The sequence below is a fragment of the Lemur catta genome, chromosome 8 (assembly GCF_020740605.2).
Source record: "Lemur catta isolate mLemCat1 chromosome 8, mLemCat1.pri, whole genome shotgun sequence".
Classification (NCBI taxonomy): Eukaryota; Metazoa; Chordata; class Mammalia; order Primates; family Lemuridae; genus Lemur; species Lemur catta.
In genome coordinates, this window is record NC_059135.1 from 85,235,059 (window position 1) to 85,307,147 (window position 72,089).

The 72,089-nt window shown below is 40.8% G+C and overlaps 1 protein-coding gene across 2 annotated transcripts; it reads right to left on the minus strand.

The window, feature by feature from the left end:
* Window positions 1-8,395: 8,395 nt before the first annotated feature.
* On the minus strand, window positions 8,396-57,389 carry ACMSD (aminocarboxymuconate semialdehyde decarboxylase). 2 transcript variants are annotated; one of them, XM_045560120.1, is made up of 10 exons: window positions 57,207-57,389; window positions 50,376-50,420; window positions 42,069-42,165; window positions 39,975-40,024; window positions 38,401-38,637; window positions 34,892-34,985; window positions 32,140-32,235; window positions 30,871-31,043; window positions 12,122-12,220; window positions 8,396-8,630 (listed from the first exon to the last, which is right to left on the minus strand). In XM_045560120.1, exons 1-10 carry the CDS (start codon window positions 57,261-57,263, stop codon window positions 8,568-8,570), a joined length of 1,011 nt encoding a protein of 336 aa, XP_045416076.1. In that variant the 5' UTR covers window positions 57,264-57,389; the 3' UTR covers window positions 8,396-8,567. The 2 variants fall into 2 exon arrangements, with proteins under 2 accessions (XP_045416076.1, XP_045416077.1); XM_045560121.1 differs by lacking the exons at window positions 39,975-40,024; window positions 50,376-50,420; window positions 57,207-57,389 and having other exon boundaries at window positions 42,069-42,143.
* Between the last annotated feature and the right edge of the window lie 14,700 nt (window positions 57,390-72,089).

Consider the following 72,089-nt stretch of genomic DNA (forward strand, 5'->3'; position numbering starts at 1 on the left):
TAATTATGATGTAGACATGTAGAGAGGGAAGACAAAGGGAGAAGATGCCCATCTATGAGCCAAAGAGAGAGGCCTCTGAAGAAACCAACTCTCCTGACACCTTGGTCTCAGACTAATCTCCAGAATTGTGAGAAAATAAATTTCTATTGTTTAAGTCCCTCAGTCTGTGGTACTTTGTTATGGCAGCCCTAGCAAACTAATATAACATTCCTTTGGGGATGCCCAGAAGTAATGGAGTGGAGGGCATTCTGCAGAGGAGTTACCACTAGGATAGTGAAGACACAAGCCATTATAAACAGCCACGAATTTGTGAGGTTTAGCCACGTGGATTACACTTAGAGTTACATGAATTCCCAAGACACCCAGTTAGGATTGATTTCCAACTCCTTTCTTTGCTCCTTTTAGGAATATCTGTTCATTTTTCAAAATTAAGTTTGCTATTTATCTGTTCAACAAATGTTTATGGAGATGTTACTGTGTGCTGGGAAATTCAAATTGTGTCAGTCTTGACTTCCCCTTTTGTATGTCTCGAAAGCATTAAAATTTAGTATGTGCAAAAACTAAACTCACAATCCCACCCTTCAAACCTGGTCTTCTCTCCGTACCTCTTGCAGTAAATGGCACTACCAGTTATGCAAGTCAGAAAACTAGGGGTCATCTTTGGTATTTCTAGTCCTCACCTCCCATTTGTAACCCCATCATCAAGGCCTTTCCATTGACACCCCTTATCATCTCTTGTGTCACTACACATTTCTCCACCAGCAGCATCCCCACCACCTTGGTCCAAACTACCCCACTTACACTCCCCTGCAAGCCTTTGCCATCCTACAGCCTGCCAGAGGGGTCTTTTCAAAATTCAACTTCAGTTAATACCATTCCCTCCTTAAAAACCTTCTCATTGCTTTTTGATAGACAAAACTCCTCAACTGACCTACAGTCTCACATCATCTTGCCACTTTATACCAAGCATATCTTCCTTTCTCATCTCCAGCCCCAGTGGTCTTTTCTCTTGCTGTGTTCTCTCCTGCCTGTTCCATGGTGAGCAGATATATGCACACCTACCCCCAAAGAGTGAGGGAGCTGAGAGGCTAAATAAAGAGGCTGATAAGTCCAGTTTCTCAGAAAGAAATATTTAATAGGGACTTACTAACAGAAGTGATGTCTCAGGTGGCTGCAAGATGGTAGATCACCACACCTGCCCTCCAGAAAGCATCCTTAATACAGCAAGCTTTTAGGGTAAAGACATATGTAGCTGTGATTTTCTTGCCAAAACTTGTGACCACTGGGGAGACTAGATGAGCATCTTTATGGGGGGTTTTCTATGCTGCAGGTATTGTTTAAAGGCCTTGCTACAGAAAACGTTTGTATAGAGGAGTCAAACATCGGGCATCATGGTGGTTTTGCTTTAAGATGGCAACACTCTTGCCATGCAACAGGCTGTTTTCCTATGCTCCACCCCTTGAAATCAGCCCTTACAATCTCACACGCCCACCTCTTCTGCAGTGGTTGCTGGGTTTAGAGAGAGGGTGTTTCATATTATATAGTTTTAGCATCAGGGCATTGGCTCCATTGGAGGCAGATGCCACAGCAACATTAAGGGCAAATATGGGACAATAAGCAGTATATGAGCATAATACCTAAACCAAGAAGCAGCTTCTACCACCAGGGACCCCCAGGACCCAACCAGCTATGAAGCCAATCATTCAAAGTCGGGATTCCATCTGAGAGATTGGTTATTTGGGTTTTCATATCAGTCATTAATTTATTGATATTTATCTGATGCATCAGAAATATAAACACTGTTAGGTTTTTATAATTGCACAAGTCCCTCTTTGTGCAGAGGTATGTCTAAAGCGTGTGATTTTGGAGGATAGCCTTTCTCGTGAGAGTGACTTCCACGTATAAAAGAGAGATTCCCATGCGACTATCATTCAGAGCTTTCTTTCTATAATTTGTTAGAGCTTCCACATCCCAAATAACATCTTTAATGCATAGTTGAGGAAGAAATAGAGACCAAATAATCATACCAGTGGAAAACAGATAGGGACCAGTGGGATTCCAAATGAGGGAGATTCGTGGGCTTTGTAAGGATGTGACCTGCCTGTCTGTCCTTGTGCCCATGTATAACCCAAAGAACATCTTCCTATCTTCCTAACCATTCAAGGGGTAACCAAGGCCATAAATTGGTGCCACATATCCGGAACGCTCCATTTGGAGCCAACCACCCAACTCCTGGATACAGTGCCCATTCTGTAGCATGCCAGTCAGTACTTAGCAACATTATATTGATGGTATATAAACATTGGTTTCTTGGTATCCATCCCGTATCCTATATTTGGCCAGGTAACTTTAGAATGATTTTTGTGTTCTCAACACAGGGGGGCAAGTTGACTAAGCTGGCCAAAAGGTAGGATTAACCAGATAAATCCATCCCATATTTGGGTTATGACATTGCAGTATTGAGTTGTTTTGTTCTTTAATTAGGGTGTTGCTGGTTGGAGAGTGTATAAATTAATTTCACTGACAGAAAAACTCTTCTTCCTATGTCCCTCTTCAGGAAGGGTAATATTAATGGGCCATTGGGTTATTTTATCTCTAATCATACTTGTGTTATACTCTATCATGTAATTTTGAGAAGCAGTAATATAGTCCTGATGGTCTATCCAATCTCATCCTTGGAAGAGAGAGAACCACCATGGTAAGCCAGAAGTACCAGAGAGTGGCATAAGGCCACGTACCCATCAGGTGTTTTTCTGTAAGCCATCAGCATAGTCTTGGGCCCATTGAAGGAAAAGGTTTGCTTCATAAGTGACAGCTCCATCTATTAGAATAATACTAGTTGATTCATTTGGAGCAATTAGTAAAAAGCTCTTGGCTTTTGTAAAGGGGCCATATACCATATATTTTGCCCAGGGAATGAAGTGTCAGCAGCAATTGTCAAAGCAATTTGGTGAGAGTATACCGTATTAGAGAGCCCACCACATGCCCTGGGGTATACATATTTCTTCTGACCATTTATAGTGGGTGATTTTTGGGTCCAGTATTCAATAGGATCAACAGGGACCAGACTGTCTAGGATATTCTCCACTCTATGCAGGAAATAACCTATCCAGCCTGAGCGTATTTGCCATTCTAAGCCCCAGTGGAGTGTCCCCTCCCCTGGCAGTATGTCCATTGGCACCTTCATCCACAAAATATGCAGGTTGTCAACCAGTTCTGGAAGCAAAGCAGTTGTCTCAGTTACCAGTATGCAAACAGTGGTAGCCCTGGGGGACAGTAGGCCAACCAGTCATATGGGACGGGCATCCCCACTTTGGCTGAATTTTAAAAAATAAAGGCTGCAGATAACACATTCATCCACTTGTGCAAGATAGGTCTCCCCTTGTAAAGTTCAAATTTGTGCTTTCAACAGACCATTGTTCCTTTCAATTAACTCTGCTGCTTGGGGGTTATATGGGAGATAAAAGTACCATGCTATATCATGTTCCCTGGCCCTGTCCTACATATCATCTCCAGCAAAATAGGCCTCCCCATTCACCGTCAATGTGCTGGTGATAGCCATACATAGTAATGAGAGTCCCTAAACCTTTAATGGTACTGACCTGTTTAGCTTGCTTACAAGGAAAACCTTGCAGCAGTCCAGTAGCAGTGTCCATGCAGGTTAACACATTTGTTTCCTTGGCTTACAGGGAGAGGTCTATATAATCCACTTGCCAAACTGTTGCAGAGTGAACAGCCCTTTGAATGTATCCTGCTTGATATGGTATACACCATGGAAGATAGTCCACAGTTTGTAACATCTGTAAGGAGACTGTTCTATTTTAAAGCCAATCCTGCCCCCTCGGCCATCTCCCAGACTATCCTCTCACTTCTGTGACCACTTTTGTTATGTATCAAGGTCGGTATTTCAGCAGCATCATTTGGCACAATGCTTCTAATTTTTGTTAGGGTGTCAGTTACTATATTTCCTGGAACTGAGTCTTTTTGTGTGTGGCCACATGAAACACAGTTAAATCAGATTCAGGGTATTGTAACTTCTCCTATATGTCTTGCCTATGTTCGTGCCCCATATGGGTTTGTGCGTATTTGTCCATTTTTCTTGTCCCTCACTGGGCTAGCCACACAGTTAAGCCTTTGAATACAGTCCAGCTATCAGTGCAAAGAACCAAAGGCCAGGGCTTATGTGTGATTACTAACCAACCAGCTTGCAACTCAGCCCACTGACTACTCTGATGCATACCTATATCACACGAGATTGTATCAGTTTGTGGTTGTATAGCAAGAGCAGTCCAAGTACAAGGGATTCCCCTGCTGGAGCCATTGGTATACCAAGCATTGTCCAGGATGGGTAACACTCCTTCTCTTACTGTGTCAGGCACTGGTGTAGGAGGAGATAAAAGGGTGTCCTTTGGTTGCTCGTATGCAGCAGGACCTAATACAGCACATAATTCTGGGCTTAACTGATCTGCTGCCAGAATACCCATTGTTGCAAATAGGCATGCCATTTATTCAAGGTAGAAGTTTGGGCTACAACAGGGATGGGTCATTTAAACAATCCTTCTGTCCATCCCTTGATTGGTAAATCCATTCTCACAATCATAGGAAGAGTCTCTGTTAATGGTTCCACCTGCTATAAAGCATTATATACTGCTAGCATTTGTTGTTCAATAGGAGAGTATCTGGTTTTGGCTCCTTTCCATAATTGTGACAAAAATCCGAAAGGGCCTGGTTTACAATACTGTGGTCACCATAAAACCCAACTGATACCCTCAGGAGCAATAGGAACATCCAAAGTTACAGTGATACCCTCTAAAGGGGTACCTAAGGCTATGTCTGCTGCACTAGCACTTTAGTCTGTTCAGAAGCTTCCTGCTGAGGTTTACTCGGTCCCAATGGACCCCTTTTCTAAGTCTATAGGTGGTCTCGAACACTTGGCTAAGTGTGGGATAAATGCTCTCCAGTAGCCAAAAAGACCCACAAATGTTTGGATTTCTTTTACCTGTTTTGGAGTTAGAAATTGTTGGACTTTGTCAATTACTGTACCCAGTTTCAAACCAGTTTATCCAACCATGCAACCCCTAAAAACTTCACTGTGGGCCCTGGGCTCTGATCTTCAGAGGGTCAGTTGTCCATCCCCATTCCCACAGATGTGCACACAGTGCTGTAAGACTTTACTGTAACACATTAAACTCTTCAGAATTTAACATAATGTCATCAATATAATGAAACCAAGAAACAGAAGACAGGAATTAGACCATGGCAACACTTGAAAGGTCCACTGGTGACCTTGCCAGGTAAAAGCAAATTTGTCTTGTGATTGAGCTGAGAGAGGAATGCTGAAAAAGGCATTAGCCAGATGTAAGCATGATGTGTCCCCAGCATAGACACTATGTGGTCAACTGCAGCATGTATGGTGCAGTTACCTTGTTCAATTCCTGTTAATCCACAGTCATCCCCCAGGTATGGTCTGGTTTGCCTACAGGCCAGGTGGGACTATTAAATGGGCTTAGAGCTGGTGTATAATATGCATGTTTTCCAGTTCCTCAATAATTGCACTTATTTCAGCATACCCCCTCAGGCAATTTGTGTTGTAAATGTTGACAGTCTGTCTAAGGACAAGGAGTTGTAGGGGTTTCCATTTTGCCTCTCCCCCGAGAACAGCCTTTGCTACATGCACCTTCAGTATGAATTGTCCTACTGAAGTTTGCAAAGTCTTTCCTCACATGATATCGATGCCTAAACTGTTTTCTGGAACGGGAAAAATAAACACTATATATGGGGCAGGGGAAGCTTTTCTAATACCTAGATGTAACAAAGTCCTTTTTACCCAGATCGTTTGTACCTCCATAATCATCAGTGGCAGCCCATTGACAAGGGTGTCTTTCTGGATTTCCATGGATTAAAGTTCATTCTACCTCAGTATCTACTGAGGCAGTAATTTAATATGGGGCCTCTCATCGCCCCCTATTGCTTGAATATGGGGGGCAACCTTGGCCCCACTCCTCATCTTGGGGACAGGGCATTAGAATGAGGAGTCAGTTTGTCTTCCTCTTTTGCTGGAGGGGCAGAAGGGAAGGGAAGAAACTGCTGTTCAGACTGTAGTTCCCTCACTAGTATAGCATTCCATTGTTTTTCTGTTTTTTCTCAGGGTGTTCCTGCTCCCAATAAACCATGCCACATTTGCTTATGTGTGACTGTTATCAGTCCCTTTCTCCCTCTTTCTGTGGGGTTTCCTTTTTCCTCTTCATTATCCCTTGTTGGGTTACTGAGCATACTCTGCCCCTGGCTTTCTTGGTGGTTTCTCCCAAGTCTGCGATGGCTCCTCCCATATCATATACATCTTGCCCCCCCCATGGGACTCAACAAAGACAGGAAAGGGTTGTGCCATTCTCTTGGTGCATGCTGTAGCAATTTATTTTTCATCCCGTCAGTAAAAACTGCTTTATCAGGTCTCACGAAAACCTGAGCATAGATGGCTTGCCTCATTCCCAATTCTTGGAGAAGCCCTGGGCCTCTTTGATTGACTGCCAGGAGGATGTCACAGACCTATTTAAAAATTTCCAATGGCTTCCTGTGAAACTTAATATAAAAATCTAAACTCTTGATCATGGTCTACTGATCTTGCCAACTTTTTGGCAACATCTACCTGTCTCCTCGCTTGCTCACAAACTCCAGCCTCAAACAAGCTCTTTTCTGCCTCAGAGCCTGTGCACTTTGTCTGGAAGGCTCTTCCCCATTCTATTATTCAAATCTCAGTTCAAAGTCCTCTTTAAAGAGACTTTCTTTGGCCCTGCAATTTAATATTTTATCTCCCTCCTTTCTCCTAGTCACTCTTTATCACATTTTAAATTTCTTCATAGTGTTTATCAGTATAAGAAAAATTTCCTTCTTTCTTTCCTCTTCCTTTCCTCCTTCTGTTGCTTCTTTTTCTTCCTCTTTTCTTTATTTATTTCTGTTTCTTACTCTCTAGATTGTAGGCTTTGTCAGTGAAGGAATTTTATCCTTTTTGTTTCCTTTGGTGTGCCTGGAGGATTCCTGCAGTCTGGGGCACATAGAAAACACTCTATGCGTATGAATATACCCATTCACTATACATATGATATTACATAAAGTGATTAGCTTACTTTTTATAATAAAACAGTCATTAAAGACTGTGTTCAGAGTGCTCAAATATAGAATATTTGTAAAGGTGTAGGCATTTCGTCCAAAGATTGGGGAAGGAGAAAAATGGTAACATACGCTTCATGTTGTTGCTTTGTTCAATTTTTTCTCTTTAGGCAGATAGGAGTAGTAAGCAGAGTGGTGGGTGGCTAAGGTCCCGGAAAGCAGCAGGAGGACCAAGAAAGAGATGGAACAATGAACTATATAAAGTGAAAATAATGGGATGGGAATAGTTAAGTAAGAATTAGATTCTTTCTTTACTCTGGAGAGGGGTCAGCACAACTTAAATGTCAATACTCCACTCTTGATTTTCTGGACTAATGGAAGGGAAAAGAAGAATGAATGAGTCCAAAATGAGAGGATAGTTTTGAAAAATTATATTTGATTTTGGAATTCAGCCAGAGGTAGATCAACCAACCACAGGTGTAGTGCACCCCTCCCAGGGCCAAGTTCCTTTTCGGCAGCCCAAGTGGGACCATAAATGAAGTGTGTAGAACAAGACTACCCTGGTACTGCCCTGCTCACTTTCCATAGCTAGCTTTATATATTCTTCTCAATCTTTTAAATTAAAAAAGCTTATGGTAAAAGTAAATTTATACACTGAAACATTTTCCCAGAGTGGGTAAGTCTCATTGAGTCGAAACCACGGCTGTATTCCCATAGTTTCGTTTTCCTATTTCTTTCCCCTCCTCCATCCCTAAAACCACATTATCCATCCTCCTAGACTCAGCCCAAGTTCTGACCTCTGTGAAGATGTGCCCAACACTTTAAGACCAAAGAGAATTCCTCTTACTGGCACTTCTTTAACACTCATGTTGTATTGCTTGGTAACTATTCCACGACCATGCATCTTGCCTCCCTAATTGAGCAGGAAGCTCCTTAAGGTTGTGCATATTCTATATGTATGTCATTTATTTTATGGAGGCTAAATCATTCCCAGCCCAGTTTTGGGATAATAGAAGGTGTGAAAAGTGAATTGGGTGGAATTTGCACATCCTTGCTCAAAGTGAAGAACCTACCTGAGCCTTGTAGATGAATCTTGTGTTGGTCTTTCTCCGTATAAATCATTAATGACATTTTGTTTTTTATTTCTTTGAGATTAATTAAAAAGGCACTGGGAAAATCATTTTTGTTTGTTTTTTAAATACTCAATTGGTACCAATCTTTATTTTCATTTAAAAAAATTTTTTTAAGGAAAATCATTTTTGATTTACACATGAAATGTACTGCTTTTCAGAATGAAAACACTTGTGAATCATTTTTGTTGTGAATAATTTAGGATATTTGGGATATTCTATTTCTAGGTAAAATAGTTCAAAATAAGATTTTAGTAATATGTGTATGATACATATTTCAAAACAAAAATGAAATGTCTTTTTGAAAGTTTGCCTTTGCAGTAAATTCAATCATTCATATTGTTTTCTCTCGAGACACAAAAATTCCAGGGCATTGCCAGCTTTAAGTTTATCCTGAAAAAGAAAAGAAAAGGTTTTATTTTAAAGCATTATTGGTTGTTTTTAAAGTACCGTATTGAGTATCTTTATCACCTCCCCAATATGAGAGAAAAATATTAGCAGGTTATACAGTGACTCTTTTACCAGAATCCACTTGGCCCACATTTTGCCCACTGCTTGAAATCTAAATCTGAGATGACTGTAGAGGAAGAGACTTCTAAGGGTGAGAGCCCTCCTCGGGAAGTGCCCTTCTCTGGAAACCTGTAATGACCCTCTAGTGGATCTTAAGGACTATTTGGAGGCAAATATAAGGAAAAGGTACAGTTTAGGTCTGTGGGACAAGAGGGCTAGAAACAGTGCCCAGAAGTCACTTAGCCATCCCCCAGCTTCTAGGGTGTGTGTGTGTGTGTGTGTGTGTGTGTGTGTTTAACATGACCTTGAATAAGAGGTAAACTCTTTAAGAGCAAGAGAAGTGATACAGGTGAAGAGTCTCAGATGAGGATACAAATCTGTATATCTTATAAATTTCACATGAGAAAAGGACTCCCCAATTTTTCTCCACCTAAAGCAGTGATTTGAGGGGTGACTTTGTGATGCCCTCATTGATCTATGCTCAGCTTGCAAAGGACAGGCAGGCAGCTGAGGGGGGAAGGAATGTATGGAGTCGTGTAACATCCATCTCATGACCACTTCAGTGTTCTTACACAGCCTTGAAAAGTGGGTGATTTGAGGTAGGGACCTCTTACTCAGGGTTCTTTGCTGATGCACACTTGGGCCATCCTCCTCTGAAGGAAGAGTTCAGGAGTGACTGTTGCTGCTGGGAGAAACCATTTGCTTTTCCTTTTAAAATAGCTTGTTCCCAAGTATCCTTTGAAGGAGATAAACTTCTGTGTGTTGGATAGAGATCTGATCCTGGTGTCGGGGGATTTGGGGTTGCATCCATGTGCTATAACCCCACAGTTATATCGCCTTTTGGCAAATCGCTCAACCCCCAAGTCCTCTACTACTTCATGGTGGAATGCATCTGCCTGTATTCAGTAGTCCCCCTGTTCTAAGACCCTCAGTGGATGCCTGAAACCACAGATAGTACTGAATACTATATATACTATGCACAAATTTCTTTCTTTCTTTCTTTCTTTCTTTTTTTTTACAACTTCATGGATGGATTTGTTCTTAAAAATAAGATCTTAGCAACTTCAGCATGATGTTTTTTTTTTTATTTATTAAGTTGAGAACTTTCACCTTTTCACTTAAAGGAAGCACTTTACAGATTCTCTTTGGCATATCTGAATTGCCAGCTTCACTAATCTCATGTTTGGGAGCCAATATTAAGTAAAATAAGGGTCACTTGAACACAGGCACTGCTATATCATGATACGATAGTAGGATGGTTGACCTGATGAGCAAGATTGCTACTAAGTGACTAATGGGCGACTAGCGTCTGTAGTGTGGATCCACCGGACAAAGGGATGATTCACGTCCCAGGTAGGATGGAGCAGAATGGAGGATGGAGCAGAATGGTGTGAGATTTCACCACGCTACTCAGAACAGCATGCAACTTAAAACTTATGAATTGTTTATTTCTGGAATTTTCCATTTAATATTTTTGTACCATGGTTGATCAAGGGCAGCTGAAACTGTGGAAAGCAAAACCGTGGAAAATGAAACCATGGATAAGGGGGCATTCCTGTACCTCCCAGTGTTGTTATACTTATCAGATGGATTTGTTTATTTTACTTTAAATTTCTTTAGCTGTTTTTGCCTTCACATGGTTCAAAATTCAGAAGGTTTAAGATGGGTACTTCTTTCCACTCTGCCACCCAACCACCACTTTTTCTTTTCAGAGTTAACAGTTTCTTGTTTATTCTTCCAGACATGTTTTATGCTTGCACTATACAAGCAAATACTTATATTTAGGTACACGGATATTCTTTTCCACAAACAGATAGTGTACTATCTACAAATGGAAGTATACAAATTGTTTTGCACCTTGCTTTTTTTTTTTTAAACTTAATATATCTTGGAAATAGATTTTTTATGGCTGCATAGATTCCATTGTTTATATATATTATTATTTATTTAACTATTCTCCTAAAGATTATTTTCAGTATTTTATTACAAAAAATGTTACAATGAATAACCTTATACAGAATGTCATTGTGAAATTGTGACAGCGTAACATTTTTATGCAAGATTTTTTTTGAAACTTAAAAGTGATAAGCACATAAGGATAAACAATAAAAGGCATAAAATAATAATTACTATTATTTCATTAAATTCTTAATCAGAATACTTGGGGTCATCTGGTTTCTGTTTAACTTTGTTTAACTTAATAGAAAGTTTTTCATTTTCAACATTTGTTGTAAAAAAAAAAAGATAAAAAGTCTTAGTATAGCTTTCTACTTTAACAGGTAAATATTTAACAATTCAAAACTTTTAGTGCCTTAAGGTATGTAAGTTCCAAAGGGGACACTTTCTGTGTAAAACAGTCTGAGGTTTCCCAGTTAATAATTTACAGCGCATCAGAATGATAATCAACACTGTATACTTGTATACACCAGAATTAACTCTTCTTGGCATCTGTTAATTAATGTTCTTCAAGCCTATTGAGAAGACCTGATAAGCTGTATCTTATTTTTTGCTTTATTGTTTTTAACTCCTATACAGTGAAGACAACATAGCTATATATTTTAACAGTTAAAGCAGAGAGAATTCAAGGCAACCTTTAGATTCTAGTTTAGAAAAAAGCCAAAATTATGCAAAAGGATTATGACTAAGACTTACATAAGATTTATTAAGAGTTTACACATCTTCATATTTTCAGTTTTGGCTCTCTTTGATCCCTGGTAGCGATTGGTGGTGAAACCCTTAGGAAGAATTTGGGTTTTTGGAGGATGGGGTGGGGAAGGAGATGGCAAAAGAGAGGGAATCTGAAGACATTGCATCGCATTTTAAACTTATCTTGGTTCAGGAGCTGAAGGGGTAGACTAGGTAGTGGTAGCATTATAGCACATTTTAATGTCATTTAGACACCTTAAAAGTGAAATGCCAAAAAAAAAAAAAAAAAACACAAAACCCAGATACTTGGGGGATATGATTCCTTGGGTCCTTGTTAATCAGACTTTAGTCTCAATATCCAAATAACTAGAGTCATTACAACTTTTGAGATTGATGGATTTGTAATAGAAATATTAAAGGAAAAATTTAGTCATTTTTCTTATGACCCATTTAACATTCAGGCATATATTAATATTATGATACAGCTTATTACAGTTTTTTTCTGGGATTTATGAATTTAGTTGTGCTAGGCTGACTTTCAGCTTTGTCATGTTCCTTTGCCCTTTAATAGTTTAGCTATTTCTGGAGAAAAAGTAATATTAGTAGTTCTAGGAATATTAGTGTAATGGGTTCCTCCATTCTTTGTTATGTATCAAAGTGCTCTGAAACCAAACCCAGTTAGAGCAGGAAAACTTAGGAGGAAGGCTATGAAGTAAAAATGCATATACCTTTGTTTCTTCATCAAATTCTTCCATGGACTCTATCAGTTTCCCAGGTTCCAGCTCACCTAGTGGAAAGGGATAATCGGTTCCTAAAATGACTTTTTCCTGAAAAAAGAAAATATATTTTCATCTGTAATTTTGTAAAACATCGAAGAGTCTCTTGTAAACAATTATGCTTACTTACTACATATATTCATATAGTAAAATAACAGATTTCTTCCTGATAAATAGAAACATAAAACTAGTCTAAAATTTTAAAGATTTAATGGTTCAAAATTTATTCTGACATTTTTTCCAGCAGGTGTCGCTATTAGGTCTCTTAATGTTGCAAATCCACCCCATTCTCCCCCCACTCCCGTTTTTTTTTAAATAACTGATACAGAATACTGAAATAAAAAAAAAACAAGCATTCATTTACTAAAACATACTTATATATTCAGATGAAATTAAGGATTCTATTGTTTTTAGAATGATACATTGCAATTGATCCCACAATTTTTGAAAACACTAGAGTTGGAAAGGAAAAATAAAAAACAAATAACTGGATAAAAAGTAAAAAAAAAAACAAAAACCAAAACAATTCCTGTCCTATAAACTGGATTGTGATTTTTTGAATGATATAGTTTCGTGTCTCCATTTGACACTTTGTACAACAAAACACACAGTGTTTGTCAATCTACAATGTGCAGTATGACAGGCAACGTGCTACAATCTAGATGTACTCTGGTCAACAAAATAGATATGGTTCCTGTTCTCAGGGAACTCATAATCAAATGAGAAAGAGAGACATTAAATCAATAATGGTATTCTATTACAATAAAACAAGAAAAACATTTCAAACTAGAAATTTTACTTCTAGAAATGTATCCCATTCACACACTTCTACCAGAAATATTTACAAGGGAATTAATTAATGGCAACATTATATGTAACAGCAAAAGACTAGCCAACTAAATTATAGAATAACCAAAAATAAAAAAGGAATAAACAATACTTACATGTGTTGAAATGGAATAATCTCCAAGTTATAAAGAGGAAAATGTCTAAAACAATGTATCTGCTATGCTCATATTTCTGTTTTTAACAAGGGGCCTATACACCCACAAATATATGTTCATATATACACAGTCTATTTCAGGAAAGATATCCAAGAAACAAGTAACATTAGTTGCCTCTGTGGAGGAAGACTAGGGTTTAGGGGCCAGAAGAGCCCCTTTTCTTTTTTTTTTTGAGATATTTCACATACCATAAAATTTCACCCCTTCAAAGTATATAATTCAGCAAGTTTTAGTATATTCACGAGTTTATGTAATCATTCCCACTAATTCTAGAACGTTTAAAAATATTTTATTAATCTTACATAACCACACATCTTTCACACCCCCAAAATAAACCCCATACCAATTAGTATTGACTCCCTATTCTCTCCTCCCTCCATCCCTTGGAAAATACTAATATACCTCTGTGTCTACAGAATTGCCTATTTTGGACATTTCATATAAATGGAATCATATAGTATGTGACCTTCTTTCATTTACTATAATGTTTTCAAGGTTCACCTATGTTGTAGTTTCAATCAGTACATACCTAGGAGTGGAATTGCTGGATCATATGGTATGTTCCCACTTAGCATTTTGAAGAACTCTGGCTGCAGTATTCCCACCGGCAATGTATGAGGGTTCCAATTTCTCTAGATCCTTGATAATACTTTTTATTATCTTTTTGATTATGGTTATCCCAGTAGGTGTGAGGCGGTATCTCATTGTGGTTTTGATTTGAATTTCTCTAATAATTAATTATGTGGAACATTTTTTTCATATGCTTATTGGCCATTTGTATTTCTTCCTTGGAGAAATGTCTGTTAAGGTCCTTTGTATCTATTCATGCCCTTTATATCTTATTATCATTGTGTTATAAGAGTTCTATATATATTCTGAATACTAGAGCTTTATCAGATATATGGTTTGCAAATATTTTCTCCATTCTGTGGGTTTTATTTTTTATTTTCTTGGTATTGTCTTTTGAAGCACAAAAGTTTTAAATTTTGAAGAAGTCGTCTTTATTTTCTTTCTTTGGATCTTTGTGCTTTTGGTGTCTTATCAAAGAAACTATTGCCTAACCCAAGGTCAAAAAGATTTACACTTATGTTTTCTTCTAAGAATTTGTGGTTTTATCTCTTTGATTTAACTCTTCGATCCATTTTGAGTTAATTTTTGTGCATGGTGTAAACAAGGGGTCTAACTTTGGCTTTTTGCATGTGGATATCCAGTTGTCCCACTACCATATGTTGAAAAGACTATTCTTTCTTCCAATGAACTGTATTGGCACCCTTTTTGAAAATCATTTGATCTTTATATCTGTCTTTAGTCCAGTATCACATAGTCTTGATTACTAGCTGTGTAGAGAGTTTTGAAATTGGGAATGTGAGTCCTCCAACTTTGTTCTTCTTTTTCAAGATGTTTTTTTTGGGGGGCTATTCTGGATCCCTTGCATTTTATATGAATTTTAGGGTCAGCTTGTCAATTTCTACCAAAAAAAAAGGGCATCTGGAATTTTGATAGGGATTGCACTTAATCTGAAGATCAATTTGGGGAGATGTGCTGTTTAACAATATTAAGTTTTCCAATCAATGATCATGGGATGTCTTTTCATTTATTTAGGTCTTTAATTTTCTTCAACAATGTCTTGTCATTTACAGGGTACAAGCTTTACACTTTTTTGGTTATATTTTTCATAAGTATTTTGTGTTTTTTTTGATGCTATTATAAATGGAATTGTGTCCTCAATTTCATTTGTGGATTGTTCTTTGCTAGTATACAGAAATACAATTAATTTCTTGTATATTTATTTTATATTCTACTACCTTGCTGGATCTATTTATTAGCCCTAATAGTTTATTCTTTAGGATTTTCTATATACAAAGCTATGCTATCTACGAAGAGATAATTTTGTTTATCCCTTTTTTTTTTTTTTTGAGACAGAGTCTCACTCTGTTGCCTGGGCTAAAGTGCCGTGGCATGAGCTTAGCTCACAGCAACCTCAAATTCCTGGGCTCAAGCGATCTTCCTGCCTCAGCCTCCTGAGTAGCTGGGACAACAGGCACACGCCACCATGCCCAGCAATTTTTTTTTCTATATATTTTTAGTTAACCAGATAATTTCTTTCTATTTTTTTGGTAGAGATGTGGTCTTGCTCTTGCTCAGGGTGGTCTCGAACTCCTGAGCTCAAATGATCTGCCCACCTTGGCCTCCCAGAGTGCTAGGATTACAGGCGTGAGCCACCGCTCTGGGCCCTGATTTTTTATTTATCCTTACTGGTACTTTTTATGTCAGTTATTGGGAAAGGGTATTAAAATCTCCAACTGATTATGATTATGAATTTGTTTATTTTTTCTTTTAATGCCAATTTTTGTTTCAAGAATTTTTAAAGCTCTTTAGGCACATTCATATTTATGATTATTGTGTATTACTGATAAATTGACCCTTTTATCAATATAGAATACCCTCTTTAACTCTGATAATACCTTTTTGCTAATCAGTTAAGTAAAAAATGTTAGTGTAGTTTTCATTTTTATTTTTTTTATTATACATGAAGTTGACTGTTTATATCTTCTGCCCATTTATTTAGAGTAGTTTGTTTTCTTGCCTATTTTTAGAAACGTTTGAAATATTAGAGATTCAACTCTTTGTGATATATGTTGCAAATATTTTCTCAGTTTATCCTTTGACTTTTTACTTTGCTTATAGCATTTTACTGCCATGCAAAAGTTTTTTAAACTACCAAATTTATCTGTCTTTTTCCTTGCAGTTTCTACCTTTTGAGTTAGGAAAGTTATATCTAATTCTGAGATGTAGATGAATTTCCCCATGTTTTCTTCTAAATACACTTGTAATCTTGTCTGTTGCCCCCTCCATAGTTCTTCCTATATGTTAGTACCAATCATGTTGTTAGAGCTCAAAACATATTTCATGAATGAATGAATCACGATTTTTTTTAGTCCTAAGCATTGTTTTTAAACTGTATTATATAGCAAACAATTGGAGGCTGGCAGGTTGGGGTGGGGTGTAAATGGTGAGTATAAAGAAAGGGACATGGAAGAGGGGACAGAGGGAGGCCTAACAAGCAAAGCTTTTCTCCCCACGACCACTCCCTAATTACAAGAGCTTGCTTGTTCTCTGTTTTATTTTTTACACACTGTTATAAGACTGTTTGACCAAAGGTGTCCATCAATTAAAAACAGCATTTCGAAACACTGAACTAGAGTATTTCTAAGGTTCCTGTGTCTCTAAACTCTTAGATTCTTACAGACTCTAACCCACCATTTCTTACCCCTAGCTGTATGTTAATATCACCTGGGGCACTTTTAAAAAATACCCACTACAGATCCTACCCCAAACCAATTAAATCATCATATCTGGGGGTGTGGCCTAGACATGTTTTTTTTTTTTTTTAAAGCTCCCCAGATGATTCTAATGTGCAGCAGGGTTGAGAATCACTGAACTAATCCATGCCCTTGGCCTCAATTCATCTCCATTATATTCATCTAAATTAATAAGTCACAGATATTGGGCCAAAAATATGGGACATTTGGAAAAACTTAAACTTGAGTAATTAGACTTATACCAAAGCTGAGTTTAAGATTTAATGTGGCCGCTGTAGTAGTGTCTGTTTCCAATGCAGGATGTTAAGTAGCAACTCTGATCAGATTTGTGTAACAATTTTGCCACTATTTATTGGGAATTGTATCTTGGGTATTAACTGATCATTTCACAAATTCGAATGTCTGATGCATAACTGTTTGATAGAGCATGAACCTAAACCTGTTTTTCCTTCTGGTTGATAGTACCACTTTCACCTAGTTGCCCAAACCAGAAACCCAGGAGTCATGTTGGATTCCTCCTGCTCCCTCACCCCCAGCATCTCATGGGTCACTTGGGAACCTACCTCTGTGTCATTTCTTGCTTCCATCACCTCCTTTCGATTTCCCCAGTTCCTCCCTTTATTCAGCTTTCCTAACCAGCACTCAACTCAGCCAAGTATGACCTCTGTGCTCCTGTAGCACCCTATATCTACATTTATTCACAGCACTTACATTGTTATGAGATGATCTCTGATCATAACAACAATATCTGACATGTATTGATTGCTCACTATGTGCAGGGTGCTGCTCTAAGCCCTTTGCATTTATTAACTTACTTAATCCTCACAACCTTCCTTTGAGGTGAGTTCTACTATTATCCCCATTTTAGAGATGAGGAAACAGAAATAATAACTAACTTGCCTAGAGTCATGCAGCTAGTATGTGGAGGAGCCAAGTTTGTGTTTCTGTCTCCTCCAGTCAGCTAAGACCTGGGGCAGAAATGGTGTCCCCAGCTCTGAGCACAAGGCCTGGTTCAGGGTGGATGTTTGTTGAACTAAGTTGGGCTACTACTATAATTTTCTAACTGATCTCTCTGATTCCAGTCTCATCCACTTCAATCTATACTAAACACTGGAGAAAAAGATCTTTTAAAAATACAAATTTCATCATGTTATGTCCTTACTTAAAATCCTTCAGTAATTTCCCGTTTCTCAAAAGATAAAGCTCAAATTCCTTAGCATGGCAAAGCAGCCCCCAATAAATGTGAGAAAGTGGTCCCACACCTGAGCTAGGGAAGAATTCTGTGGTCTGATGTGACTAGCTGCTTTTCCTAGGGGAATAATTAGCATTGCTGATAAAATACTTGAGCAATTTTCTGATAGACTAATGAACTTAAGGACCTCTCTTGGAAAACCCACTCAACTGATTATTAGTCTTGGCACTAGTCTAAGACCTTTAACCAATAATGCAAAGAGGCTATCACCCTTAACTGGATATTCTTTGTAAAAATCTAGTCTAATAACAATTATCTAATCAATTCTTCCTCTAGAAAATGTGTCTGCCAAGATGGATTCTTTGAACTGGACTTTTAAGAAAGCCTGTTCTTTTGAGACAAGTTTGGAGTAAAACTCTGATGCATGCTTATAATTGATAGTTGCTTTAACACGTGTGCGTGTTGAAGTAATGAATGCTTGAATGTATGAAAGATGGAAGTTTGATGGGTAACTAGGCTTGAAATATTAACTGTATTTAAATACTCTAAATTTGAGCTGTGTGAGGATAAATGACACTTTGATTTCTACTGAAAAAAAAAAAAGATTTTCCTAGGTTTTATGAAGTTATTTATGAAATAATATGGGAAAGTGCATAAAGAGGTCTATAGGAAGATCATGATAGACTAATAAGTCTATTCCTAGATTTCTGAATTCATTACTTTATTAAACCAAGCAAATACACCTGCTGGTAGAAGCCCTAAAGACCCAAAGTTATGTTTACTCACATCTGTGCCAACAGCTGATCTCATTCTGAACTGTCTGCTTAGTATTCACGGGAGGTTCATTTGTCCTTATTTCTAACCTGCTCTTGCTAAAACTGTTTACTATTTCAAAATACAACATAATTTTTAAAAGTCCCATGCTTACTTTACATTTGTCAAGTACATTAACATGAAAATTACATCTAAAGATTAATTTTGCTTTTGCTTTCTAGTCAGGAATTCTTCCATTCTCAGTATTACATCCTTCTTGAATACAAATACATTTTAAGAGGGGCTCTGTTTTGTTTTAATGTGGAAAAAGCAGATGGTTCTAAAACAGACATGAGAATCAGTCTTCTGCAATTTATCCTTCCTAGTTAAGACACTTCCCTGCTTTCCTTCCTAACTTGATTTTGGATGCCCATTGCAGAACATCGAACTGATGGTTTGGCAATATTTAATAATTATTTAGTAGCTGTTGTTCACAAGTCCTCTCTGTAGGAAGTTAATTATCCACTTATGGTTATTTGGTTTGTAAATTTTCCATACCCATTATCTATCTGTACAGCATTTATTAATAACCTATGGTAAACTTTTGACCATTTCTTACTTGTTAGTAATTTCATAAGAGAGAGGGAAGTAGGCACAAAAGAACTGGAAATAAAATTCTTGTCAATTGAGTTTCTTGTACAGAGGGAGAAGAGATAGTAGCAGAAAAAAAAGGTGGGGAGAAGAGATTCTTTATGAGTTATATGGTCCTATAGGATGAAGATCACATACACTATTGCTTAATACCAGTCTCTACTTGGTAGATGCTTAATATAATAAATGCTTGAGTTAAAATACTTTTTGTGTTGCAATTTCTATTACCTATTATCTCATAACTGCAAGTTGATTATGTTTTAAATGAATTACATGGAGAATCCTGGGTTAAGGAGGCATATGAGGTGGCCTTGGATAACTGTTCCCCCATTTCCCACTAACCGTAGCTCCCTGGGATACCCAAGGTTCTCATGACATCTCAACAATAGTCATGAATGAGATCTTATCTTGGGCATGTGATCTGTGAGTTAGAAGATGCACCTAAGCTGGAGATCAGTCAGGCACAATGGCCAAAGCTGCTTTGTCCTTTTTCTGTGCCTGTACGTCTTTAATATTCAAGACTACTCTATTGAAGGGGTTCTAAACAGTTAGGATGATCTGAAAATACTGAAAAGGTTCTTTACCATCAAAGAAAGATTTGATTATACCCAGGGTTACTGTAGGCAGTAGCCTACACACCTGATCCTGGCCTCCCAAAAGTTGAACTTTCTTCTGTTTTCTTGTCTGTGATCCAAAATCCTGTTCCCTTGGGATCCACTATGATCATAAACCAATTTTTACAGATATGTGTATTAATGTGCTAATGTAACATCTGACAATATCGACATTTTAGTAGGGCCTTTCTAAAGACTCTATTAAAACCCAAAGGAATAATTTGGAAGGTGGGCATTTCAGGTATCATGACTGTCTCTTCTGGGATCCTAAAGTTATACCTTCTGACAGATGGTGGCTTTCCTTATTAGGCAATAAAGCAGTGGATAATCCTGATGGATTTCTCAGCACCAACACTTTACCCCAACATATGGCTCCCCCTGCAAAGCCAGCAGCAGCACACATCTCCCTATGAGGTTAAAGACTGAACTGATACTAATAGTGATTAATATTTGTGCCAGGGAAAAGAAATAAACTTCTCACCTGCTGGGATACATTAACTTTTTCACATTCTTGGGGAATGCTGCAAACACTGAAAGATGTGGTTTACTAAATAATACTAATAGTGGGAGAAAGTTTCATTTTCCTTCTGGAAAAGGAACACTTAACTGTCTTCTCATTAGCATATCTCATTAGTAGCATTTGCAGTAAATACAACATAACTGTATTATAGCTTATGCCCAAAATTTTAGTATACCAGGGATTTAGTTTGTTTCCTGAGACATAATTTCCTAGAGGAGGAGCCTGGCTTAATTTAATCAATGCAAAGTAAGATTAGCCTTATATCCCCAAGATCATTACACAATTCAGTTAAACAAACATTAACTCAACACCTACTATTTGTAAGGCACTGGGATAAGGTGATATACATCTTTGACATTTGCATAGTCCTTTGGCGTAGTATTGACTTTACACATCAACAAAGTATTAACTTTTCACATAACCCAGTCTTCCTGGTTATTGACCCCAATTTACAATTGTGGAAGCTGAGGCTGAGAGGGGTGACTTGTTATTAAAGGTCACCCAGCTAACCAGTGGTAGAGCCAGTACTTGAACTCTCTCTCACTTACCACAACCTCTTGAGAAGATAGTAAGTTATACTCTTGTGTCAGGAAGCTTACAGGCATCACACACACACAAAAAGGGGTTCTACGCTATTGAGAACCACAGTGTACAGGAAAACATCATTTAACCAAAATACTTGGAGATTGAAGTATTAAAATAAATTTAAATGTCATGTCAGGTGGGAATTAGGCATGAAGCCCTTTTTGTTTTAAGCCATGCTGGAAGTATTTCTAATATATATGATGTGCTCTACTGCCTACAATACCTTGGGTATAATCAAATCTTTCTTTGATGATAAAGAACCTTTTCAGTATTTTCAGATCATCCTAACCCTTTAGAACCTCTTCAATAGAGTAGTCTTGAATATTAAAGACGTGGAAGCACAGAAAAAGGACGAAGCAGCTTTGGCCATTGTACCTGACTGATCTGCAGCTTAGGTGCATCTTCTAACTAACTCACAGATCATATGCCCAAGACAAGATCTCGTTTATGGCTATTGTTGTAAAAAAAAAAAAAAATATATATATATATATAGGCCAGGCACGGTGGCTCACGCCTGTAATCCTAGCCCTCTGGGAGGCCGAGGCGGGTGGAACGCTCGACTTCAGGAGTTTGAGACCAGCCTGAGCAAGAGCAGGACCCTGTCTCCACTAAAAATAAAAAGAAATTATCTAGCCAACTTAAAATATATATAGAAAAAATTAGCCAGGAATGGTGGCACGTGCCTGTAGTCCCAGCTACTCGGGAGGCTGAGGCAGTAGGATCGCTTAAGCCCAGGAGTTTGAGGTTGCTGTGAGCTAGGCTGACGCCATGGCACTCACTCTAGCCCGGGCAACAGAGCGAGACTCTGTCTCAAAAAAAAAAATGATACTGTTGCTCCTAAAAGTGAGCCATTTCTTTTAATATGAGATTAAATACTTTCTTTTCTTTTTTTTATTTCAGCATATTATGGGGGTACACAAGTTTAGGTTACATATATTGCCCTTGCCCCCCCACACCCGAATCAGAGCTTCAAGTGTGTCCATCCCCTAGACAGTGCGCATTGCACCCCATTATGTATGTATACACCCATCCCCTCCCCCCTCAACATCTGCCCGACACCCGATTACTGTTATTCCTAAATGGAGATTAAATACTTTCTATTTTGCAGAACAGGAATTTCTGGTTTCTCCTTTAAAAATAAAAAAAACAACATCTGAATAGATATTTTGGTTGGAGTGGCTAAAAGTCTAACTTATAGAGAGAGGCCTCTGTCTCTTCACTTTTTAAAAAAATTGAGGCAAAATTCACAAAACATAAAATTAGCCATTCTAGAGTGTACATTTCAGTGGCATAGAGCACAATCACAATGCTGTGCAACCATTACCTCTACCTTGTCCTAAGACATCTTTAGATAATTTTATATAGTTATCTAAAAAGTCAACAAACCCAAGAATTAGGTAGTAAAACATTTTACATGTCCAAAGTACAGACATATGAGGAAAGCATTTAATATGAAAGATTGAGACTTTTTTAAAAAGACAAAAGAGCCACTTGGAGGAAGACTTACAGGGATAAGTAAACTCCAAAAAATTCTTAGTAAATTCAGAGAGATAAGAAAAGGTATTGTACCCACCCGAAAAGAACAGGATGTTAAAAGAAAAATTCAGAGAACAAGAAAAATAACAACAACAAACTCTTGGAAATTTTTAGAAAAGACCAACTAAATAGAAGGCTTTGTTAATAAAGTTGAGAAAATCTCCAGAAAGTAAAACAAAAGTTCAAAGAGGTAGTATGTAAGATAGAAAAAAAAAAAAAAGGTTCAACATTAGAATAATAAGAATTCTAGAAAGAGAAAGCAGAGGGAAGTAAATCATCAAAGAAATAATTTAAGAAAATTTACAGAATAAAAGGGACCACAAAATGACTAGCATAATGGGTGAAAATAGACCCAAATCAAGTAACATCGTTGTGAAATTTCAGGACAAAAAAAAAGTCTTACAGTTTTTGAAATTGGGGGGAGGAGGGGAGAGAAGTAGGTTTTATGCAAATTTTAAAGATTAGGATGGCATTACATTACTCAACAGCAACTCTAGGCTGGGCTGAGCAACTCTAGGCCAAGGTGGGAGAATTCCTGGAGCTCAGGAGTTTGAGACCAGCCTGAGTAAGAGTAAGACCCCCATCTCTCCAAAAACTAGAAAAAGTTAGCCAGGTGTGGTAGTGGCTAGCGCCTGTAGTCCCAGGTACTTGGGAGGCTGAGGCAGGAGGATGAGGCTGAGGTAGTAGGATCGCTTGAGCCCAGGAGTTTGAGGTTGCAGTGAGCTATGATGACACCACTGCACTCTACCCAGGGCGACAGAGCGAGACCCTGTCTCAAAAAAAAAAAAAAAAAAGAACAACTCTAGAAGCCAGAATACAATGGAACAATGTCTCTAAAATTTTGAAAGAAAATGGCTTCCAAGCTAAAATTGTATAGCTAATCAAACAATTAACTCATTATAAGGGAAAAATAAAGACATGTTTAGATAAACAAGATTTCAAAAATTTCACCTCCTATACTGCCTTTATTGGAAAGTTATTGGAGGATATTGTCGACCAAGATAAAGGAGTAAACCAAGAAATAGAAAATCTTGGGATCCAGCAAACAAGGAATCCAATGAAAGAGAGAGAGAGAAATAATGTCCTCAGGATAATGGTAAAGGGAGATTTCAAGATGACAGCTGTGCAGCAGGTCTAAATAGCAACCCAGTCTATATTCAAGCAAGTGAGAAGGCTCCTGAAGATAGTTATTTAAGAATAAGGAATTATAATAATTAATACTACTGCACCCAATGTGTTTGGATGTACTGAAAGGAGAGTTACAAAGTTAGTGGAGAGTTTGGGGTTAAGTTAGTGTAGTGTGCAAATAAAATGAAATAAGGAGAGAAGGAAGAAACTGGTGGGCTGCAGTCATCTCATTGAACCTCAGAAGAAACCCTGAACCAGAATTGCCCAGCCATGGGGTTCCTGAATTCCTGAGCCAGAGAAAAAGAATAAGATAATAAATATGTATTATTGTCTTAAACCACTAAGTTTTAGGCCAGTTTGTTTTGGAGCAACGTTTAACTAATGCAGAGTTTAATACTGGAAGTGAGGTGCTGCCATAACAAAAAAACAAAAAATGAGGGAGGAGTAGCTTTGGAACTGACTAGTGGGAGGAAGTTGGAAGGACCTTGAAAATAGTGAAAGACTTACTAGAAGCCTGATGGTTTGTGAGAATGCTGCAGGAAGGGCTTAAGGGAGAGTGAGGCAAATGTTGGAAACTAGGGCAAAGGTGATCCTTGTTATGTGGTAGCAAAAATTTAGCAACACTATGATCTACAGTAACATGCAAAGTAGAAAATATATTTAATGAACTGGATGATATAGCTAAAGAAATTTCCACATGAAGCGAGTCGCCTTGCTTCTCCTTTCTGCTCATGGTAAAATGCAAGAGAAGCTCCTTAAAGGAAAAACTGTTAAATATAAAGGAGCCAGGAATTGTTGGTTTGAAAATTCTAGGTCCTTCCAATGGCAAATAATGCTAAAACTAAGATTTGGCTTTCTGGCAAAAATGAAATCCAGGGCACAATCATAAAACATAGTCTAAAAATGAAGCTAAATATGAATAAAACAGCATCTCTTTGTTATGACCTCAGAAGATTTAGGCAGGGCCTCACAGAACCATCCAGTCAAACGATAAGGGCTTCGAGGAAGCTTAAGGGTGTTTTCCTTCAGTCTCCTTAGCAGAAACCCAAGGTAAAGAAGGGCTTTTCTCTGAGAAGGGCTTTTGCCTAATGGTGTAAAGGTTAATAAGATTTATGGAAGACCCACAAAGTTTTTAAGAGAATTGTATTAGCAAAACACCACCAGCTTGGACTGAAAAGAACACATGGAACAAAATGAAAAAAAGCCTTTGGATGCCAAAACTTGTACAGGCATGAAGCAGTCTGTAAAAACGACTCAGCCACAAACACAGGCTAACTTTTGTGGAAAAGGAAGAATGACTCAGAAGGTAGAACCAAAAGCCATGCTGTATCATTTCTGCGCTTTGAGTTCTAATCAAGGAACTGCCAACATGTTCCTGATGGATTTCAGATTTGCTAGTGACTGGTGACTCCTCTGAACTTCCTGTTTGCCCCCTTTTGGAATGAGAGGGCCCAGAGCAACTATCCTATATCTGTCTGCCATTTTATTTTATTGTATTTTTATTTATTTTGAGACAATGTCTCACTCAGTTGCCTGGGTTAGAGTGCAGTGGCATCATCATAGCTCACAGCAACCTCAAACTCCTGGGCTCAAGCGATCCTCCTTCCTTAGCCTCCCGAGTAGCTGAGACTACAGGTGTGGACCACCATGCCTAGCTAATTTTTCCTATTTTTTTTTTTTTTTTTTTTGGTAGAGACAGGGTCTCACTGTGTTGCTCAGGCTGGTCTTGAACTCCTGGCCTCAAGTGGTCCTTGCACCCCAGACTCCCAAAGTGCTGGGATTACAGGCATGAGCCACTGCACCTGGCCTCGCTGTTTTATATGGAGTGTGGGGGTAGAAGGGGCAAAAGAACTTGTCTTTCATTCACGGTTCTTCAGACTGAGAAAAACTGTATATGAGGAGCCTTATCCACAAGTTCATTTAAGTAATGAGATCCTAGACTTTAAGGTGATGCTGTAAACGGATGTGACTTTTGGGGCAGTCTTGGTAGGGGTGAGGAATTTTTGTATTTAGGAGGAATATAAATAATTTGTGGCCAGAGAATGGAATTTAGTAGTTTTAAAATATGTCAAATTCTTTTACATGCCTCCTTTTAAAAGATGGGGCCTAATTTCACTCCCCTGAATGTGAGCCAGATTAAGTGACTTGCTTCTAATGAATAAAATATGGCAGAAGTAAAGCTACGTGACTTTTGAGTCTTGGTCATTGAAAGGATAGTTTCTGCTGGTGCATGCTTGTTCTCTCTCCCTCTCCCTCTCCCTCTCTCCCTCTCCCTCTCTCTCTCTCTCTCTCTCTCTCTCTCTCTCTCTCTCTCTCTCTCTCTCTCTCTCTCTCTCTTTCTCTCTCTCTCTCACTCCCCCTAATCTCTGTCTCCCCCATCTCCATCATCCTTCCCCTATTCTCTCTCAGATCATTCATTCTGGGGGAAGCCAGCTGCCACGTTGTAAGGACACTCAAGCAGCTCTGTGAAGAGGCCCACGAGGGGAGGAACTGAGGCTTCCTGCCAAAACCCAGCACCAATGTGCCAGTCATGGGCAAAAGCCACCTTGGATATAGATCCTTAAGCCCCAGCCAAGCCTTTAGGTGACTGCAGCCCTGAGTGATATTTTGCCTTCAACCTCTTAAGAGACCTTCAGCCAGTTAAGCTGCTCCTAAATTCCTAACATACAGAGATTATGAGAGATAATACATGTTTACTGTTGTTTTAAGCCACTAAATTTTGGGATAATTACAGTCATGCACCACATAACATTCTGGTCAGTAACGTACAATATATAATAGTGGTCCCATAAGATTATAATGGAGCTGAAAATGTAACCATCATAACATCGTAATGCAACACATTCACATGTTTGTGGCGATGCTGGTATAAACAAACCTACTGCACTGCCAGTCCTATAAAAGGATAGCACATACGATTATGTATGGTACATAATACTTGGTAATGATAATAAATGACTATATTACTGGTTTATGTATTTACTATACTTTTAATGGTTATTTTAGAGTGTGCTTCTTCTGCTTATAAAAACAAAAGTTAACTGTAAAGCAGCCTCAGGCAGGTCCTTCAGGAGCTATTCCAGAAGACGGTGTTGTTATTATAGGAAATGACAGCTCCATGTGTGTTATTGCCCATAAAGATCTAGTGGGATAAGGTGTGGAGGTGGAAGACAGTGATATTGATGATCCTGACCCTGTTAGGCCTAGGCTAATGTGTGTGTGTCATAGTTTGTAACAAAAAAGTTTAAAAAGTAAAAAAATATTTTTTAAAGAGAAAAAAGCTGTAATCCCATCACATTGGGAGGCTGAGGCAGGAAGATTGCTTGGGGCCAGGAGTTCAAGGCCAGTCTGGGCAATATAGCAAGACCCCATCTCTACAAAATTTTTTTAAAAATATTAGCCAGGTGTGGTAGTGTATCCCTGTAGTCCTAGCTACTTGGGAGGCTGAGGCAGGAGAATTGCTTGACCCCAGGAGTTTGAGGCTCCAGTCAGTTGTGACTGAGCCACTGCACTCCAGCCTGGGCAACAGAGTAAGAATCTGTCTCAATAAAAAAGAAAGAAAGAAAAGAGAAAACTTACACAATAAAGATATAAAGAAAGAAAATATTTTTGTACAGCTGTACCGTGTGTTTATGTTTTAAGCTAAGTATTATTACAAAAGAATAAAAAAGTTTTAAAAATTAAAAGCTCATGAAGTAAAAGTTACAGTAAACTAAGGTTAATTTAGCATCAAAGGAAGAAAAATTTTAAAAATAAATTTAGTGTAGCCTAAATATACAGTGTTTGTGACATCTATAGTAGTGCACAGTAATGTCCTAGGCCTTCACATTCATTCACCACTCACTGACTCACCCAGAGCAACTTTCAATCTTGTGAGCTCCATTCGTGATAAGTACCCCATACAGGTGTACCATTTTTTATCTTATACCTCATTTTTACTGTTCCTTTTCTATGTTTAGATACACAAATACTTACCATTGTGTTACAGTTGCCTAAAGTTATTTCGTGTAGTAACCCTGCTGTACAGGTTTGTAGCCTAGGAGCAATAGGCTACGCCATGGAGCCTGGATGTGCAGTAGGCTATGCCATCTAGGTTTGTGTAAGCACATATGACGTTCGCACAACAATGAAAGAACCTAATGATGCATTTCTCATAAGGTATCTCTACCATTAAAAGACAGATGACTGTACTTACGCAGCAGTAGATTACCAATGGATCTAGCCAAAATTATGATGTAACCATATGGGTATATGATATGACTGATCTCTTAAAAATCTGTCCACCTAAATATATAATGTCTATTTTCTATGATCATGTTAATATAGGGAGGCAATAAAGTTCCCCTTTTCTTTGATTTTTCACAGTGATAGACTTCTAACATATAACTAGCATTCTTTGCATCTGTCTTTAAAAGTGAGCAGATATAGATTGAAGGTGAAGAATTTTAGAAGTGGAAAGAAGCCAAGAGGTTAAGTAATTTAAGTACTTCTTGACCAAATAGCCCAGTGTTTTAGAAATAGTAGGTGCTCAATAATGGTTTTGGGTTTTTTTTAAATATATATATCTATTTATTCTTAAGATATGTCTCTATTTGGTTAAACAATCACACGTTACTAAAATATCTTTATTATCAAAAGCAGTCCTGGGCCCACTTTCCTAACTCTTGTCCTCCAATGCAATTTCTTGTATCTTTTCATCTTGTATCTTCTGACAATTACCTTCATATTCACAGATAATAAACTCATACATTGTTTCTTGGTTTATTAGCTTTAGAGAATAGTTACCTATTTCGCATTAGATTCATTGAGAATTTCTTTCTTTCTTCAACTTCCCTATTTTCTTAATAGAATTATAATTTTCCATTAAACCAGTACCTAGTATTTACACTATTATGAATATAAATATTGTTCACTGCTGAGTCAAGTAATGTATGATTATTATTTGCAGATTTTTATTTTCTTATGTCCTTTTCTTTCATTTGCTTAATTTTCTATGTATATACTGCTTGTTTGTTCCTAATGCATCAGCAGATCTATTAAATGTCTAGCAATAATTGTATCCAACTCTCAAACACACCAACTAATACATCAGTTCTGTTTTTTGTTGTTGTTTCTAGAGACCTCCCTCCACAGCATTCCGTGCTGTTGCTCTAATCTGGCCAGGTTGCTTTGTAGCCCAGATGTCCATCCTGCTAGGACTTTCCTTATCCATTCTGATTTGGGGATTGTTTTTAAAAGAGAATTTGCTAATGTGAATGTAACTAGAATGAGTAAGCATTAATATTTTAAAAAGAATCCTAAATTATTGATACATACTGCTTCTATGTCCTGGATTCATCAGCCTGTGAGATCACATAAAATGAGGTCCCATTTACTTTTGATGCCCAATTTATAATAGCTCAAGCCTTTACAATTTGAATACAAGATCTCAGCACCACTGACTTTGCAAAGTGCCCTCTGAGTTTTTCTGGGAGTCCCTACTAGGGGTGTAATCACATGTTCTCACCAACTGGTCCATCCACTGGTTACCATGAGGCACTTGCCATGTTCTTCTTCTGTTTCTCAGGTCTCCTGGCCAATGTGTATCATCCTGGGTGCTGTTTGAAGGTGATAGTGACCCTAATTGCTGATGGTGTCCCTCAGAGATGGGCTTTGTATTTGTCAAGGGCTTTTTCTTCTGATGTTTCCATTTCCAAGAATACTAGGGAGTACTAGGCTTGATGGGATATAGTGAGGATGACCCTATCCCCAATTCCACACCACTCTGTTTCTCCCCTTTGTAGTCTCCTGTTTACATATCTCCAGGTCACCCTCCATTCAAATCCAAAACACATCACATTTGAAAGAAAGATTTGATTATGCCCACGATTCAAATCCAAAACAATTAACAGTCATGACCAACTGCAACCACCCATCTCGGCAGGGGCAACACAAAAGCTAATCAACTCAGAGAGACACAGCTCAAGCACATAATTTATTACCAAACTAGAATATTTAACATTTATACTCTAGTGATTTCCTCAAACCAGAGAAGCAGTTAGCATTAAAGTAAGATGAAGTGTTTATTCTGGAGGTAGAACACTACTTGCAACTTTCAAATGATGGACTTCTTTTTCTGCTAAACAGGATTTTTTAAATCTTAGAGTCTAGTCGCAACCTGAGTACCATATTGCAAATCTTTAAATATGTCCGCGTACTTTTTTAAAACCCCAAAGATTTTTCTCTCTGGGAAATTTTGGAAATCTATAGATATCTGTATGTGTCAATAACCAAATGGAATTGAAGTACTAAATATTTCAGACTTTTTGCTAATTCACACTGGCCTTTGCCCTAAAAATTCTCTAACTTGCTGAGTTTGCATTTTCAAAGACTAAAGTAGAGGTGCTGCCAACAGGGCGATCTGCTAGGAGACCACAACAGAGGAAAGACTTTCCTTGTGGGGTTTAAAGGACCGCCATGCTGGTCCTTTAAACAAATGAGAGAATTGTTTTCAAAACAAAGGCTGTATTATTCCAGGAAGAAATTCCATGGCATTGTACACAAGACCCTCTACCACAGTGGTCCCCAACCTGTTTGGCACCAGGGACTGGTTTCATTGGAAGAGAATTTTTCCATGGATGAAGGTAGGGGTGGAGGAGGGGGGTGGGGGGCAGGCCAGAGCTCAGGCAGTGATGTGAGCTATGGAGAGCGGCTGTAAATACAGATGAAGCTTTGCTTGCTTGCCACTCACCTCCTGCTGTGCACACACCCCCCCTACTTCCTAACTTTCATGGAAGATGGTTTTTCCACAGACAGGGGGCTGGGGGCAACAGAACTCTGTGGCCTGGTCCCCAACAGGCCGTGGACCTGTACCAGTCCGTGGCCCAGGGATTGGGGACCACAGCTCTACCATCTTCCCCGACTCCCTGTCCAGTGCCAGTTCCCAGCCCTGCATTTCCCCCCTTTTAATGTTCCAGTTTTCTCCAGTTAGTGGATGAGGACAGTTGTGTTAACAATTTACCCAACTAGTAAGAGGTAGAACCAGGATTTTAACTCAGGTCAATTTGACTTCAAAATAGTAGCTCTTTCCTATTACCATGTTGCCCTGTGGCATTTTGGATTTATATAGAGATGTCCCTAAGGAAGAGGAACTGATGTGGGGGAAATTCCCAGCCATATGGATCATCAGGGATTTCTGTGGCATGTGTAATGGTTCCCTGGTGATACACACTCTGTGTTGAGGGAGGCCCCAGAGAGGATCTGCTGTGCAAGCAAACCTAATCCCAAACCTCTCTGTGCCTCTCCTTTCTTGTAATGCCTTTTCTTCCATCCCTTTTTTGGAGAGAGGCCAAGTAACTGGTTGCTGATCCAGCATTGTGCTCCCCATAAACCATTCAAATGGTAGACCCGGCTTACCTTTCCTATGACATCTGTTAACAGCTTGAGGGACAGAGGATCATGCACCAAGGAGTCTGTGTAAAAGGAACCAAGGTATTTCTTTGGGTTAATTGGATTGTCCTGGGCACACAGATCTGGCCGCATGCTGAATCCATGAGAGATTCTTCCCACTGTGAAGGCGAAGGAACCACCTGCAAGTAAAACCCATTGCTGAGGGGCTAGTGTTGATCGGAAAGGATCCCTCAGGCCTGATGTTGTGTGCAAGGAGTCACCATAACCCAGCTGATTAACAGTAATTACAAGGGACCCATTGCATTGCAAATGCTGGGAGATGACCTAGAAGAAAGGACATTAACTCACCTAGAAATTCAGACTTGAGAAATTTATCCTAAAGAGAGAAGTCAAGTGTGTAAAGATATGTGGCCAAGTTTTTCAAATGTAGTGTGGTTATAATAGCAAAATACTGAGACAGTCTGTGAGTTGGGGACTAAATCATGACAGCATATCCATAAAATATAATGTGTGCATGAAACCATCAAAAATAAAGCTCTTTCACTGACATGGAAAGAGTCTGTTGAGAAGGAAAAGCAGGCTAGAGAACAACATGTATAGTTTTATATTGTGTGTGTATGTGTGTGTGTGTGTGTGTGTGTCCAAGAGTCACAAATTCAGTTACCTACAGGGGCCAGGCAGGCAATGGAAATAGATGAAATAGGCCTGTTTGTAAACAATGGAGAATGGTAGGGACTATTGCAGACTGGAGAGAGCTCATAGCCTTACTAGAGGGATTTAAATAAAAAACAAACCAAAATAAAACAAAAACTGTGCCAAGCAAAGTAAATTTGCCTACAAAAATAGAATTTGGTCCCCAAACTATCATATGATTAGAATGATGGCTGGAAGGATGTTACGGACTAAATTGTATTTCTCCAAAATTCTCATGTTGAAGCCCGAATTCCCAATGTGACTGTATTTGGAGAAAGAACCTTTAAGGAGGTAATTAAGGTTACATGAGGTCATAAAGTGAGGCCTTAATCCAGTAGGACTAATATCCTATTGGACAAAAGAGCTTGCCCCTTTAATGCACAGGAGACGGGCTATGTGAAGAGGGTGGCCGTCCACAAGCTAGCAAGAGAGCCCTCACTAGAAATCAACCCTGCCAACACCTTGATCTTGGACTTTTGCCTCCAGAACTATGAGAAAATAAATTTCTATTGTTTAAAAGTCACCTAGTCTGTGGCATTTTGTTATGGCAGTCTGAGCTGACTAATACAGATAGGGTTTTACCTCCATGTGCAAAACACACTTTCAATTTAGGAAACTTCTCAAACACTCCACCCATGATCATGGAGCAAATGGCCGTGGTGGTCTCTGCTGGCATTCCTGAAAGAGGAAATAGTCACAAGGCTCAGGGCTTGTCATCTCAAGCAAGAAGTTCAGTGACGTTAATGGCTGGGGAACTGTCAGTGCTAAGCAACTTGGGGTCCCTGTGCCCCAGCATGGCTTGGCTGTATACATTACTTTGGCAAAGAGAACCATCTGAAGCTTCCTAATTGCCACTTGCAGGGGGACATGTCTGTCGCTAGAACAGTTGTGGAGCCAGAGGACCTGACGTTTGCCCCGATTCTCTTGACTTCAGTTTTGGATGTAGGCAAGCAGAGTGTAATGAGTCTGGGCCAACCCCTAGCTCTAATTTTCTGCTTCCTGGCCCTCGACCAGTTATTTAATGTCCCTGAGCCTGCACTTGTTCACCTGTAAGATGGGGACACTGTTGCCCATCTTGCAAGGCTACTGGGGAGCCTTGCAAATGATGATGTCAGTAAAGTTCCTGTGCAGAAATTCACGTTGGAGATGCTCAACAAATATTAGCTGCCTCTCTGTGTCTCCATTTCCTCATCTGTAAAATGGTTAGTTCCTGCCAGTTGCTTTGAGGATTTGGTGGACAGCACCTGGCACTTAGTGATTGCTCACTAAATATTAACTATTATTATTCCTGCTAACTATTTCTTGCCTCTTGGAGCTGAGGTTGAAAATACCTGGATCAAAATGATTTCAAGTGCTTTGTGCTTCTAGAAGAAGTAACTGATCCATGTCTGATGCCTTCGCGCCCAGTGAGCCAGTCTGGGCTATGTTGCCAGATGACTGCTTTTCAGACTGATTCAGAAATCTCTGACTGCTCCACAGCTGTGCCCTGCCCCTTCTGGGGAGGCCTGACTCTCTGGGCTGCCGAGTGGGGCTTCCTTCACCAGATGCTCATTCTGCCCTGGGCGGGTTGCTGCTCCCCAGACAGAGATACCCCCGGCACCCCAGCCTCCTGGGAATTCTGGAAGCATGATGGATTACTATCCATCTGGGAGTGGTTTGCAGACAGAGCTTCCTGAAGGCAGGGAGATGGACAGTATCACCTCCTGTGATTCTGCTTTCCATTAAGTACTGGAACAATAACCCCACAATCCATTCTCCTTACAAGAGCCAAAGTTATATTTTTCAGTGTGAATTGGATCATGACCTTTCTCTACTGGGAATCCTCCAATCTACTAGTGACCAACTTTGCATCTCAAATAAAATTCTGAAATTAGCCTGATTGTGATCTGTGTACCTTTTTATTATCTCTTCCCTCTAACCAGAATATAAGCTCCGTGAGGGCAGAGGATTAGTTTCTTCCTCAGTGCCAAGTACAGGCCTGGCCTGTGGAGGGGATTGATATGTACATAAATTGCATAAACGAATGGTGATATGACTGTATGCAAATGCTCGCCTCTGTTTTTCATGTGGGAAGCTGCAATATAAATAAGTTTATGAGACTTGTCAAGTGTTGTGAATAAGGATGAGATTTTCTTTGAAGCTTGACAGCACTGGGCCTTTTAGTTTATCTCTTCCTGCTAATTGTGGCTTAAGAATTTGGTGGAGGATGGGTAGGAAGCTGCCTTACTGAATACTGTGGTCTCCAGCAGCAATCACAGGAACATATAAAATGTCAGAGCAGAAAGAGACCTGTGAAGGAATCCGGACAGCATTCTCATTTTACATATGAGAAACGGGGGCCCAAGGAGGTGAAGTGATTTACTGTGGATTATACAGTGTAATACAGACTAAGCTGGAACTGAAACTCAGTTTTTTTGACTTCTAACTTATTGCTCCATTTAATTCTTCATGGTGGTTGGCATTTTGCTGAATTCATAATTAATAATTATAGTAAGTGGGCTGGGAAGAGAATGGGTAATGGCCCTCCTAAAGAAAGTCCAGTGCTTTTTGTTTGGGTACCCATTTTCCACTGGGTTTGTAGAAGAGCTGTATTTTTCACTCGTAGCTCCAGAATTTTGCATCTGTTCTCCATCTCTTCTTATCAAGACTGATAAGGAGAGATTGGACAGGCCAAAACAGAGGCTTCTCATCTTTCCCTTTCCCTTACCCTCGTGTGGAGCTAGGAATGAACAGTGCAGGAGGCAAAGGGCAGAGGAGAGGAGCAAGCAAGGACAACTGTACGCCTGAGTCGTTGACGAGCTACGGCTTCAGATCCGTGGGTGGAGGAAGTGGACCTTCTACTTGTAATTCCAGGGTTCTCATTTGTGAGAGTTGATGCTATTATCAGCTTCTAAAAAAATCTACTAGACAGGGCGTGGCTACTTTTTTTTTAGAGCCTCTTTGGGAGTCTATGTGGCAAGGTTGCTTTGGAGTCAGACAGATCTGTGTAAACTCCATTTTTACTTATTAACTCTGTGACTTGGGACAACTTACATAATCACTAGAAGACTCAGTTTCTCCATCTGTAAAATGGTCACTATAATGTCAACCTCATAGGTTAAATACATGATTTATTTATGATATAATTTACTTATGATTATATCAGATACGATTAAAATTAAACGAGGTAGTGTATACTGCACTGATCTGTGTAAGGGCTCAATAAATCGTAGTTGCTGTTACTCACAATCCTGTTAATTATTCATACTTTCTCTGTTTGACATAATAGGGTTCCACAGATGATTGGAAAAATCCAAGAGTTGGCTCTGTGTTCCAGACCCCAAGCAACACAAACCTACGAGCCAAGGGAGCCAGTATTTGTCCATCCGTCCATCCATCTGCATGTCCCAGGGATGCACAAACAGGGAACAGTTCAGCCTTTCAGCCGCCTTCAAAGAAGCGATGAGAGAGAGAGAGAGAGCACGAGAGAGAGGGTTATTTGGATGAGCCAGCAAATATTATACAAGGTACTGTTTTGGGGAAAATTGCTTTTCTCTGAGTGTATATTGGTCTGGATCAATAAACTAAAATACTTTTTAAGTTGTTCCATGATCTATATAAAAAAGTCATTGACAAACTCTGCTTCTGCTTGGAAAATAAAAGGGAAACTTAGAATTAACAAAAGGGGGTTGGTGGATTTACCATTGAGTTTGCCGAATTTAATATATTGTTGGCAAAGCAAGTGTCAGGAAACATCCACCATTCAAACGTCTTGGCTGAGAGCAAAAGGCTCAAGGACTAATCCCACACCTCAAATATGGGGGAGATTTTCCCTGCTGGCTCCTGCTCGGTCCCCTCCTTTGGAGGGACTGCTGAGATTGCATCCTTGGGGTCAGGGGGAGAGCGCTCCGTCCTTTCCCCCCACTTGGAAACCTGAGGCTGTGGAAAGTGAGGAAGTGATGGGCTGGGAGCTGGGGGTTCAGTGCTGGGCTGGGGCAGGCTGGCCTGACCCAAGCCATCCGGCCACTGACAGTGCAATGCTGGGTGGAATTTCTGGGGTCTGCAGGCACTCACACAGCCCCAGGAGCCCAGCTGAGTCCCCGGACAGTTTGCTGGGAATGAGGTGACCTCAGAGAGCAAAGAGCTCTTGATACCTCCTCCAGGCAGGTCCTGGGATGAAGGCCATGGGCAAACCTGCTCCAGGGCCTCCTGGGAAATGGAGATACCATCTGGATGGAATGACCTTTATTTAACAAAATTGTTTAATTAAAAGAAGTCCCCTCCACAGGCATTGAATATTAGTGCTTACCAAGGTTCAAAACAGATTTCTCTTAGAACATCGCTTTCCAAATACATCTGGGTGCTGGAGTGACTCATCCCACCTTCATACATAAATATTTGTGGTAACCAGGCTGATGCAATGTGACTTGTGTACATAACATTTTTGAAGTGGAAAAACAATTCTGACACAAGGGGGTTTTGGAAGTGGCAGGCAAAGGGTAAATTGAAGAAAGCACTTCTAGTTCAGCAGGTTCTGGGGAGCAGAAGAGGTATAAGCATTTGGAAGGGAGAGGAGCTAATTGGTTTCTGATAATGGATGTAGGTTGGAAAGAGAATAACAACTTCTTGGGATAGTTTGGGCTTGGCAAAGGCACGTGATCCTGGTATCTCAGTGAGATTTGACTCCTCATTAGGATAAAACTTTATTCTATGTGCCTGTGATAGTTTGTTTCTATTCAATTCAAATCAATCTGTGAAACATGATACAGAACACAAAAAGAAATCACTTATACTCTCAAAATCGTAACTAACAGTAATTGAGAACTTACTGTGTGCCAAGGCTGTTATAAGAATTTTACAGTTATTAACTAGTTTAATCCTTTGTGAGATAAGCACTCTTATAACCCTCATTTTACAGAGAAGGAAACTAAGGCAGATAGAGGCAGAGTGACTTACTCAGGTCTTGTGGCTGAGAAATGCCAGAGCCATGCAGTCAGGCAGTATCATTCTGTCTGCCTCATACCGGTAACAAAGAAACTGCCCCAAGCATGTGTGTGGGGCTCACTTACTAAGAAGGAGATAAGGGGACAGGTAGCCGCTCTGGAGCACCAGGTTCACCTTGAAATGACACAGCCAGCTTGGCTCCTGGTAATTCCTTTTGTTTGCTTCAGCAGGTTTTACTGACGCAAGCTAGAGAGCAGTGAGGCAGGCAAGCCTTGCTAACCAAATAAAAGTGCTGTCACCTCCAGGACATCACCAGTCCACGGGGGCCAGGATGTGCTCCTGAATCCCCTCAGAGACTGTCAGCCCCTAAAACAGTCTTGTTAGAATGATTGCTGGGTTGAGCTAGTCACACAAACAAAAGTATCCATGTGGACTCCAACCAACTGCTGTTGCTTTTTAAGCCCCTTAGTAATTCATAAACTCAATTCCAATGAATAATAAAATGACTTGCAGCTGAAGTCTCGCTCACACTGTGCTGAAACAACTTGGATGCACAAGTAAATAAATCCTCCTTCAAAGCTCATTAAAGTTTCTGGAAAACATTCACTACATGAACTAAGCCACTGCAGCCAATAAGCTTCAGGGAGTTCAATATTTAGAGGAATATTAAATATTTCAGGTCATTTGGAGGCAATTTAACAGATAATCCTCCAACTGGTGGTCAGTTTAGATATAAACATGGAAAGAATTTTGCATGTATAATAGTTAGAGCTCAATAAATATTAAATGAATAAATGATCAGAGATTACAGTTCCTGGTGAGTCCACAAACAACTATTCATTATTAAAGATTGCATTTACAATGAAAATAACAGAAAGCAATATTATTATAGTTCTAGCAGGGAAGTAACAAATTTAGAAATGCAATTCAGTAAAGAATTATGCATCATGAATTCTGGTTCTGAGGAGAGATTTAGTTATAGAAAGAATTGAAAGTAGAGGAAGAGGAGGATGGAAGGATAGGACTGTGGGATTGTGGATACTTGAAGTTGGGTACTTCAAAAAGAATGGCACTGAATTTTTGAAAATATATTTTATCATGAAATATTTTAAATATAGAAAGCATAAACAATAGCGCAATGAACACCCATATACTCACCATCTGCTTTCATCAAATGTTAACATTTTCATGGCATTATTTTTTATTATGTACCTTATTATATTTTACATTTTCAAAATATATGGCTTAAAAAGTATCTTAATTGAGGATTGGTTAAATCAAAGCATATGTATGTATTGGAATATTCTGCAGTTATTTAAAAATCATGCATTAAGAGAATTTTCATTTGGGCTGGAAATTTTTAATTAGGATATAAAATCATATGTGTAACAATTTCAATTTCATTAAAATATAGATATATGCAAACAAAAAAACAAGTGAAATGTACTGTGACAATGGTTACTTATCTTTGGGTGGTTGGATTATGGGTGATTTTTTTTCATCTTTATACTTTTCTGTATTTTCCATAATTTCTTCAAGATCATGTCATCATTTTGAAAAATGTTAAGTATTTTTTTCCAAAGCAAAAAGAAATACTTTTTTTTTGCATGTCATTAATATGGTTCTTATGCACAGTGGCAGTGACGAGGGTTATGTTTTGGCTTCCAAGTGAAAGATTAAAAGGAGAGAAAGGGAGATAGAAAGATGAGAGATTTGACTGAGTTAACTCAGGGCTGGCCGAGGAAGCATTTGTCTCTGTCCCTTTTCTGTAGAGTGGTCCGCTCCTTTTGGGAGAGCTGTTTCCTCCCCTTCTACCTACATCTGACATTCATGGACATCTCCCTCACCCTCCCAGGGTGGTGGCGCTTCCTCTCCTCCCCACCAGCACCCAGCAGTGGCTGGGCAGTGCCGTGTGCTCACCGCGTAGACAGGGAAGAGTTCCTTTGCGTTCAGGTCCCACTCATTGACATGGGAGCCAATCTGGACCCCGGGAAAGCCCAGCTCCTGCACACAGCGCTCCATCTCCTTGACGGCCAGCTCGGGGGCCTGCATGGGCAACGTTCCCAGGCCCACGAACCTCCTGGGGTGGCTTGCAACGGTGGCAGCTAGGTCATTGTTTAAAAGCTGGCACAGGTTTAAAGTGTCGTGAGGTTTGGCCTGGTGACGACAGGAAAGGGAAAACTACGTCGTTAAAACCTTCTTCTTTAGATAGTTGCTCTGAATAACGCCTCTTTGTGGCTAAAATGTTCACTATTCTCAATGGCTTTACCACATCAGAAAACTGAGGCATAGATTGGGTAAGATACTGGCCACAGAAGACCCAGAAGCCGATCTTTGTAAAAAGCTAAGAAAACTACTAGTATATTGCTGATTAATTTAAAAAAATCGAGGCTAGAATCAGAAGGGAAGGACACAATTACTGGATCTGGCATCCTAATGCCAGGGATGGAATGTGGACGGGCCACCGCCAACTTCAGAAAGATCCTGAACCCCCCACCCCCAGGAGGCTCAGCCTGGCCAAGGGCTCATGGACCCCTCCTGTCCCTGCCTGTCCTCTTCCCCATCCTTCCTGTTGGCTGTGACATTCAGGGCTGTCCTTAGCAAAATGCTGAGGCAAAGTTTGCTTTTGGTTCCCCTACCTTTCCCTCCTTCCCTGTTTTCTTTTCTTTCAACATCACCCCACTGCCCCCAGCACTGCCAGGACTTTGGTACTCTCCTGCAGTCCCAGCTGCCCAACCTGGTAAGTGCAGGCATATTGAGTTCTGAGGGTGTTTTAAGTAGTGAATCTAATCACAGGAACAAGTAAGGACTGAATCACTCTCTAATACAGGGTTTATGAACACGGGTGGAGGAAGTAAGTGTGAGCAGGTGGTATTTCCATTCCTCCTTAAATCACAACAAGAGTGAATATCTGCTTGACTGAGCAGGTACTGGGTGCACTCCCCGCTATGCGCAAAAATTTCCCTCCCTGGTCTCAAATTCATGCCTGAAACTTGTAGTGCTTAAAATTTGTTCACTTGGGGTAGGGACTCCAACTTCAGGACTCCCCTTCTGAATTATATATATATTTCCCCGGGAGAGGTAACATATGGCCATGATTATCATTCTTACCTCAAAATCATTCTCGCCCCGGAATACACTGGCTCGTCAGTTCCCCAGCGAGGCATTGCTGGAATGAGTCACCAGACAAGCAGGTTCTGATAGAGACTGAGGCTGGTCTGGAACTGCACTGTCCAGTGGAACGATAATGCGAGTCACATAGCCACATGTGACCACTGGCTACTGTACTGGAGCAAGGCTATGGCTAAGAGGGCAGGCCTGGGAGGGGACATTGAAGTGGGGGAGGCTGAGGGACCCTCGCGATCTCTACAGGGGAGGGCAGTTGGGGGGTGCTCAGTGGGACCAGTGTTCAGACTTGAGGCATCTGTTCACTTGCTGGGGAGCTGGATGCGAGCCTTTACCACCAAGGAGATGGTTTGAGGTTTCACACTCACCCAGTAGCTAAACATGACGGGAACGGTGGAAAGGGCTTGCACCGTTACTCCTAGACACAGACACAAAGAAAGGCAAAGCTGGTGAGAAGCATGGCCCGCGCACTCCTGCCTTTCCCACGGCCAGGTGGCCACGAGCCTCCACCCCAGACTCCTGCTCTCCCTCCCTCGTTGCTCCTCCCTGCACCCCTTCTCTCAAAGCCCTTCCCCAGGCCCCCTCATCCCTCAGCCTCAGGTTCTAGGGAGAGATGTAAAGGTGGGACAAAAATGAGATCATTCAAGGAAAACTAACTGACCCCGTTTTCCAAGGGTTATTTCTACCTTGCTTCCTGTGAAATTTTCTTTAAGCAAGACTTTTTCGGGGTTTTCCATCTTAGGTCATGCATAGGAGAGTGTATCTCTGAGCCACCTTCCCTGCCCTCTAATTTAGCTCCAAAGTGAGCCTAGCTGGAGTCCCATGGTCTGGAATATCAAGAATGGGACCCCGAGTTTGAATCCAGATTCTGAGATGCCAAGAATTGTTTTGCTTCAAGAGCGCCTAACTCCTAGGGAGGTTGTAGGGATTAAATGAGTTAATACATGTTAGGTGCTTAGAATCATGCCAGGTAAAAAGTAAATGCTCAGGAAGGGCTAGTCAGGACTGTTCTCTAAAGGACAGCCATGAATGAAAAACCAACACAGCAACAACCAAAGGGGACACATGCACTTCATCTATACTGCAGCCCTAATCAGTGGTTTCTGACACCAGTCATACACGTCTCATTCCCATTCGTTTTCTCCGTGAAAGGGTGGGCCCTTGCTCTAGCTTCACATTTACAACAAAACCTTGCGGTTTGCTGTAGTTCTGGGAAGCATGTTCTTTCTCCAGCTCCTCTTCCACCCCAATATACTTTTAGAACAGGGGTATGTATGCTATGTTCTGCGGAATGGTCTACAGAAGTGCTTCAGGTTTTCAGCAAGGTTCAATTTGAATGTTGCTTAAATGTATTTTTAATTGTTAAAAAACGTACAAAGCAATGTCTGAACAAAGGTATCTTACAATAAATTCTGACATGCCAGAGACCTACTCCTTTTGGGCCAGCAAGTTAACTCCTTTTTTGCAGACCTTGGAATAAAATGTCTCCTGCCACCTCTGTGTGTATATTTGAAATTCTTAGACTTTGTCTTTGATTAGGAAGGTGGTAGATCTAAAGTGCTGTTTTATTTGTGTGCTTGAATTGTTTATTTTCTAGTTTAGATCTTCCACCAAGGTAGAAATTTAGTTCTGGCAATGTCGGCAATGTCAGTGGTGGTCAGTTCCCCTTCACAGCCCGTGGGCGTGGCTCACGGGTATCTGGAGGGCCTGGTGCATTTTCTTGGCGCATTCTTTCCTCAGGTGGCACAGCCAGTGGGGCAGTACCACGTGAAAGCATAATGTGGCCATCATGTCATATTTAGATAGTCTTTGAAATTAGTTTAAATCATGAGGACTTGTTTGATTTTTAAATATAAGGAAGGCAAACTGTTCTTAGACATTGTAAGCAATTCAGCTTTGAAACAAAAATTTCCTAATTTTCTTCTCTCAAATTTCTAGATTGATTTTATTAATATTTAGGGTATTCTGAGATTGCACGATTACCTTTTTTTTCTAAAATGCTTCCATTTCCACCCCTTATATGTCAATGGAGATGTTCTGTGTAGAATAGACTGAGACAGACTAAAGCTAGAAATTGGATCCTAAGTCTCACTAAGCAGGTAATCAGCATTCTTCATCTGTGATTTCTAATTTTTACTATTTTAATTTATTCTATAGTAAGTAAATACTATATATTTGAACTTCAAAATGTTTTAAATAATAAAATGCCACTTTTATCTTTTTGATGATATAGCATTCTCTTTTAAAACAGGATATAACTGATTTTAGAACATTTTAAACCCACACTCTAAAAGCATTGTGGTAGAAGGCGCCATCCCTCCCCCAGTGAAGCTGAAACAGCATGTCCCAGCAGAGAAAAGGGATCAGAAGTTACCACTACACAAAGTTGTTAACAAATTTTAAGGGCAGACCTTGCTTTTACATCAGATGAAAACACTGGTAGCATTTCTCATTGTAAGTACCTTTTTGATCCATTTCTCTAATTCGAACTTCTGGATTCCAGCAGTTCTCTTGGACCACTCTGAAGACTTTCCCATCTTTCAGCATCTTTGCTTCTCCCTGAGGCAAAAAACTCACATTACAACAAGCAACCTAAGCCCATTTGGTACATGTGCTGCCGAAGCAAGCACAGCCTAAGCGCATTTGAACTAATCTTTCCTTATATGCTTGGGAAAATGTTTCTTCCCTTACATTGTTAGGGATTTTTACTTAATCCATGCAGAAGTAGAAATCTGTTCGTTTAACAAAATTCAGCGTTCCTTCCTCATGCTTTTCTTCGGCCTGGAGTTGAAGGGGTGTGCTCTGTGAATGTCAGTGCCTGGACACAGAGACAGCAAGGTCATGGTCATGCCTTTCTCGGCTGTATGACCAAGGACAGCTGATCACCTTGCCGATCTGAACCACTGGCTACTAGACCCAAGGGAGTGGCCTACTGCCTGGAAAACGTTAGATCTATAACATTTTAGAATTGGAAAGAACCTTTGAGATAGATTGTCTAGTCCAACCCTCTTGTTTTATAGAGAAGCAACACATGGATAGTGAGAGTAAGTGATTTGTCCAACAGAGCGGTGCCCACTGATGCCAACACCTGTGGGAGGAGGTGAGCAATGCAGTCAGTCAGTCTAGCAGCACATACAAAATTCGGAGCTGAGTTGTTCACTTCCACCAGGCATCATGCCTGCCTATACACACTAAAACAATTTTTATACATTTTTTAAAAATGACAAATAAAAATTGTATATATTTATGGTGTACAACATGATGTTTTGATATATGTATATATTGTGGAATGGCTATATCAAACTAATTAACATACTTGTTACTTTACATATTTTTTTGAGGTGAGAAACACTTAAAATGTATTCTTTTAGCAATTTGCAAGTCTGCGATACATTGTTTTTAACTATAGTTACCATATTGTACAATAGATCTCCTGAACTTATTCCTCCTAACTGAAATTTTGTATTCTTTGGTTCTGTCCCCATTCTTTCCCCACCTTTTGGCCTCTGGTAACCACCATTTTGCTCGCTGTGTCCACATATAAGTGAGACCAGGTAGTGTTTATCTTTCCACGCCTGGCTTATTTCACTTAGCATCGTTCCTCCTCCAGTTTCATTCATGTTGTTACAAATGGTATTAACAGGATTTCCTTTTTTTTTTTTTAAGTGACAGGCTCTCAAATTTGGCAAAGAAGGGAGTGAACAGGGGTTATGGTGAAAGAGAAATAGTTGGGAAACAACTTTTATTTAGCAAATTAGAGGTTTTATTTTGCTTTTGGTCCTTACTTGGAAAGCTTAATCACCTGAAATTCCCAGTATAGCAGAGTGCCAAAGAGCATGGTGTTTGCATTCAGACAGACCTGGGTTTAAATCTCGTTAAATGACTTACTAGCACCATAAGTAGTTATGGGGGCCTCCAAATTTAAGCCTCGCTTTTTGTGACATTATAATTATCATGCTTGGCCACCCAGCATCTTTGGAACATATCCTATGCATGAAGAAATATTCACATTATGATTCTGCCTTCCCGAGCTACAATCCAAAATTTGCTTTCCCATTCTCCCTCGTAGCTGGGCATGGCATGTGCTCTGGGCTCTGTCAATCAGATGCACTCACCTGTGACTTTGATTTGGAAGTGAACAGTGTGAGGAAAGTAGGGATCGGGCAGAATCAACCTGTAGACAAGGGTGCTGTCTGAGGTGTCAGAGGTGACTGAAGCAGCAGTGGCAAAGCTTCTGGGTGCCAATCTCAGCAGCGTCAGCATGAGCATCCTGTTAGTGACTGGGAGTGGCGACACTGGCATTGTTGCTGGAGCAGCTTGCTAAGTGTGCTGTGGGCATCGGTTGTGTTAGCACAGCCTCTGAGCTTAATCTCTGGCCCTCCCAGGAAGTCTGCGAGCTCCTTTTCTAATTAAATTAGCTAGAGTGGATTCTCTTGTTTGCAATTAAGAACACCGAGTAATACTGAAGATTCAATAATAGAATGTTTGTAAAGAACTTAGCACGAAGCCGGAGAGCATGCTCGATAATGGCCAGATATTATTGATACCATTACTAGTAACATATATTACCAACTGCAAGGGAGGAAATCTAGTTTCTCTGGGAGATGCATAAATAAGTTTTCATTTTAGACAAAGCAGAGTATGTTAAAGCTGGAATGGATCATTTAGTTTAACTCTTGCATTTCACCAATGAGTCCATGAGGTGTAGTGACTTGTCCAAAGCATATACTTAGTTGGTATAGAGCTGAGATAAGAATCCAGGTTTATGAAGCCATTTTCCATCCCGCCAGGCTGATATTTGGCAATTGGTGTAGGCAAAAGTTAATTACTATAATTTCCTCAGGAGTTTGATCTTCTTTGAGGGCGGTGACCCTCATTACATGGCAGGAGAATCAGACTCACTAAACTTCTCTCTTCACATCTTTCATGTAGGATCCATGGTAAGAAAAATGAATGATAGCCACTGTTAGTGGAACTCTTTCTGAGTGGAAATTGCCACAGAGCAGCTGTGCTCTATGAAAGACCCCGATTCTCATTGGTTTTTCAGCCAGAGTTTTGGGACCTGACAGCCATTGTAAAGAATCAATCCTTATCCCTCTTACTTTACATCCAGGAATCCAGTGTCACTGCAGGGCTACCCATGTGCCTCAAGGGTCAGCAGCTGCCGCTGTGGGAAGGGACCGGGAGTTTCTTAGGTCCTAGTTTTTAGCATTGACCTCACTATCAACCAAGATCTTAAACTCAATTAATAACCAAGTAATTGGAGCAAACTGCTCTAATTTCTGCAACCAGAGCCCAATCCCACTTTTCCCCTAAACTCTCCAAAGAAAACTAAGGTTTTTTATTAAGTTAAAGAATTCCCCCAAGCAACCATCACTATCCAAATAACCCATTTTAAATACATCTCTAATATTTTTAAAGCCAAACTCCATCTCAGAGTCTGATTCCCAGGGAATCTAACCTGTGGAACTTCTGATTTTTACGTTCTAGTTCTAATACTGTTGCCAAATATGTCCAAATATGGCTGGCATTTCAAATGCCGAGTACTGCATGATCATCAGAAATGTATTTTCAAACTCAATATTTCACCATCAGATTTCCATTCTCCTCCCCCCACCCCAGTGCCCACTCTGGCTACCCCTCTAGACCACATAAGCTGCCATGCTGGTTGGGCTTGTGTTGGCAGAAAAGGGCCCAGCCCATGTCACTAGGAAGCACCTTCTGTAATCACTCCAACTCCCACATGCCAAGGTTCTGAGGGACAGCTTCCCAGGGGGGTCCCACCTCAAACTCGATTTGCTCTAGCTGTTCATCTCTCTCCCTGGCCTGCACGTCCTCCTGGCTTGGCCAATTCTATCCTTGATGCCTGCATTATCTTCCTTATCCCTCTGAGCCTACATTTCTTCACTTCCCTCTGCCTGACATGCCAGCATCTAATCCATTTCACAATACCATTGATTCTGTCTCCAAGATACATCCCGAAACCATTGGTCCACTTCTGTCCACCTTCACTGCTCAGCCCTGGTCCTTGGCCTCTTCCTCTCTCCTGGAACCCTCCAGCTCCATCTCCTGGCTTTCCTTCTGTCCCCACTCCCACCCAGTCTCCACAAAGCAGTCAGACTAAATGTTTAAATCCCCAACTCCAGATCCTGCCACTGCCCCATTAAAACTCTTGAATGGATTCCCATTGCCCTGAAGGTAACATCCAAACTCCCTGCCCTGGCCTGAAAGACCCTGTGTGATCTAATTCCCGCCTGCCTCTAACCCTTCCTCACATGCCTGCATCTTTATAAATAGTCTCTTTTATTAACTCTTTTCAAAGTATTCTACTTTAGGTGGGACATTTGTTTTCTTTTTGGAATCTGAATGATCTAGTTTTTAAAAATGTGCCTAAACATGCTGAATAATACTATGTCATTTATATAGGTGCATGCATGTATAAGTGTTAATAAAACCATAGGAAAAGGTCTGGAAAGACACCCACCAAATTGTTAACAGGAATTACTTTTGAGGATGAGGAATGCTGGTCCAAGGGAATTGTAGCTTTATCTCTAATGGCTTAAATTTTAAAGGAAGTATTTATTCAAATATTACCTATGTAATACAATTAATCTTAAAAATAAAACCATATGAGGGAATTGAGGCCAGGTGGCTCATGCCTGTAATCCTAGAACTTTGGGAGGCCGAGGTGGGAGGATTCCTTGAGGAGTTCAAGACTAGCCTGAGCAAGATTGAGACCCCATCTTTACAAAAAATACAAGAATTAGCCAGGCGTGGTGTCTTGAGCCTGTAGTCCCAGCTAATTGGGAGGCTGAGGCAGGAGGATCGCTTGAGCCCAGGAATTTGAGATTGCGGTAAGATATGATGACACCACTGTACTCTAGCCCGGGTGACAGAGTGAGACCGTTATCTCAAAAAAGCAAACAAAAAACATATGAGGGAATTGGGCTAGATCAATGGCTTTCAGTTTGGGCTGTGACCCCACATTGAGAAATCTATTTTTCATTGTCATGCAGAATACCCATATGTATCCATTTATACAGATACAAACTGAGACAAAAGTTTCATGAATCATTATTTACTCTTACCATGAGTAATGTGTTCTGCTATTTTGTTTTGCAATTTATGTTATTTTTTAAGCTGTCCTAACCCACTACATTGACAATATGACCCATTATTGGGTTCCAGCCCATATTTTCAAGCACTGAGCTAGATGGTCACCAGCCTTACAGTTGTATGATTCATTATCTTCATAAAGATTGCCCCCCTGCCTTAGGCTCCCCACCTCCTCTGAACTCCCTTACTTTTTATTATCTCTTTCATTCATTTAGCACAAAATTACTGCTATCTGTATGTTCTTCATCCATTTGGGTGTCTGCCTGGCTACCCGGAAAAAGGAAAATCATCTTGAAAGCAGGGACCAGGCAAATGGGTATCTTAGTCAGCTTGGGCTGTTGTAACAAAACACCATAGAGTGAGTGGCTTAAACATTTATTTCTCCCAGTTCCAGAGGCTGTGGAGTCCAAGATCAAGGTGCTGGCCGATTCAGTCCCTGGCGAGGGCCCTCTTCCTGGCTTGCAGATAGCTGTCTTCATGCTGCATCCTCACGTGGTGGAGAGAGGGGGCAGGCTCTCTGTCATGTCTTCTTATAAGGGCACTAATCCCATCATGAAGCTCCACCCTCACAACCTCGTCCACCCTGATTACCTCTCAATGTCCCAGCTCCACATGCCGTCACGTTGGGGGTTAGGGCTTCAGCATATGAATTTGGAGGGGACACAAAGATTATCGAAACAGTAGGGAATCAGACAGAATTACGCTAAGTGTGATGTAAAAGAGTGTGTGTGCGCATGTGGGCACACTTATGTTCCCAAGGTCCTGAGAAACACTCAGTGGATGTTTCCAGATGCTCTTGACCTACAGATTTGAAGTGGGCCCTGTGTCTACCCTCCTGCATTGTAGTCTTTAAAATGCTCCCAGGTCAGGGCACAATCCCACCCCCATCCCACGCAGCTCCCGGCAGGTCCTTGTACAAACCAAGGACTGCCTTGCTACTTACACTTTTATAAACGTTCAACCAAAGAACAAATGATGGTTTTCAGTTCTGAGCAAGCCTGTACCTTGGCAAACAATTATCCCTCAATTTGTTCTGAGAGCACCGAAAAACCAAAGGTTAGGAAGAGAAACAAATAGCTCAAGCCAGAGAAATGTTTTGGAAAGACCTTTCAGAGAACAGGGATCTCTAGGGTAAATCAATCAGGAGGGCAGAAACTATTTCGTCACCAGAGGAATGTAGGAAAATAAAAAGAATTTTCAAATCCCAAATACTGGATTTTCTCATTGCTGTCAGCCTAATTTACATAATTATATACATTTGCATATTGTTTTCTAGTGACTCTAATCCCTGACCACTGTAATTATGAAAAAAACAGATTTAGTTCTGTTTTGTTTTGCTGTTTTGTTTCTGAGAGAGAAGGAAAGAGAATGCTACTGCTTTGTGGACTACCATTGTATCCAATTTTGCTGTAAATAAGTAGGTCAGTAGATGTGACTGGAAAATATTTCCTTCTTGTTTTCTTTTGGAGATTTACTACTAAGTTTATGAAATCTCTGGACATTAAAATACAATGAAACAAAAGCTATTTATTTAAATCCAGTATCGAGGGACAAACTAAAGCCTGGGACATGGAGTAAGAAAAAAAAAAAGTTACAGGCTGCCTGTCCCTGCAGCTGAGGTTTCCCAGCGCCCCTGTGATTGGCTCCACTGTACAGTACTGTCCCCTGGAGAGGCTGGAGGCCAGCGCAGTGCTCCAGCTGTCAGGCTGGGAACGCGCTCTCTGAATGGGAGAAGCGTAGCACAGTGTCGAAATTGGCACTTCGCAGACACTCTTTGCAGAAGGCGAGGATGAGCTGTCCCAGAGGTTCTGGTGTTTAGAACTTTTTAGTGATTCCCCCACTGCCTACAGGATCAAGTACAAACTAGTAAACCCATTTCGGGGCCTAAACCCCTAAATTCTTCAAGGAGCTGTCTAACGAGGCTTCTGCCCTCCTCTGTGGCTTCCCACCGCTTTGCTCCCCAAACTCTTATCTGCCTCCACCCATTCTCTGCAGAGCAGGCAAAGTGGTCTTTTAAAGCCACTAAGACCCTCCAGAGAATTTCCACTGCATTGTGAACACAATGCAGCGTCCTTAGCATGTCCCGCAAGGCCCTCTGTGGTCCCAGCCCTGCCTGTCTTGAGTGCCCCATTTCCTACCATCTCCCCACCCGACTGCCTGTCAGACACATTATCCTCCTTTCTGTTCCTGGGACACCTCAGCCCTTTCCCCCCGGTGGCCTTTGCACCTGCTCTTTCCTCAGCCAGGAACACTCTCCCAGGCCCCCCTTTCCCACTCCCCAGGTCTTTGCCAGGCCGCTGAGCAGCCAGCCAGTCTCTCACAGCACAGTTTTTTATTCCATGCTTCGAATCGAACATGCTGATTTGTGTCCTCCTAGAATTCGAGCACTGTGAGAGCAGCGACAATGTCTGTCTTGTTCACCAGCATATTGCCAGTGTCCAGACTGGTGGGCCTGACATAAAATAGGTTTTAATAAAAATTATAAGGTTCTCAAACTTGAACTTGCATCAGAATCACCGGGAACCTTGTTTGAACAGATTGCTGGCCCTCTCCCCAAATTCCTGACTTGGTAGGTCTGGGGTGGGGCCCAAGATTTTGCATTTCCACGGAGTTCCCTGGTGATGCCGAACCTGCTGGTACTGGGACTACAGTTTGCAAAACACTGGTACCAGCCACAGCTTGAGTGCTTCAGTTCTGGGCTGACATATGTTTGACATTTCCATGCCTTTGTTCCCTGTCTTCTTTTTTCTGGAACATTGTTTCCTTTATTCTTTGGGCAAGCCTCTACCCCTATTTCAAGATATGGGATGGGCATCACTTCTACCCGGAGGCCGCCTCCCATCCTTGGTATCCAAATCTATGCCCCTCGGCACCTGGTGCGAAGGTGGTCCTCACCCATCAGGCTGCATTTGGTCAACCCTGCACATTAACCGTGTCTTTCCAGACACGAGTCCTCCAGGGCCTGCCTTAGTCGTGTCTTTGTTCCAGCTGGAAGCCGAGGAATGTTCCCTCTGAACTCCGATCGGGCATATGATGCTTCCAGAACTGAAGGCATCATCTTCAAAAATGAAGACCAGGCTCTGTGCAGACCTAGGCCCTGGCTCCCTCACAGGCCTCAGTATTTGCAGAATGCTTCGTCCCGCCTCCCCCCTGCCTTTCTCTCCTCTCTTTTTCCTCTTATCAGACTCAACCCTTCATAACAGTGGCTTCTCCCCTTTGTGTCCAATGTTTAATTTCTCCAGCTTGTGCTCAAACCTAACTCTTCTGTTTTTTTATTTTTAAGTCAGCCTTAAACTACAGTGATAACCTGTAGAGAGCACCAGTTCTCTTCCTTGAGGCAGGGAAATAAACGCTCAAATTGGTTCCAGGGCACAAAAAAAAAAAAAAAAAAAAAGAGAGAGAGACAGAGAAATAGAGAGAGGAAGATTTCCCTAATGGATTCTCAAATTCCAGTTTTATTTTCCTGGTGCTCTTTGAAGTCACCCCCATTTTTCGTAGTTATTCTGAGAAATCTCGGCGCTGCTCCCTTGCCTACTGCAGTGTTCACAGGCGGGCAGGTGAGCTGGGTTCCTGGAGGCCCTGCCTGCAGTGAGCCAGCCCAGGGTTCAGGATGCCCCGGGCCCTGCCACGCTCGTGCTTTGGGAGACACTCACCTTGCCATGGTGTTGGAGCTCCACCCAGCCGCCGTAGCCGAACCTCTGCAGTGGGGAGAAGCACAGTTAGGCCTGAAGAGCAGAGAGGACCGCACTCAAGGGCATCCTTAGGGCAAAGGGTCCCAGCTCCTTTTGAAGCATCACCTCCCCATTTTCCCTCATAGCCATGTATCATTTATTCAATATGTATGTTTAAAGTATTTTACTTTTTTCCCTTCAATGTATTTATGCAGAAGAAAATTCCATATCTCAGAAGTGCTGGTTGTATCTTTTCTCCTAATGCAGTTTGAAATTTTAAAATGAACATTAACATTCAAAAATATTTGTTCATGTACCACCTGAAATCATTTCAGGGATCACCAAGTGTACACTGGCCATAAAGACCACTCTTTAGGAAATACATGACTCTTCAAACTCTGGGTGGCAGCCCATGAATAGACCATGACATCGGTTTAGTGGATAGGAACCCAGACATTTTAAAAACATGAAATGGCACGTGTAGCAGATGCTGCGGTTGTCCCACTCATAGTCCTCCCTCTGACACTTCTGTGCACACCGGCCCACCTCCAGCTGCCAGTGCCTGCGTTTCTTTGACTGAGGATCTCCCTTTTGATCCTGGAATCTGCTGCGATTAAGCCCTGCTAGCAGGTCAGGAGTACCAGGAAATCAGCCCCCGCCTCGCCCTCCACCCAGCTGCTCTCAGCAGATGATTGAGGTGGTTGTGCATAAATTCACTGAGTACACTGCACCCTCCCCGCGGGCAGGATCGCTCTGAGTGAGGCTCTCATTCCACACTGAAGACCAAACTGTTCACTGGCTGCCTTGTTTTTCCTGTCTCACTTCCCCACTTCACTGGTGTTTCCCAGGATCATCTCTGAAGTAAACATACTTGTATTTGAATCCTTGTCTCAGGGTCTGTTTTCTTGGAAAACACACGATAAGACAGCAAAGGAATGGAATGGAATGGAATAGAGTAGAATGGCACCCATGTGGTAAGTATTGGTTTCATGAAACTTTTTTCCATTTTATGTACATAAATATTTGTGCTGAGTCTCCTTATAAAATATATTTCTTCCTGGGGGGGGTCGTTAAAAAGTATTGAAAGCCACGGCCTAAGAACACAGATATATGTAACTATTTGTTTTATCATATCATATCATTCATTCATTTATTCTTCAAGCTTTCATGGAGTCTAGTCTATGACCAGTGTGACTGGTCAGAGAAAATAAAAGTGCAACACGGTTCCAGCCTGTGTGGGGCAGGGTCTTGAGAGGGTGGGGCTGGGGTAGACAAGGACTTGCAGAGCTGCAGTAATCGTGACACACACGGTGACTGAAGTGCCAGGGCTCTGGGAGCCTGGGGCAGGGTGCTGACCCACGCCTTGGCTGGGGGTCAGGGAGGGAGGTTGAAAAAGTAGTCTGGGCTCAGATCGGAGAGGGTCTTCTAGTGTCCAGGATTTCCACGCTCCCTGGCGTGGCTCTTGGAGTGTGATGTGCGAGAGGGAGGAGTGGAGGCAGGAGACGACTGTGTGAAGAAGCTCCCTGACACCTCTGAGTCCTGTAGCAGTGATGCATTGTGGAGTGAGGCAACCGGAATCTCAGCTCAACTTCTTACACGTTGCGGCTGGGTAATGCCAGGGTGCAGTGGTTGGGTCTCATGTCCTGGCAAATCCAGGGGATTTGTCTGGAGGGAGTCAGGTGGTGGTGGGTCCATCTTCCTAGCTCCCCTCTCACCTCTAGACTGGGATGCTCTGGGCCCAGACCCTGATGCAGCCTAGGGGTGCTTGTGTGTCCCTCTGCCTGTGACTGGGGTCTGCCTCAACAGGCTTCTTAAGATTTGGATTAATTCTATACCAGTCTTAGTCTACCCAGACATAAGGTCTTTTCTTGAGTTCTAGCTCCAAATAATCATACTAACTCTGGAAATCTATCTGCTTCCTTCCTAGTGCCACAAGAGGACCCTATTTTACAGGCTTCTCCCTGCACCCACCCTCGCCCTTGCCTGTGCCCCCAGCCCTGCTTCCCTCCCTTTGTGCATTCGGTACCCCGTGCTCTTCCCTTCTCTCTCCCTGGAAAAAGTGTATGTTGAAGGAGGGGACGGAACATGACCTTAATCGGTTACACTTTAGAGTAAACTTAAAGCTTTGTGCTCTCCAACTAGAAACTTGCCTTTGATATTTTATCCTCATTGTAGAAAAAAATATTTTATTTCCTTCTTATTGCCTGCTTTTTTCTCTTTCTTCCTCTTTTGCTTCCTGCTTCATTCTCTTTCTTTATTACTTTTGTTAATTCTCTAAGGAACTTTAATCCATACGTTAGCAGATTAGAGAAGTATTCCATCTGGGGAAGGGCAGGGAGGTAGAGGGAGGCAGAGCAGAGGGATCCTGCCACACGCGACAAATCACTTGCAAGGTACCTGACTGCGCTGGAGTAAAACATCTCTAAGTCACTACTTCCTTACGTGTGAAATGAGGGGAAGGGGAGTAGCTGAATCATAAGGTTTTATGGGAATTAACTGAGATGATGCACATGGACATATTGACACCAGGCCTGGTTTACAGAAAGGGCTTCAACGATGGTAATGATGATGATGTCGGTGATGGTGGCAATGGTTGCAATGCAGTGGTGGAGGTAGGGAGGTGGTGGTGGTGGTGGTGGTTGTGGTGGTGAGTATGGCGGCAGTGGTGGTACCAGTGGTGGTGGTGGTGGCAGTGACAGCTGGGGTGATGGCAACAGCAGTGGTGGTGGTGGCAGTGGTGGCAGGCAGGGATGGCAGTGGGGGTGGCGGTAGTGGTTGGTGGCAGGCAGGGATGGCAGTGGGGGTGGTGGTAGTGGTGACAGCTTTATTTCACCCCTGGGTGGAATACCCTGGGGTCAGACACTAAGGAGATATGTAGGAAGGAGGCTTTTGTCACACTGTGTTCTTCCCTCCTTTTCCCAGAAAGTATAAAGTACTCGAGTTACTCCACAGGCCCCTTCCAAAGACCTAACCTATTTAGGGCAATTTTATTCCGCTCTAGGTCTGGGCTGCACACAGTCCCCTGCTCTCATCCTAGGTTGAGCCAACCCTGGGTCTAAAATTTATGACCCTGGGAGTGGTTTTGGTCAAAGCATATGCCAGGAGGCATTTACAATCCAAAAGTGTTTGACTGGCAATCACCAGTGTCCCATAGGCATTTATGGGCAAGCCAGATAAAAAGCAAACATAAAACATTCAAGGAATTCAGTTTTATATACGAGAGATGTGTTTCTGAAATGGGCATATATGAATCAGGGTGGATGAAGTGAATGACATTTTCAATGTCTCGGGGACCTCATACCTTCATGAGGTTAATAGTGAACCTCCTTGGTGATAAAACCAAGTATCTATTTCCTCAGAAGTGTTGTTTAAGTCAAATTAAGTCAGGGAGTTTATCTTCTAAAACCTTAAAATGATCAAGTGAAATTAAATCATTGCTAACAAAAGAAGATGTAAATATATGATTCTTTTATTGAAGGCCAGAATTATTTTTACCCCATTTAAAATTGGAAGAATCTTTGTAAGCCCTACTAGTGGGCACATAGTAGGTGGTCAGTAAAGCCTCGCTGAAGGAAAAAGCTGAAACCTTATCATCCTTGTTGCTATGGATAACCCATTGTAGATCAAGCTGAAACATCTTTCCGTGTGGCCTCTTGGGCCCCGACCCTCCTCCTTGTGACAGCAGAGAATGTGGGTCTTGATTTATCAGAAACAATTTAATCAAGTGTCCTGAATCCACTGTCTTTCCACTTCAGATAGATTTTTTCCAAGGATCTGAATTGTAACTCTGAGTAAAGTTATTATTAGCAAGTGAAAATGAAAAGATTTCTCAAGTCCCAGGCCTCTGTACTCATGAGTTAATCATCACCCTAGGCATGTTGGTTCTGCTTTTCTGTTTCTCCATTGTAAAAGAAGGTCAAGGTTATTCCCACAGCAGTATTTTCTTGGGCCCGTTTTCTCAAGGTGACTGTGGTGGTGCTCTGGTGGGACCACCGTGGTCCCACGTAGCTCTGGGATTCTGGGTTCATTTCTGAGTTTCAAGCAACTCATCTGTCCAGTTAATAATATAAATCTTAATCTGCACAAGGTTTTATATGAATTAAATTATTTCTCTCTCCCTCTGAGTACAAAGTACTATTACTGTTATTATAATGATGATGAAGAAGTGCCTTAGCTGTCTGCTTGCAGCACATGAGATTGCTGGGGAAGAAGAAGCTGGTTTATTGCAACAAAATACCCCTCCCCCTTTCAAGGCAATAGCTGGAGATCGGAAAGGGAGGCCAGGTAGAGCCAGCAGCTCATGAGTTTGGGGAGTTTCCAGGGGACGCATCTATAGCTGTCCTCATGGCTTTGTATCTCTGTTTTCTAAGCAATTTTCACAAAGCCATTCGGGCCCTGCATGAGGTGGGCCCCTAGAGAGGCTCTTGGTGACCAGTTCTCTGCTCAAACTGCGGGCAGTCTTGGGGTGGGGGGCAGGGAATGGGATGTGAGGTTGTGGCACAGGACACTGGATAGAAAGTTTTCTCTCTCAGCAAAGAGGAGGCATCATTTTAGGTCCCTATGGGTCTTCCAGGTGGGGAAGCCTCAGGATGTATGGAAGAGGCCTTTGCGCTTGTGGCTTATTTGGGAACAGCTCCCAGCACCCAAAAGGAATGGCTCACTGGGGCCCAGGTTTAGTGGGAAGGTGACCATTCTTCCCAAAGAGTCTGAAGATTAAAAGAGTGTGTTCTCCAGGAACAGGGTATTTCTCTTAGATGGTGGCTTAAATCAGTTTGGGGGTTTCTGAAGCCTGGGTTAGAGTCTGAATCCCACACTGGGAATGCAACAAGAACAGTCAGAACAGCCAGCCAGGTTCTTCTTTGTACAATGAGCCTTATACCTGCCTGTGGGGGGAGCTGAATAATCCTTCTTTTATCAATGAAAACATCTTAACTATGACTGGCTTGCTCTCTGTCTTAGTCCATCCAGTTGCTATAGCAAAATACCATACACTGGGTGGCTTAGAAACAACAGAAATTTATTTCTCACAGTTCTGGAGGCTGGGTAGTCCAAGATCTGGTGAGCACCTGCTTTCTGGGTTTTAGAGGGCACCTTCTAGCTGTGTCTCACATGGTAGAGGGGGGCAAACAAGCTTCCTGGGGCCTATTTTATAGGGATGCTAATCTCTAAGCCTCAAAATCCTTGTCTGGACAAGGAGGTGGACAACAAGGAGCTCTGACATTCTCTTGGTGGGGGGTCACGTTGGCCACCTCTGTATGGAGGGGAGAGTACAGGTGGGCAGTGTCCTCTAGAGACCACCGTGGTGGTTCCCAAAGCATTTCATGTGGATGATCTTTGATACTCAAATAGAGAGAAAAGCTGTAATATTGGAGGTAATGCTATGTTCTGGGGCTAGAACAAGGGCTATTATAAAATATTAACACCAAATGCTAAAATCTGGATTTTTCTAAAACTCTCAGATTAAGTAGTATAGTCTATTTCTTCCAATGCCTGTATCCTAAATTAATTGACTCATTGCATAATTCAGCAGGCAAACACTCATGAATGATGGGTAGAAAATGGTAAGCACTGTAAGATGTAAGAAATCGTATGCACCTTCCAAACAAGCCAGATGTACTTCTCTGAAGTAGCTCATGCATCCCTTTCCTACAATTATTACCATTGTGAAGTTATTCTCTAATAAAATATGACAAGGACAACAACATTGAGAACAGCATATTCCCACATAAGCATTTAAACTCCTTTTGGGGGGAGGTAGATTGATAGGTTTTGCTTTTACCATTAGCTGTAACAGCATAAGCTTTCAAAGATGGTTCAGCATCACCTGTAGTTTACAATCTACAGTTTCTACACCCATCTCAAAGAAACCCTTAAGATGAACATTCTTCCAGGAGACAACGATGAAAAAAATTTGTTTCCTCTACTTGCACAATGAACTACATTTTAATTCCAGTTTGAGTTAATTTATTTTTCCTCACTTGAAAAGATAAAACGTTTTAAGTGATGTGAACACACTAGAAGACTGCTAAAGATTGGGCAAAACCTGATATTAATCCTGAACAAACCTCTAGCCAATTTTAAATTTCTTTCATGTTCCCCACCTTCCTTTTTTAGAATCCATTCAAAAGTCCTTAATGACAGAAAGAAATTTCCATCTTTAGAGAAGCACAGAGAGTATTCTTGAGAGATAGTCATTGTACAAAGGCTTCATGTCATTTATTCTAGGGTTTTTTTTTTTTTTCTGATATGCCTTCTATCTAGTTCTTCATGACAAGGATTTACAGCTTAAAGAAGATCAAAAAGGAAAGATTTCAGTGTCTTAAAATAGACTACAAATTTTTCACAAAGCTAACTTTTGGTGCTTTTAAAACTTACTTTAAACATTTTGGAAAGGAGATATATTTTAGAAGTCCTTGAAACCTATCACATTCCATGTTTTAATAGTCTTTTACTTGAAAATGTAGCTTTAAATTCTATAGTTCCCATGTATCTTCCCAGCAGTTGGAACATATGATTTTAAAAAGGTAAATCTGCCTGACTTAAATTGTCCAGAAATTTTAAAAAACGCTTCATTTGAGGGGAAAAAAGGATTTTGAGAAATCACTTATTTCTTTAATCCGATGTTCTTTCAAAATAAACATAGAAGTCATTTTTAAAAACTAGAAAATCAGATCTACCAAATAATTTAAAATCAATTCCAAAGCAGAGAAACTTAATATCTAACTCCCCCCAAAAGAGAAAGGCCTATAATGGAGGCATTTGAGAATCCCTGGAGAAGTTTCAGAAATAATTCAGCAAATTAATTACCATTACCTTTTTCAGATCTGGCCATTCTTTTGGTAGAATATGACTATGGATATCAATTTTCATCTTCACAGGACAAGAGAAGTATGTAAGGAAAGAATTTTTGATATCAAGAGATCTCTATGAAAACTATGGAGTTAAATGATTTACTCAATCCCCTTCCAGCCAGTCAGCCCAGCCCGCCCAGCCCACTCTGGGTCTGTTAGAACTGCTAATTAAAGTTCAAAATTCTGTTTATTTGTTAACCAGGTTTTGTGTCAGCACTCTGGTAGTCAGGACTCTGGGGAAAAAAAACCAAAAAAAAAAAAAAAAAAAAAAAAGGACTGTACTCAACCCTTTGAGGTCAAAAAGCAAAGCAGACTTCTTTGAGTTTACAGCAGGTCAAAAATTGACTAAATTTTCTTTTAAAAATTCCAATTTTCATCAAAATACGCATAGTTAAAAATCAAGCAATTCATATAAAAATCAAGTAATACAGAGAGATTTTAAAGAAAAAGTATAGATCCCTGACTCATCTCTTCTTACACTTGGTTTCACTATCCAGAAGCAGCCAATTTTAATGCTTTTTGGTTTTTGTTCAGTTAGTTATTTCCATGTCTTTAAATAATATTTATTAATTGGCTTATTTATGAAAATTTAGCATGTTGAAAAGTTGTATAGGAAATTTCATATTTGCTTTTAAATCATAGAAAAAGTCTACTTTTTTTTTTTTTGAGACAGGGTCTCACTCTGTCACCCAGGCTGGAGTACAGTGGTGCGATCGTAGTTCACTGCAGCCTCAAACTCCTGATCTCAAGAGATCTCCCCCGCTCAGTCTCCTGAGAAGTGTGGACTACAGGCACATGCCACCACACCTGGCTAATTAAAAAAATTTTTTTGTAGAGACAGGGTCTTGCTGTGCTGCCTAGGCTGGTCTTGAACTCCTGGCCTCAAGCGATTATCCTGCTTTGCTCTCCCAAGGTGCTGATATTACAGGCATGAGCCACTGTGCCCAAGCAGAGTCCACTATTCATGTTTATTTTTTCCTCCATTGCCTTTGTTTTTTAGTCATTCATTCATTTATGTATTTAACAAATATTTATGGAGAACTACTATGTGCTGAGGCTATAAGGTTGAATGAGAGATCAGATGATACATATGCTATAATAGATAATTGTACACAGCCCAAGTGTGGGGAAAAGAAGGCAGTAGACATTAGCACTGAGCGTTGTCAGAGCAGTTAGGCAGGGCTTCCACTGGAGCCTGGACCACAGCAGCCCTCTGTTGCTCCGTGTTTACCGTTTCCTCTTCTTGGGAAGCTTAAAATGCTCAAGGGACCCCCAGAGCCCCTGGCAAAGCCTTAAATGTGCTTTGAGATGCTCCCTTCAGGTCAGTATCCACAATATAGGGACTCAGTAGTTAAAAAGCTTTCCTTCTGTAATTCAACTAGATTCTGGATCGGTTATAACAGCCAGCTTGAAAGAACATAAGAACATAAGCCCTCAAAATCCATTTTTAAAAAAGTTCAGTGAGCTAAAACCAAATGAGCGAGCCTTGAGCTAACACATGGAGGCACATGCCAATACCATGTAAGTTAAGTACAGGCACTTCCTATGGGCCAGGCACTGTACCAGCATTTTATTCATATCAATTTATTTATAACATTTCTATGAGAGAGGAACTATTACCAATATTCATTTGAGAGAAGAGAAAACTGACACAAAGAGAAGTTAACTAACTTGTTCATGGTCACACAATAGTATGAGGTAGAGCCAGAGTTAGAACCCAGACTGTGGCTTCAGAAGCCTAGGTATTTCGGAATTAGTATCCTCAGGGGAATGAGAGATGCTTGGATTTTGCAGCGTGTATTTACACAAACCTAGATGGCAGAGCCCACTATACACTTAGGCTGTATGGTATGGACTATTGCTCCTAGGCTACAAATCTGGACAGCATGTTACTATACTAAATAACTTTAGGCAATTGTAACACAATGGTAAGCATCTGTGTATCTAAAGATAGAAAAGGTACAGCAAAAAGACAGTATGATAATCTTACTGGACCACTGTCATATATGTAGTCCATCATTGACTGAAACATCCTTATGTGGCACATGACTGTATATATAGACACATATATGTGTGTGTCTATATATATGACAAATCTGCCAACATATGTCTTTCAATTATTGCTAAGTCAATAAAATAAAAATTATCTACAGGAAGCTTCCGAGGAGGGCCCCAGTGCTGGGGAACCACCAAAGAACCTCAAAAGCATTCCACACACACACACACAAATATCTTTTTAAGCTCTAGCCTGGCCCACAGAGCTCTAAGCCATCTCACCAGAGGGTGAGTCAAGTAACAACCTACACATTTCCTCCTTCTCCTTGCTTTGACCCTGCTGGAGAAAGAGATTACGTTTGGGGAGGGAAATGCCAGTTAGAGAAGGAGAAGAAAGAATCAAATACCTACCTTCAGGGAGAGAAGATTTACCTTCTAACAAGGATTGAAGAGATGACTAATTTACTGGGCACTTTTACTTTCTGAACTGAGACTGGGCTTTCAGTTTAAAGCAACCTTAGGAATTTTTACTGCCTCAAGGTGAGTAGAAATGTCTTAGAGGCTCTGCACAGGTTTTCCTCCAGAGGGAGGAGAAAAACTACCTTTGCTAGGCAGAATTAAAGGGAAAATGGTAGATTTAAAAAGTTGTGTATATGGCTATCTCCAATGTACCTGCAGCAGAAGAAAAGGACATTGCTTTTATTTTTGCTCATAAAGACAGGCAAACCTTTTGGCTGAATGTGTGGGAGGTTAGTTACAGAGTTCTCATGAGCAGACAGTTTCAGTTTCCGCTGTAACACCAAGAAAAGTGAAAACAGGAAAGTTGTATGAGATCTCTACATTAAAAATTGAATTATAAATCAGATGGGCTTTATACTGAACATTCCTTTGTGGAAAAAGGCAAGAGATCCTTGAACTGTTCAGTAGTTGGATTGCATAAAAATAAAAAATGGTTTAGACCAAGTCTGAGTAGCTCTTTTCTCTTGGCCCTAATCAATGAATCAGCTCAAATACCAAGGTTTGACATCTTGCTCCACTGCTCATTAGCTGGATGGCCTTGAGCATGTTATTTAGTCTTCGTGTAAAATGGAGATGACAATAGAAGAACTGATTTCATAGAGTTGCAGTATTAACTTGAGTCATATAAAGCTACTGGCTATGAGTTATGCTATGACGCATAATTCAGTTATTTCTTAGTGCACCATATGCCAAGCCTGGCAGGACGTCTGACATCAGTCAATTTAAGGGACGTTGTTCCCTCTTTCTTGGATTATATAAGAATCATGGGTTTATGTGACACAGGAATGTGGGTGGGGACGTGCCCTCTGTGGTGGTCACCATTATCGTGTTTCTCCTTGGCCAGGCCTGTATGACCCACTTGAAGGTGGGCAGCTCCACTAGTTGAATGGACTTCTGGAGGTTCCCATTCCAAAATGGAATGCTTTGCTCCTACCTCTGCTGCTCTCGTGTTTTCTCTCTCAGTGGTTGACACCCTATCCAAACCAAACTCCTCTTTCTCTTCCTCTCTCTCCCCACAATCAATAAATCACAAGTCTTTTCATTCTAACCCCATTGCATCCACTAACCCTGTTCCCTCCTCTCTAATCTCATCATCTCAGGCCCTCATCATCTCTCTCCAGGATTTTTTAATTGCCTACTAATGGTCTCTAGCTCCAGTCTTGGCCCACTGCAATGCATCCCCATGACTCTCTTGGCCAGCGTGGTCTCTGTAAAACAAAATGATCACATCTCCTTCCAGTGTCACAGTTTTCATGGTTTCTCACTGCTAAATCCAAGCACCCATGGGAAACAAGGCCCCAGATGTACTTCTCCACCTCCCTCATCTCTGTGCTTTGCCACTGTGCCCTGTTCCTCAGCCACAGGGAACACTTTGTGCCTCCCCAAATGTAGCACATGCCCCCTTTTGTCTTTGTTTATAGCTTCTTTGACTTCTGATCTCTGGAGTGACCTTTGCCTGCCCTTCTTTCTGCCATGGGTACTCCGATCTATGACTCAACATTTAGTTTAAACATTACCTCCTCTGTGAAGCCTCTTATATATATATTTCCTATTGATTGTGTTTCTCTAGAGAACCCTTTATAAATGTTTCATAAATGGTTGATGAAATAATTAATCAATAAGTAAATAAACATGAATAAGTGGATAAAATGTCTTTTGCAGGAACATTCTGTATAAGCCTCATGTGGAACTGTTATGCGAAAGATTTCAGCCCTTATTGAGTACTGTAGAGCAACAGATGCCATTCCCAGTGTTTTCTTGAGCTCTCTGGCCCTTTTTTTATTTGGACAATTAGGTGTTCAAGAGTAAAAATAGAAGCCAGCTGGTAGGTTTTGAGTTTTAAAAGCCTCAGCTTCCTAGAAAGATCCATGGAAAGACATTGAGCCATAGTCTTGGAAGGAACTTCATGGTGTTGGTTTGTCTCTGATTTCACCCTTCTTCTTTTGTTTTCAGGCTAAAGGGAATAATCTTGCTCTATCCACTGAACAATGGCTACCCCCATTCAGGGGTGGCTGGGGCAAGACCCAGCACTGCGCAGAACCAAGGGTTAAGCAGACACCAGGTGACACCGGCCTTGGGAGCTGGTGGAGAGTTCCCTCCTACACTGAGCAGGAGCCCATAGCCTTTCTCTTTTCCTGTTTGTCACATCTACCATTTGGTGGCCCTGGGACACTGGGACTAAGTGAGTGGCGAGAGGTTAGACCTCTTGTCAAGTGAACAATAGGAGGTTGGACCTCTTATTGTTACCAGCTAGGCCAGACATTGTCCCTCAGGTGCCCCGAGGTTTTTGGTGAAGTCAGGGAGGGTGACACTGGAGTTAGTTCAGATTTTCCTGGCATCAGGAGGTTCTGACTTTATGGAATATTTACTTCAAGTTTCTCCCCCTTGCCTTGCTTGCAGACAGGGGTATTGCTGTCTCCCCCACCCCCCACCCCGCTACATCTGCCACTATAGAGTTAAAATGTAGAGTCTGTTAAGCCCTCTGTCTATTCTCTTTTCTGTCTACTTTGCAACTGCAGTTGCTAAGTTATTGGTATTGAAATAAAACTCACTGTCTACTATAGCACTCATTCAAGGTTACTTGGAGCAGCCAGTTCTAGCTACAATGTAAATATTGAAAACTCATTTGAAGCTGAAGGGAAAAAAGGATAAAAGAGGCTTTTTTATTTAAAAAAAAAAAAAAACTCAAACTGCCATGGAAGCTCTTTACCCAAAACTTTGATCCACAGCTTTCATTAGATTACATTACCTATTGAGGTAACTAAAGTTTGGCCATGTGAACAAGTTCTAATTTTGTCAGAACAATTTGGATTTAACCATCTTTTACAAATTGTTGAGTTTATATTGTTATCTTATGGCTGGAATTCAGAAGTAAAAACTATTAGATCTTTGTGTATGTGTATATATATATATGTTTAAATGTGTTGATATGTATATACATATGTTATATGTTGTATCTACATGGTACCAAACTGGGTTATAAATTAAGATGTGCTCATAAATGAAGTAAATAAATCTAAATGGTTTTCAAGTTCATGTGAATTTTTGGTAAATAAGCTAGGTTATTTTAAAAAGTATTATTGGTAAAGTAAAAATAAAAATGTCTTCAAATTGTCAGCGTATATGTTTGCCTGGGTTTACTAGTTAGTTTTATGTTTTTAAGATGTCAGAGTTCAATACAAAGGTTATAAAACTATAAACCAAGCAAAAACAAAGTGATCTATATTTGTGTAATTTTTGATAACTAAACTAATTTAATACTGTTGGTTTAATAAAAACAAATAAGTTTTCTGAGTTATCAGCAAAAATACTCATGTGTTTAACTTTAAGGTTCTTACTTATGTGAATATCTAATATTCACAGGCTATAAAAATAGTTAACAAGAAAATAACTTAAAAGCATAACTAATATCTAAGTAAACTGCTAAAATAAATAAATTGGGTAAACAGAAATAAAATAAATGCTTATGACAGAAAATCCAAGATTTCTTGGCTGGGCGCAGTAGCTTGTACCTATAATCCTAGCACTTTGAGAGGCCAAGGCAGGAGGATTGCTTGAGCCCAAGAGTTCGAGACCAGCTTGAGCAAGAGCAAGACCCCATCCCTACAAAAAATAGAAAAATTAGCTGGGCACAGTGACACATGCCTGTAGTCCCAGCTACTTGGGAGGCTGAGGCAGGAGAGGATCTCAAGCTCAGAAGTTGGAGGTTGTAGTGAGCTGTGATGACGCTTCTGCACTCTAGCCTAGGAGGTAGAGCAAGACCTTGTCTCGAAAACAAAAAACATTCTTGTTTGCTAGGTTTTCACTGAGGCTTGGGTTACTGGGAGTTAAAATTTCTGGTCAATGTATGTGATTCTATATATAAAGTGTGCCAAAAGTAAGATGTGTGTTTTTAAAAAATATATATATTTTTTAAAATTATGAGAAAAGACGTAAAATGTGTTCTTTATTAAGAAAAAAATTATTTTGTCTAATTTCAAAAGTCATTTAGGCTGGGCACAGTGGCTCATGCCTGTAATCCTAGCACTGTGGGAGGCTGAGGCGGGAGGATCACTTGAGCTCAGGAGTTCGAGATCAGCCTGAGCAAGAGTGAGACCCCCGTCTCTACAAGAAATATAAAAATTAGCTGGGCAGGGTAACACATGCTTGTAATCTCAGCTACTTGGGAGGCTGAGGCAGGAGGACTGCTCGAGGCCAGGAGTTTGAGGTTGCAGTGAGCTGTGATGACACCACTGCACTCTAGCCAGGGTGACAGAGTAAGACTCTGTCTCCAAAAAAAAAAAAAAAATTATTTAAAGGTTGATTCAAAATGGAGAATTAAAACAAGATAAAAAAAGAACCAGGAAAGAGAGAGAGAGAGAGCGAGAGAGAGAGAGAGAGAGAGAGATAAGAAAAGTTAAGGATATGAAGATGTATTTTTTTGATAAAGGAGTTTAAAAAGAAAAGAGAATAATTTTGTATGAGATCTTGTATGGTAAATTTTTGTCCAAAAATAAAATGATTACTTAAGAAAGAAAAATTCAGGGCAAAACAGAACGTTGTAGATGGTATGTATAAGTTGTGATAAGATTCATGAAAGAGAATTTATGAAAGAAATTTTGTATGTCATCGAGTTGGCTATAATTGAAATTTTTTTTTTGGTTAAAACAAGATTCTCTTATTGATTTGTTCTTAATAAAATTACAAAACCTTTTTATTCTAATTCTATAATTCTTTTGAAACTTCTCAGATTTATATCCCAGAAATTCAACTTTTGCTATGTCTTCTTGCTGCTTTTAGCTTTTTCTTCCCTTGAAAAGGCTGAATGATAACTCTCTCCTTCAACCTTTTTATCAGTTCCTGTAACTTTCTTCCCTCTAGTTCTAAGTCTATTGTTACAAACTCATACAAAATGTTTTATCTCAAAGGTTTAGAAAAGCAATGTTTTCTTCCACGATAACTTAATTCTATACTTGGCTTTTCTTGATATGTCTGAATTATTCAGTGTGGTCAGAAAACTTTTCGTGTTGTTGCTGAGTCATTTGCTCCCCTGCTCAAGATACTGGTGTTTCTTATTCACATTTCTCTGTCATATGCTCTGTACTCATGGCCTTGGACGCTCTTCCTGTGCCTAATTAATTCAAGTACCCTTATCAGGTTTGACTTCCAAATTGTCTAAATGAGTTTCTAGTTAAAAAAAAAAAATCACACTACAGAAGGCTTTTCTTTACCTTTTGGTAACTGACCTGAGAAACATAGATTTTGTGTTCTGTCAAGATAATTCCTTTATTATCCTTGCTAGGATAATAGCTGCTTTGACTGCTTCAAAAAAAAACCCCTGAACTTTGAAAAGTTGAGGTTTTTGCATCCATGTAACTTTCTGTACTGCCTTTTAAATCTTTTGATTATCACTCTAGGTTAAGTGAATTGCTATTATTTTATAGTGACCTGTGATTCTGTTTTGATCAGGTATTTTGAGCCTTTTGACATCTTTGACAAACGTCCTCAAATCAAATCAAAGCTATATCAAATATTGTTAACTAACCCTTGTGCTGTTAAGTTACAGCGTCTTGACTCATGTGTATCTAACACCAAACTCCAGTTAACAGACCTGGAAAAAGACAACAATAAACAGCTTTCACGAAACAAAAGACTAGGCCTGTGTTTAGAGACATTAAGACTCATTTAATAATTTTGCTTGTATCTAATTAATATAAACTTGTTACTAGATAATTTAAATGTTTAGCTACCTGTAAGCTTCCTTTTCCTGTCATTACCAGAACTAGACATGATTTATAAGTGTTTTATCTAAAACATGATTCATTATTTAAAAAAAAAAAAGACAACATTCAGATGCAAAAAGTCTCTAAATCCTTAGGCTCAAGTGGAATAACAAAATTTTGTATAACAAAATTTCTACAAGTCTGCAACTAAAGCCAAGATTCTCAATGCTTATAGATAAGTTAATTTTGTAACCTTGTCTTTGGTGTTTGGGGTTTTGCTCTTCTGTTACCTAAAGGGTCTTAAAGAATTGATAGTGACCAAGGTTCCCATTTCACAGGACATGACATTCAAGAAATGGGCAACAGAATAAAACATAGACTAGGGATTTCATCTGACCCAACAGGGGCAGGTCTAATAAAAGAAAACGGTTTGTTAAAAACTCACGTCTGTGCACTGTCCAAGGACGGCTCCTTAAGGTTCTGGACTAAGGATCTCCTGGGGCTATACAGGTTTTGAGTGAGTCACCCACTACCATGCATGGCTTCTTATGAGTTGCTGGCAAGGCCTGTAAAACAGGCCCCACAAACTGTCAGAGTTCTGTCTGAGACACCAGGCCATGCCCCTGAAGCAGACGGCAGATGGCAAGCCGTGCTCCTGAGAACACCAGCAGACCTGATGAGCGATGAGGGCTACGTGGACCTAAAATTGAGCTGCAAGTGACTCCGTGATAGATCGGCTTTATGGTGCCAGGCGGTGCCATGGAGGCAGCCAATGATGAGGTGACCCTAACTGTGCTCCTTGACAGAAGTCTGACAGCCTTGCAATACCGTCATGCGAAGATATTGATACCAGCTGGAGCCATTATAGTGTGAGTGACCTGGGCAAGGCCAGAAACTTATCAATTGGCCGTTATGCCCCCTTTCGGGGAGGAAAGCCATGTGTGGCACTGTAGGCCAGGCTCCCTGATAGGGCCTCTGGGAGAGAGCACATCAGTGATAATGTTATACGGAGCACGTTTGCCCTTGAGAGTTCCTTCTAAACACCCGTGTTTGCACCACAGGCTGTTGTTCTACCATCCATGGCAAATGACAATGTCTTTGTAGATTGGGCCGCAACAATGGCAGTGGTCAACAGCCAGTCCAACTATTGGGTTTGCAGATTTCTACCTTTGTCCAGTGGGAATGGGATGCCATGAAATGTGCTGTCCTTAACATCACAGAATTGGAGTGACTGGATGAGCTCTCTGAGTAGTGGCAACTCTACCCACACGAGTGACATCAACTCCACCATTCGTCATTGACAGCTACCTACATGGCAGAATACCTCCTGCCTGCCAGCTCTCGGTAAAACTAAGACCCGTCTTTACATTGGTGAGACAACACATAAATATTGTACTGTGCCTGCATGATTTGTCTCACTGTGAACAAGCAAAGGTACAATATAAAAACTTTACCTCACTCATTGGGAAGGGACATCGGGCTTATCATGGCTGGGATAAGAGCTGCTATTAGAATGGCCACCCATTAGAGAGGTTTTATTTATCATAAAGTGTCCATAAGAAACTTGTCTACCTAGTTAAAGGTTCTGGCCAAGACTACTAGAGATGCTTTAAGTAAACTTCAGACCCACCCGGATTCTTTCACCAACATTGTAATAGGTAACAGAATAGCCTTAGATTATTTATTGGCCAAACAAGGTGGTGTTTGTGCAGTAATCAAGAAAACTTGCTGTACTTATGTCAATGCCAATGGACAAATAGAAAAAGGTAAAGAAAATATATAAGCAGACTAAATGGCTACACAGTTTTAGTCCAGGTGCCACCTCGACAGAAACTATCCGGGACTCAATAAAAGAGTATTTACCATCTGTTACCTGGTTTCTGCCCCTCTTAGGGCCTTTAGTGGCAATTCTATTACTATTAATCTTTGGTCCTTGCTCATTTAACCTCCTTTTAAAGTTTGTGTCTCCCCGATTACAACAATTCCACGTAAGACGATGCTGTCACAGGGCTTCCAACCCATCCCTCCAGGCGATCCAGAACATGCAAATGTTCTGCTATTGGGCCCCTTGGATCAGGCATCCAGAGAGTTTTATTCCCAGCAGGCAGGGGCTGCAGCCCCACCTCAGCTTTGAAGAAGCTGTGGGAGATGGATCTTTGTCTGTCCTTCAGCACCCCCTTAAGGATAAAGGTGTTAGTGGCCTGCGAGTGGAGGTTTTTCCATGTTCTTGGTGATCGTTGGTAAAAGAATTTCAGGACACACCATGTAAGCCAAAGTGACAGTTTTTTAAATTGAAAGATTGAAAGCAAAAGTACACTCTCTGAAGAGTAAGCAAACAGGCAGGCTCGAAAAGAGCAGCTGCCCCGGGAGGAAGTGGTTTTTGGTTTCTTGAAGTCTTACTTATCCAGGGGAGGAATATTTAAGGCTAAGGGGTTGGAGTTTACTAAATATTTGGCTAGTAATTCCTAGAATTGAGTTTCCTCCCATTTTTATACTTTATATGGTTGCTTCAGATCTCTCATGGTGATTTTAAGGGTGGAGAAAATTTAAAACCACAGTATAAACGATACTATAACTAGCCAAAGTTCATGTAAGGTGACAGATGCTGACAAGCCTGCTGAAGCTGGTTCTTGCCTATGGTTAGCAACCCCTCTAGTTAGCTTCTGCCTGAGGGTCGTTTACTTGAAACCTGCACCCAATCTGCAAGCCCCTGCATCTAGTCTCACCTGTCTCCTTGTCTACTCTAACAAGGGGATAAAATCTCTTAGGGGGGAATGAGAGAGGAGTCAGATATCCCGCAGGCAGGGAGGACAGAGGCCAGAAGGAGAAGGCCAACAGTGTAAGAAAGCTGCAAGAATGTGAACGTGCTTAGCTAAGATAAATGTAGCTTATGACACCCTTATCTGAAGCAGAAGGGGAATTCCTTTAACTGGAGCATCCACACAGTTGAGGTGACAGTGTCCCTAAATGAACTGTCTTCATTAGCGTGATAAAAACACACCCAGAGTGCCTTGACATTTCCAGGAGAGACCCTATATAAGGTCAAGAGAGGGTTCCCAGTTCTAGGAACTCTCCACCCCTTTCCCAGAAAATCCATGAATATTCCACCCCAAGCTTAGCATATGATCAGGGATTAGAATAAAAGCACAGCCCCTAAATCTGGAGTGGCATTGTTCCTTATTGGAGCAGTCTGCTCTTGCTTTTTCTGAAAAAGTGTGTTTTGCTTTCAATAAATCTATCTGCTTTTGCTTATATTTCATGTTTGAGTTCCTTTCTCTTGCTTGTGGCCCCGAACTTGAATTCTTTCCTGCATGGAGGTCAAGCACCCTCTCTGCCATTGTGGGCGGTGGTCTGCACCTGCATTAGAACTAGGATTGAGACTAAATTTTTACCTACTTCTGAGTAAATAAGGACCTCCCAGGCCTGAAAAAGAGCAGTCAGAGGAGAGGGGAGCGTGGGTCCCTGAGGGGGGCATCCTAAGCCCTGCCCTCCAAGGCCAAGCCCAGATGGGGTTGGGAAGGGAACTCCAGGTGGGTCAGGGGCTGTTCATCTGGGGGTAGAGGGGACCTGTGCCTCTTCCCAGGAAGAGCCCCAGAAGGTGGCAAGAAAAAGCAGTTGAATGTTGTACCTGGACTGAGAAGCCTTTAGATGGGTAGGCAGAGTGCCTGGGGTTCAGCAAGGCAAGAAAGGGATCCATAGGGTGGGCCTAACATGAGGACGAAAGTAGCAGAAAGCAGGCCAGTCATGAAAGGGTTCTGGGGTGAGGGATAAGGGATAAGTCAGCAGGCACCTGTGTGTGATGATGAGGGGGAAAGGGTTTCAGCGGATCCAGTCCAGACAGTGACCCAGACCAGGCACCAGCTCTGCCTCCGAATGCCTTGGGCTACACAGGAGAGTCAAGAGGGGCTCTAGGGTAACGGTTTAGGGCACGACCTGACATAGACTTACAAACTTTGTTTCTCTGGGCAAGTTACTTCTTTATGTACCCATTTCCCCATATGTAAAATAGGACAATTATAGTAGAACCTGCCTTAGGCCATTGTAAGGATTACATGAGTTAAGACAAGGTAGGCATATGAAACAATGGCTGGTTAGTGGTATATAAGGATTAGACTTTATTTTTCATATCATTATTGTCACGTAAGCCCACCACAATTTAGATAAAACCTCAAGGAAAATGTATAGGCAAGGAAAACCCTAAAATAATTGATATTATGTTTTCTGCCATCTGCTGGCATAAGAACTTACATTAACAAATGAGGGGCATTATAAAAGTAGCAAAAGTAGAAAAAAATTACATTTTGCACATGTAAGGCTTTTTAGATTGGCCAGGGCCAGAGAAAGAAAGACGAGCAGAGTTGAAAGGGATAAGTAAAGAGGCTTTATTGGAGCGCTCCCGGGTGGGGTTAACGAGTCCCCGAGAGCGAGAGAGAGAGAGAGAGAGAGAGAGAGAGAGAGAGAGAGAGAGAGAGAGAGAGAGACCCAAATAGTTGTCAGGTGAGTGGGTTTATGTATGTTTTTAGGGCTGGGGGTAGGGGTTTCTTTGGCAGGAAGATTTATGGTGGGGAGAGCAAGGAATTGTCCCTTGCAGTTTTAGGACAGGTATTGAGAAATAGGAGGTGCCAGTGGTATGTGTGGACTCTAGGAACCGAGACTCTAATCAGGGTAACTGTCCAGGTGTGGTCGTCCTTTAACTTAGCTGGGCCTTGCAGGCATTGTCCTTGGCAGGTCTCGTGGGCTTCTTTTTCCATTAGGGAGAGGAGGGGTGCCTGCCACCAGCCTTACAGCACACACCTGTACAATGATACACCTGAAATTTTTACAAGCTTGATTAGAATTCCAGATCTCATTATATGGACAGGGAGGATTTTGAGGGGAGGTTGGGACTGATAACCCCACTGTGTCTCTGCCATTTACCAAGGGATGTGAGCTGCCCAAGGACACATGGAGCAATGGGGAACAGGGACCAGGTGGAAGGGTAGGTAGCTCAAGGGGACAGGGAGTGATGGAGATTGGAGTACAGGTGAGGGATTAGCTTTGGGGAGGAGAGATCATCTCTCTTTTTGAGGGTGAAGGAAAAGGTGAAAATATATAAGGGAGCTGTGATATGTTGAGCTGAAGGCAGTTACTGATCCAGAGCCGCTACATCCATGGTCTTTACAAGGCAAGAAGTGCGGCAGCCACTGAGACAGAGCTGGAGATTTACAAAGAAAGGAGCAGCTTTCAAATGGCGTTTGAGTTGCTTGCTAGGTGATGAACAGCAGCATCAGGGCACCAGTGTAGTTGGACAACCACTTGGAAACATGCAAAGAAAGTTTTTTAAGTCTAGAAGAAAATGCAGCCAAATGTATACTATGGTTCTATTAGAGTAGTGAGATTATGAATGACTTTTTAATCTCTGTATTTTCCAAATATTTTATAATGAAGTTGTTATAAAATGATCATTCGAAAGTTTTATAAAAGTATATTTAAAAAGAATTTGTAATATGTCAGTGTCAATATTCTCAGAATTCACCATCACTAATCTTTGACCATGAAACACAATGGTTTATCTTCTCTGAGCTGTTTTAGTCATAGGTAATCCAATGTTCTCATCCCATTCTGATAACCTAGATGTGGTATAATTTACCTGTTTGTGTCTGTAATTGAGTCAATAACCCCAGAGCCCTGTACATTCTACTCCAGTTGCCTCCTGAACTCTTTTAAATCAGCTGCAGGAACCAAGAATTGATATTCAATCCAGGATCTCCTCTGATTGCATTAGCTTTTGCCAGATCATAGTAACTTAAGGTTCTGCACTCTTAGAAAGAGGTATGCCTACTGGAACTCAGGAAAAATGACTGGCTCACTTTAAATCAGAACTGTGAGTGCTAACCTCAAAACTAGTGATGCATTTGAATTTTATTCATCTTTTTTCGCTATGGCTTTGAATCAGGGATCAGCTCTCCTCTGACTAAGCCTCTTCATTCACTATTGCCATAATTGATGACTAACTCAGAAATGAGGGGGTAGGCATTTACATAATGGGAGATTATGTGCCATTCACTGATAATGACAACGCTAGGGTTGTCAATCATTGCCTTTTCTTACAGTGCCATGGAGGAGAGAAGCAGAAATAAATGAATGTGAAATACATTTTTTAAATACATCTGATGTGTATTTAAAAAAGGATGAATTCCACTCTAGACTTACTCAGAATTCTGATGGCAGAAAATAATGACTCTTTATCCTGCAGGGTGGAGAATGAGTTGGGCAAAACCAGAGGTCTCAATCTTAAACACCAAATGGCAATCACGTGGGGGAGCTTCAGAGATACTGACACCCACCCCTCTTCCTCACCCTCTCCCTCACTTTCCACAGTTGCCCAGGGATGCCTAGTTAAATTTGAATTTCAGAGAAACAATGAATAATATTTTCAGTATAAGTACATCTCCAATATTGCATGAGACACACACTGAAACAAAATTCATTACTTATATGAAATTCAAATTTAACTTTGTTCCCATATTTTTACTTGCTAAATCTGGCACATACACACCCCCAAACCAGATTTAGAATTAACAGGTATGAAAGTTCTCAGAATCAAAATGGAGTCACTTGTGTCAAGCTCTAAGAAAAAAAATAAATAA

Excerpts from the sequence above, each read along its gene's own strand:
- ACMSD (XM_045560120.1), bottom strand. The coding sequence starts at position 57,263 with ATGAAAATTGATATCCATAGTCATATTCTACCAAAAGAATGGCCAGAT. Across the intron at positions 34,986-38,400 it reads AACTCTTCCCTGTCTACGCG|GCGGCTGAAAGGCTGAACTG; the intron begins GTGAGCACACGG and ends GCTTCTTTGAAG. Across the intron at positions 31,044-32,139 it reads AGTGTGTTTTGCACATGGAG|GTGGTTCCTTCGCCTTCACA; the intron begins GTAAAACCCTAT and ends TTTTACTTGCAG.